This window comes from Eucalyptus grandis, chromosome 6 (assembly GCF_016545825.1).
Source record: "Eucalyptus grandis isolate ANBG69807.140 chromosome 6, ASM1654582v1, whole genome shotgun sequence".
NCBI lineage: Eukaryota > Viridiplantae > Streptophyta > Magnoliopsida > Myrtales > Myrtaceae > Eucalyptus > Eucalyptus grandis.
Window position 1 is genome coordinate 52,026,461 of NC_052617.1, and position 62,867 is coordinate 52,089,327.

Consider the following 62,867-nt stretch of genomic DNA (forward strand, 5'->3'; position numbering starts at 1 on the left):
CAAATCATGCCCAAATAATTCCTTGCTTATGTCTCCTTGCCATTTGGGTCATTAGCAATTCTTACTTGCTTGACCTGTGAAGCTTGGGAATGTACTAATTACTTCAGTGAATGGTGCTCATCCTTTCCCTCGACCACGAGTCTTGTTTGTCTGTTTATCTCTCTCTTTCTCTCTGAGTCTAATCTGTCAATAATAGATTTGGGCAGGGGCACTTCTGTACCTCTGCTGATTAGTTATCTTGGTCTTTACGATAGAAACAAAATGATGGAAAAATAAAAAAAATACAAGTAGATAAAAAATGTATGTGCCTCAGTATTTATGTACTCAAGCATTTCTTTTGTTTCCTTTTTGTCTCTCTCTATATATATATATATATTTTTTTTTTTAAAGAACGAATTCAAAGTGTGGCTGTTCATGTTTGGTAAATTGTTAGAAAACCTACACATTTCTTACGATGGTTTTGCAGAACATGAAAGACAATCCTCCATGCAATACCTTGTTTATTGGGAATCTTGGGGAGAATGTTAACGAGGAAGAACTCAGGGGTCTTTTCTCTGTGTAAGAAATTTTACCTTTTCATGCTTCCCCTTGCCTATTTAGGACATGGCTGCTGGAGGAACTTCATTTTTCACCTATTTGGAATCTGATTACACAGGCAACCTGGTTTTAAGCAGATGAAGATCCTTAGGCAGGAAAGACATACGGTTTGCTTTATTGAGTTTGAAGTAAGAATACTGCTACCATGCTAGTTTTACTTCATTTGATGCTAAGAACATTGTTTAGGATGTCTAATGCCACAAATTCATTCATTTGTTTGGACAGGATGTCAATAGCGCCACAAATGTACATCATAGTTTGCAGGGTGCTGTTATCTCCAGCTCTGGTTCTGTTGGCATGCGAATTCAATATCCTTTTGCCATCTCTTTCGCTATTGTGAATGGGTTGTTTATTCTTGTCATCCTCTCTCTTTTTTGAACCTTCATTGCACTAATAGAACTTTGTTAGCTCAATTTATTCTGAGGATCTCTAGAAAGACACTGATGCGGGATAACTATCTGGTAGGAACTGCCTTTATGTTATTCTCCAAAAGTTGCAGCATATGGATTTACAATTATATTAAGACTTTAAGTCAACACTCTAGGGTGGAGGAGTTGTGTTTGTGTGACTGTTTACTGTCATTGTTAATTCGACTGTTTTAAGCAATTGGCAGATTTATCCAACAGTATACCTTAATTGACATCTTGATTTCTTGTCTAGCTTCGAATTTAGCAGTTACCAAAATCATGACTTTGGAACTTCCATTTTATATGCTCTTTTTACTTACAATGCATGTTGGCCATATATTGTCAGTTGTTTTTCATTTATTTATTATATCATCGTGGCTTTTTATGACTTGCCTTGTCATTTCTTTGACGTACGATTACATACTCAAAGAACCCATTTGGGAAAAGAAAGGATGGCGGTCAGCTTGTTGCAGCTTCAGGTGCTAATGGAGCTCCACAGACGATGACTTATCAGTAGCTTGAAGGGGATGTACTCTGTTTCTCATGCTCAACAAAATCGAACTACCTCATCATAGGATGCATCTTGCAGCTGTTCCATGCATCCATTCACCATCAAGTCATGAACATTGGCATCTCTCTCTACATGTGGATGAGACCACCTAGATAGTTGTATCACTAACATGTCATCTGGCCATGTTATAGTTACTGAAGTCATGCATTTGTTAAGCAGGACAAACTTTTGCTTGGATTAGTTTATAGAGGCTGACATATTTATCTGTATGTTTGTCTAGTGCATCAGTCTGCACAATATTTGGTTAATTTGCTTTAGCACCTCAGTTGCCATTCAGTTCATTGACATAAGCAATCACAAAGTCCATCAGTAGATGACATGTCATGCAGATGTAGTGGGCTATTGAACGCCTAAACATATCATGGACACAAGGAGATAACAATATTCGGACATTGGAAAAACATATCATTGCTTTAGCACCTCAGTTGCCATTCAGTTCATTGACATAAGCAATCACAAAGTCCATCAGTAGATGACATGTCATGCAGATGTAGTGGGCTATTGAAGGCCTAAACATATCATGGACACAAGGAGATAACGATATTCGGACATTGGAAAAACATATCATTGCTTTAGCAACTCAGTTGCCATTCAATTCATTGACATAAGCAATCACAAAGTCCATCAGTAGATGACATGTCATGCAGATGTAGTGGGCGATTGAAGGCCTTAACATATCATGGACACAAGGAGATAACGATATTTGGACATTGCAAAAACACCCTCCATCATCTTCAACTGTCTCATAACATTACTCTTGCCATCATAACAACATCGGTCATAGACATATAGCGAATTCAATATCCTTGTGTCCCAAGTGAGGAAGTCATTACACTGTTTTAGCAGAATTATTCAGAGAATCGAGATTACAAGTTGCTGTGACTTTGGTACAGGCTTGGTAATTAACAAATGAGAAAGCGCCGTACTTCTGAGGAGGTCCAAGCGCTGCAGCTGCTTTTTCTAACAGGTGATTTTGCTTTTAGGCAGGAGTGCTCTTAGATTAACATCCCTTCCTAAGTTGACAGATCCACAGGGCAGATCTTATCTTGAATTTAGAACTGTACAGAAAGTTTTTTCGAGGCATATCTTCAGCAGATTCATTTTTGGTCAATCGTAGTCGTAAGAGCTTTCTGATGTATGAACTTGAAATTTAAAAGTCAGTTCCTGACATGATGCGCTCGCCTGATCCTCCTCCAATTTGTCTAATGTCTCTGTTGCGAATTCTATAATATGGGATGTGGCTGATACTACATATGGGAGCATTCCCACTAAGCATTAGAATAGTTCCTATGGTTTCTTAGTTAAGGAGATCGTTGCTGTAATGGGATGGTAAGCAATAATCATGTCTGAAACTGCTTAGGTTTCGACATTGAGGCCAGATATGGGATGAGATAACGTGGCTTTGGAACTGCATGGTCACGTTTGCTACAAAACCTGTAATTTGATCATCAAAATCGGTGTTGCATGTGCATCGTGCCAAAGAAGCTGGATTAGATACTATGCGCGCTTCTCTCACATAAGCCGAGAGGAGAAGCATACATGGCGCGAAACACCTAAAGAGGGAGCTGGATGGCTTCTTTTTCGGTGAAATCGGACTATCTGCAACTCTCCTGTGCAAGCCTTGGCAACGTCGGGCATTACCCCTGCCGAGCATGCCCCTCTCTCTCTCTTTCTCTGTCTTCCCTTTGTCAGTAAAGTCTATTGGTATTATGAAGTTGGCATTTGAACTTTTTGTGGAACCAGAGATTAGATAAACAAGTTCTTCTCGTGTGCACGACCGACTTGAAGCTAATTCAAGTATTCGAGTATATGATCTAGTTTATTAAGTATAACCTCGACCTGTTACGGAAATCGGTGTACTTTATATGAAATTTGCGATTAGATACACCAGTTGCATCTAGTGTGCAATTTACTTTACTGAATTGTTGAGCTAGAAACGTCCTGACTTTCATGTGGCCTGGACCAATTGGTGCAAGATTATCGAGGGTGCCAGACAAAGGAGTTTCAAAATCATCAAAGGGCAAAGGCTCGGTCACAGCGGCAACCACGATTAAGTCAAAACCCCGAAGCCACCGCACAACCTAGTCATGTCGATACGAGAAATTGTCCTTGAAAGCATGTTGCTGATGCTAGCAAGAAAAAAAATGGGAACGGGACCAGCTACGAGGAAAAGCTCATAGAATCATAGAATCAAGTGAAGGCCAAACCTGCCGGACCATCAGAGATGGTAACCGTAGACTTGCATTTATATATATATATATATTTGGCATTTGTACACCGGAGTAGACGGTTTCTGGGTTTTCCTATGTTGTCGATGATAAGTTTTGTTTTGGCTCCTTACACTATGTCAAGGTATTCGAGCTTTCGTAGGTGTATGTTTTTTGGCTGAACAAAGAGGAATTTAATCGATATAATGGCTTTATTAGATGTTGACTGATTAAGTTCTTAGGGTGCAAATTGGTGCGCTATTGGGTCATTGTCCATTGACGGAGCTTCATTTATTGACTGTTTTATTCATATTCCTTCAAATTTGATGCTTTATGTTGAACTAATCTAAACAAGAGCTGGACATCATATATCCAAAAACAAGATACGGAAGTTTCATCGATCCAATCTAAAAAGGAACTGCCTACATTCACAGCAAAGCATCACTAATTCACTTACACTTTCAAAAAATATGTAAATCCTACTCTTGAAATTATCTCAACCAAACAGAGAACTACGGAAGACTTGAGAATTTTCCACCAATTCTGACATAACACACAGCAATACAACAACACAACACATGCATAGGACAATGTCGATTAATATATTGGATTTTTTTTTCTTAACCTGTGCAAGCTCTCCTCGTTTAAACGTCTATGCTTGTCCTTTAGGTCTTGATTTCAGCTCACGATGAACTTGTCTTTTTCAACTGGTTCGGATTTGCATAGTGCTTGATTCCTTCAAAGGATGTCGAGTATTATGTCCCTTGCTCGATTTAATATCTTCAAATCAATCTACATGAAAGCAACAATTTGAGTCATCGAATCATCGAACTGAGCACACAAACAATGGAATCTTCTTACTTGATTTTCTTTGTCACACAAACAATGGAATCTTCTTACTTGATTTTCTTTGTCAAATGAAAGTGAGTCGGAGATGCTGATTTTTTTCTTCCTAAATTACCCTCATTAATTTTTCAAACCACAATAACATATTTGCTTTGAGTCGGGCGGGGGCGGCACTTCATTAGGTGAGGTTGCCCGAGGTTGGGCGACTCGGCGAGGGTCGCGCGACCCGCCGAGGGCCGCCGGAGGTTGCTGTTGCATCACTTGACCCTTCAATTGTTGGATTCGCTTTATCCCATCAAAGCCCTTGTGAAAGTTTTTTTTTTACTCCATTTGCAAAATTTTTTTACCAAACGCAACTGCATTTTCCCCAAGTCAAGTTGACTTCATTAGTAGTTGCATCACTTGATTCAATTGTTGGTGCTCTCATTTCAATCGCCACTTTTTAATTTGGTGTTAACACTACTCAACCTAAAATTAGGGATCATGATTCAATTTAGAGCTTAGAATTGACACCGTTTTCATGGTTCCAAAGGGGGGGAAGAATGACATCGTTTTAACCCATGTTGGATAGTTGAGTTAAAAAAACGGTCATATGTAGGAAATAAAAAATGTAGATAAAGCTATGTCATCATTTTCCATCTAGCTAATAGAGGAACTTAATTATATCGAAATTACAGGTTTTAGGATATGATTGGATTGTGTAAAATTTTATGACTTAACTATATTTCATGATTAGTTTTAGGGTTTTTAGTGCATTTATCTTAATTCTAAAAAAGAAAATGGGAACTAGAAATAAACTGGAAATGAACAGATTTTAATGTTCGTGCGTTCTCGCTCTAGGATAAATCTTTCCCTCCCGCCCTCTCTCTCTCTCTCTCTCTCTACTAGGGTTTAACAGATGCAAAAACCCCCGAACACCTCTCTCTCTCTCTCTCCCCTTCGTGAAATCCAGGGTTGTCCCCTCCTGCTTGAGCATATGATATGAATTCGGCGAGCAATGTTATGGCGATTTCCATGGACATCGCATCGCTGCGCTCGAATCCGCGCCCTTCCCAGGCTTCATTCCTCGTCTCTCGCCGGTCTCCCTCTTCCGTCGCCGGCTCCGGCTCCGGCTCCGGCTCGACCCTCCATCCGCAGAGCTCACACCACTTCTTCCCGAGAAAACCGCCGGCGAATTCGCCGATTTCCCGGTATAAACAAGCCTCTCCTGACGCCCGACGTCGTGCGCTCCACTCTGTCGAGCTGCCCCTCCGATCTGATCGCTCTGAGATTCTTCCTGTGGTGTGCCGAGCAGCCTGATTATTTTCACGACCGGGGTTCGTTCGATCGCATGGCGAGTGTGGTCGCGCGCCTCGGAGATCGCTACGGGACGGTGAGCCGCGTCGTCGGGGAGCTGGAGAGTATTGGGTGCGCAATAAAGCCGCAGACTTTCCTTCTCCTGTTGAGGATTTACTGGCATGGAGGATTGTATGAGTCGGTCCTCGAGACTTTCGAGGAGATGGGGAGGTTCGGTTTCGCTCCCAACACGTTTGCGCGCAACATATTGATGGATGTGCTGTTCAAGATTGGACGGGTTGATGTTGCTCTTGAGGTCTTGAAGCAGACTCAGGTTCCCAACTTTTTGTCTTTTAATATTGCATTGTGTAATTTGTGTAAAGTAGACGACCTCGGTAAAATAAGGGATGTCGTCAGAAGTATGTTGAAGAATGGTTTTTATCCTAATGTTGCGACGCTTGAGATGGTTTTAAATGCTTTTGTAAAGAAGTGTAGGTTAGTGGAGGCAACTCAAGTGTTGACACTCATGATAACTGGGGGTGCTGCTGTATCTGTAAATGCGTGGAGCATGTTAATAAATGGGTTTTGTCGGCTGCAGCGATTTGATATGGCAGTATATTTGTTGGAGAAGATGGGTGAAAGTGGCTGTACCCCTAATGTTGTTACTTACACGACTCTAATAAAGGGATTCATGGAATCCGAGATGGTTAATTGTGCATTGAAGATATTAAGTGTCATGGAGTCAAAAGGGAGCGCTCCTGACTTGGTTCTTTGTAATGTGCTCATAGATTGTTTCTGTAAGAATGGGCGGTTTGATGATGCACTTTGTATTTTTATTAGTCTGTCTGAACGAAATCTGGTACCTGATTCTTACACCATCTGCTCATTGTTGACGACCCTTTGCCGTTTGAGGAAATTCTCTCTTATGCGCAAGATAGTGATTGGACTTGACATTGAGGCAGACCTGGTGCTTTATAACTCTCTTTTGAGTTACTATTGCAAGGCTGGTAAACCATCCTTGGCTGTAGATTTGTATGACCATATGATTGATAGTGGTTTCACACCAGACAAGTACAGTTTTGTTGGATTGTTGACTGGACTTTGTGGAGCAAAAAGAATTGGTGAAGCAATAAATGTGTATAATGGTATTATAAGGAGAGGTTCTGATCTTGATGCTCATGTACATACAACCATCATCAATGGTCTAATTAAAGCTGGTAAATGCCATCAAGCAATTAGATTTTTCAGGAAAGCCATGGAGGAGAAATATGAGGTGGACGTTGTGTCCTACACAGTGGCCATCCGTGGACTTTTTAGGGGTGGTAGAGGTCATGAAGTTACTGCCTTGTATGATGAGATGAAGGGGGTTGGCATATCTCCTAATACGCAAGTGTATAATATGATGGTCTCTGGTTTTTGCAAAGATAAAGATGCCAAAATGGTTACCCAGATACTGCGCGAAATGGTCGATGGGAGGATAGTATTAAGCTGTAATAATTATAATAGGATATGTAAGTTTCTTTCCAGATCAAGCAGTTCACATTTGGCTTTTGGTCTGTTAATTGAGATGCAAGATTTGGGATTGTTTCCTGCCGAGGAAATTGTGTTATGTGGCCACAGACTTGCACAGGATGCATGTTTAGGAGGAGATGGACATTCTCCGGTTCCCTCAAGCCTTTCAGAAAGTAATTTGTCTTTGGATGCATCTTGCTCTGAGGACATGTCAGACATGGCTGTTTCTGTGGGTTGAGGAATGATTAGTGGACCAAGTACTGAGCTAAAGCAACGGCAACCTGTGATTATTGGTATCGAGGAAAATCTGCTTGTCAATGGTATATATCTTGGGGGACGATATTGAGGTACCTTTTTTCTTTGTTGTTTTTCACTAGTCCAGGATCATATCAGTCTCTCCTATTTTCTATGTGTTTTGGAGATGAACTTAGAAAACTAGGTTAATGATACTGGCATTTCTGTAGCTGATAAAAACATCTACAATGCCATGGTGCTATCTCAAAATGGAGATTTGACAAGGTTGTGTACATTAGAGTGCTTGAAATGGTGTCTTGATATAGAAAATTTCCTAGCATAAATTAGGGAGAATGGGTTAGGAGTAATCTGCATCCACGAAGGTTAGTTATAAAATTTATGAAGATATATATATATATATATATAAATTTTTTTTTTAATGGGGTAGTTTGATTAAGAGTTGGTGTAAATTTTGGATTGGCATGTTGTTGTGCAACTTGTTGACCAAAGCATGACAAGCTAATTATCATTTTTTACTCAACACTTGTTTGTCATGGATCCTCTTCCGCTGCAGTTGTGACTTCCTCCCTGGCTCCAGGTACTTGAGTTTCTGTTGAAATGGTTGGCGCCAGTCACGAGACAATGATATTTGCAATCTACGCCCAATTTTACTTCCTTCAAGATCCTTTTAGCAGCAATTGATACTCGTAGGAAGATACTTCAGAAAGAATTGACTCATTTTGTGCCAGCCTGATGTTGTGGAGAGATCTGAAGTCTTTCTCTTCATTTGAAATTGCTTCTGCTGGACTGAAATCTGCTGCCAGTGTTATGATACAGATGATCCTAATATTAATGGAACTTACAATTTGGTCCCATGCAGAGCAACCTCAATGCTGCCCCTGTTCTGATATTGGAGGTCTCCATTGCCTGTCTTCATTGGTATCTTTTCCTTATTTGTTTTCTTGGCCCATGAGAGATGGAGGGGTAATACTTGAAAGTGGTGCGAGGGTCTTGTTCATGACTTATTAAGAAAAGGTCTTTAGGTTTTCTGCCACTGTTTTGATTTACTTCACTGAATGTTGAATTGATTTCTCTTGATATTTCAGGAGGAGGGAGTTGATTGCTCCATGCCGTCACAAAAGAACCCCAAGATTTCATTGGTGTTATGTCTCGATAATTGAGATCTTGTAAGGTAATTTCTTTTTCTTTTGCAGAAATCTTCCTTTGTAACATGGTGACCTTGTGCTGTGGTTTGGCACATGAAAGCTAGAACCGGATCATGGACCTTCATAGAGTATCTGCTGTGGTTTTGCATTCATTAGCTTAGCTACTAGGTTGGCATCCTTAAAGTAATTAATCCAAATTTCTTGCTTCTTTTCGCTCACAACTCTTCCTACACGCCAGGAGGGTCTTCCTTTTACACTCACTGTACAGGAAGCAGGGCGTGCTTCTCTGTTATACACAGATGTGCCGCCCCGATTGCTGGTGATTGCCGTTGACCTCCCATTCCTTGCTGCTATCGATCTCATCAGCTAGTCCTGTAATTTGTTTAACGATGAAAGTGGAGTCTTTGAAGCTAGTAATGCCACCACCTTTAGTTGAGTGTGCCGCTCTCGATGGCGTGGCATCCACTTTGTCTCGAGGCATTGTGAATTTTGGATTGTATTCTGTAGCCAAAAAGAGAAAAAGAAAAGAAAACAGAGTATTGAAGTTTACATTTGTACTCTGTAAACATATTAGATGATTAGTAGAGGGAGTCCTTTATTTTCTGTGGGATTTGTTTGTCAAAACTTGCATTGGCAACAAAGCAGGCAAATAATTTTTTTTTTTTTGGTCAGTCAGGCAAATAATTTTATCATGGGAAAGTTGGTATATGCTGCTCACTTGGATATTTTACAAATTACGAGAAAAAGCGGGAAATTACTACAGCTACATGGCAAATTCCTATCGTAACGAACAGGTTATTTACGAACAAGAAAAATATAGTACGTACGAAAAATGTTATTTACGCATGAAAAAAGGAGTAATGCAAATCAGGAAGGTAATGTTTAAGCGAACTTATGTAGGGAACTAAATGATGCATATAAGAATATAAGGTTATGCAAATACAAAATTTAATTATCAAATGCCATTTTTGGGAATTCACAAGAGAAGTTACGATAAATGAAGTGGGAATTTATGGGAAAACGAGGAAAATAATAGAGATACCTCTCTTCCGAGATTCAGAGATTAAGGCCCTGTCCAAACAAGGTCAAATTATGATTTTTTCGTCTCAGAATTAGTTTGGGTCGAGAATCGCGTATGGTAAAATTTTTGTTCTCGAAAATAAATTTGTTCTCAGGAACAGATTGGGAGTGGAATCAAGAATAAAAAAAAAAAAAAAAAGTTGATTCTTATTCCGAAAACAAATATGAGAATAAAAACCAAATCTTATTCTTCTTCTTCCCTTTGACTATCTCACGACCGCCATCTACCCCGCTTGCGCCGCCCTTCTTGTCGCCGCCGATCGCCGTCCGCTGGTTCTGCGAGCTCGTCGGAGGCAAGCTCGCCCACTCGTCGGTGGCCAGGCGAGCCTCGCCCAGCCCCGGCAATGCTCCGGTGAGCCTCATTAGCGACCAGCCACAAGAAGAAGAAGAAGAAGAATAGGAGAAAAATGAAAAAAAAAAAAGAAAAAAAAAAAAAAAAAGTAAAAAAAATAATTTAAAAATTAAAAGAAATTGATTTGAAACAAATTAATGAGTACGGTACCAAACGCAATTCTATTACAAAATAAGAAATTTTGGATAGTTACTAAACGCGTTTTTTTACTCAGAATCAGCTCCTAGGAACAGAATAAAAAATAATCATTTCTGGTTAGAATTTGTTCCCGGAAACAGAATTGTTACCAAACACGCCCTAAGTTTTTGGTTCATGAGTTACCTTTCCATTTCTAATAATATTGCTGTTTAATTACGTACTATTTTGTAAGTTTTTCTTAGAGATAGTAATTTTCATTCGGTTGTAACTTCCATGAATTTTATGGTCGTCATTTCCTAAGTTAATAGTAAGTTATGGAACTTTCTCTTATTGTTAGTAAACTATAGGTTGTTACTGTAACTTTCTTTGAGGTTTCTAATTATCCTCATTAATACTATCTTGCAAGGAAAAGTGCCAAAAAGTCATAAACCTTTTTGGTGCCGATTTAGTCCTAAACCTTTTTTTACGTTTATCCTAAACCTTTTACGTTATGCTGATTTAGTTTTTCTAGTCAATTTTGACTGAATTTTGCTGTTGGATGCCGGTTAGCTAACGTGGTCTGATTGGTGCTAACATAGATAACTTTTAATAATATTTTAATATTTTAGATTTTTTTTTATTTTTATTTTTATTTTTATTTTTATTTTTTTTTTTTCTCATCTTCTTCATCCAGCCGGTCACCGGACCTTGGCGATAAGGCTAGAGGTGATGGTTGGCGAGGTCGAGGTTGACTTCACCGGCCACCTTGATAGTGGCCATAGTGAGGCGGCCTCAAGTTGGCCTTGTGCCGAGCTGGTGGGGCTCATCCTCGCTGGCCATGGGCGAGGCTTGACCCTCGCTAGATCCGGCGAGGGCGAGCCATGCCGCCCAGGCCTCGAGGGTGGCCTTGCGCGGGCGGGCGAGGCTCACCCTCGTGGTCATTAGCGAGGTGGCCGGCGAGGTCGACCTCGACCTTGGTAGTCGTCACCTCTAGCTAGTTGCCGAGGTCCAACCGGCTGGAGGAAGAAGAGAAGAAGAAAAAAAGAAAAAGGAAAAGGAAAATAAAATGAAAAGAATAAAAAAATTCAAAAAATTCAAAAAATTTAAAATATTATTAAAAGTTGTCCACGTCAGCGCCGATTAGGCCACGTCAGTCGGCTGGCATCTAATCAGCAAAATCTGGCCAATGTTGGCCAAAAATGACTGAATTGACACAACATAAAAAATGTTTAGGACTAAATCGGTACAAAAACAAAATGTTTAGGACTTTTTTGGCACTTTTCCCCTAATTTGCACATTGAAAATCCTCATGCGACAATTCTATAGAGAATCGTAATTTTGCTTTCACTCTTGTAAGTTTTGTGGGGCCTACGGTTCGTAAATATATCAAAGAAAGCATTAAATGTTCCTAAATTCAATTGTAAATTTCCTTCTCATATTGTAATTAAACCACCTATTGGTTCATAATTTTTCCTTTGCATTTAAAATTATCATCGCTAATAATAAATTATTTATTACTTATAATTTTGTGACCTTTTTTTTTTTCCAAGTTAATTCGACAATCCACATGAGCTATAGGATCTATCCCGTAATTTCAATTATGAGAGAATACAATTTTCTAAGGGTGAGCAACATGGATGGGCCAAATTAGGAATTGTTTGGAATGGATTGGCTTGTTTTGGATGGTCTTGTTAGGATCAGACTGTATTGGGAACTGACCCCCTTAGAATTTTCCACCAAAACAACATTGGCAAATCTATTGTCATTTTGTGGGAAGGTGTGAAAATACAGTATGAACATACAAGCACGCGTGCTGACTAATATAGTAGGGTCATCATAAATAATTAATTTCTATTGCGTCCGTTGGATTTATGTTGTCTTGGGGTGAAGTTGCTTTAAAGTTTTTAGCCATTTGATTAGTGCAAAACTAGCCCTTTTTCAGTTCTTTGTCAAACCGAACTGGGGATAGATAATGGATCCTTCCCAACAACCCTATCCTCTTTGTTATGCCCGGAAAAGAAAATATAATCCGTATTGACTTTCCGAACCTCATTTTTCACATTTTGACATGACCCCAGACTGAAATGTATTAAAAAAAAAAAAAAAGATCACGTCGGGCTTTAGTGTGCGGCAACAGCTAATTTGATCTCCGGTTTGTCGAAACGACCAAATTGCAGCCGACGGAAAAACACGTACAACTCGATTGCGTATTTTTAAATACGTAGTGCTCGATACGCGTCGCTTGAATTGATTAAGAAATTTCTTTTTCTTTTTATGGTCGGACTTAAATTGATTTAAGATGGGCGGTGCAATTTTGTCTCTTTTTCGCTCGGACATCATCCTCGGCGTCAGCACACACCAATTCCGATGTTGGATAGATTCCATAAGGAATGGTAGGGCCACTGCAACACTTGCTGCCTTAAAGCGCGCGTGGCCGCGGTCGGAATCTAACTCTACCGGGAACTTACAGCTGCCTTTTTATTGATAGATTTTTTTGGGTCAGATTTTTTTGATAGATTCCAATTGCCGCTGTTAAGTCTTTTTGGGGAATTTTTTTCTCCTCTGAAAATGTCAGATTTTGTGTGTGAACTTTCTTAAAATGTGTAATTCCTAAATTTATGATTTTTTTTTAAATATCATCTTCATTTGTTAAGGAAAAGATGACACTAACAATTAAACTGAAATTCAAGAACTATCGCTATCATTTTCCTATTAATTAACTAATACTTTAGAAACATTTATTGATACAATTCATAAAAATTGATGATGTGCATGTTTAAAGTAATTACACCCATTTTCACATTTACCATCTGAGGGGGGACTTGTAAAAACCCCTAAAAAATTAATCATGTACGAAGTACGAATGGGAGTCTGGCAAAAAATAATAAAAGAAGGTGTGAATAGAATAAATACCATAAAAATCAATATATAAAAGAAAATAGAAAAAGTCGGCGGTTTCCTTCCAAATTGCACACGGTCGCCCATACTCTCTCTTGAAACTCGTGGCCACGTGGCGCAGCCAGATAGGGCAGTGTCCATGCGAGGGTGTCCACGCGAGTGGAGCTGGCACTCCTCCTCTGGTCCCTTTCTTGGTCAGTGTGAACCATCGGAACCCTTTGATGATGGTCAAACGGGTCCAAAAGCAGACATTTTGAGGAAGGTACCGAAATCCGACAACGGAACTTTTGTTGTTCCACAGAACCGCCATCGAAGGTAGAGAGGGAGAGAGAGAGAGAGAGAGAGCTTATTGTTTTTTCAAATGGCAGGCAGAACAGCAGGGCTTACCTAATTATCACTTTTGGGTTTTGATTTTCGAGCACTGTGGTTTGACGACGCTAGGCAGGATCTTCAAATCTCATCTCTATGCATAAAATGAAGACACAAATAAATTTCTTGATCGGCTTGTTTTTGCAAAGATCAAAGTCGAATTAAAAAGTGCGCGAAAAAGAAGAAGTCTTTATTGAACATACTCAATATGATATTTTGCTATTGTGAAATCTCATTACATATGCTGAAAACTAAATATCAATTTATGAATTTGTCGAGTAAAACTATCTTCATGGATGTTGTTTAAGAAGAGTATTGGGTAGCTTCGTCTTTAGTAAAATTGAAATAAAAAAGAAAAAGAAAGTAAGAAAACATCTTATATCAAAAGCAGGACGCATGAGGAATACTGTCATAAGGGATGTAGAAGTCAACCAGAAGTGAAATCAGGACAAGAATAGGCAACAAAATTCAATTTTAAAGTACTACGGATGCAGAAACTGATAGACAAAGGACCTGCAGCGACGTCTCTGCCTCTGCCTACTCGCCACCAGCTTTAAAAATCCAAACTTTGCAGTTATTGCTCCTGTATCATTGCCTCCCCCTAAAAACTCTCTCTCCCCCCTCCCTCAAATCCCAGCATTCCTAGAAAGTCTGTGAGTAGGAGGAGGAGGAAGACAGGGTACCAAGTGAGAAATCAGGAGGTGGGTCTTCTCAGAAGCCTGCAAGTAGCATCTGGGTAAGTGAGTTCCTCAACAACACTCCCATCTTTTCCCGTGTGATGGAGCTCGTCTTTGCCCGTTTCTTGCTTCTACTTTGCTTCTCTGTGTCCACACTCGCCGTCTCTTCTTCGAGCCCCGCTGGCCTCGTTCCACTGCTCTCACTCATGGCTCGCTGGACTAACGTGCCCTCCGCCATAAGCTCTAGCTGGAACTCCTCTGATCCCAACCCCTGTAAGTGGGTTGGTGTGGAGTGTGACCCTGCTGGCAATGTGGTCTCTCTGAACCTCTCCGGCCATGGGCTTTCAGGGCGGGTAGGACCCGAAGTCGGGTACTTGACCCACTTGCGGGTCCTTGATCTTAGCCGCAACAATTTCACCGGTGAAATTCCTCAGCAGTTGGGAAATTGTACCCAGCTTGAGTACTTGGACATGTCCCAAAATGGGTTCACTGGGGAAATCAAGGACGACTTGAGCAGGCTTCGGAATTTGACCTACTTGAGCTTGTTCTCGAACTCGCTGGCCGGCGAGATACCCGAGTCGTTGCTCCGAATTCCTAGTCTAGAGCATGTGTACTTGTACTTGAACAATTTGAATGGTTCCATTCCTAAGACTGTCGGCAATATGAGAGAGGTCGCGTACCTGTATTTGTATGATAATCATTTGTCAGGTGCCATTCCTGATTCCATTGGCAATTGTAGTAAATTACGAGAACTCATTTTGACTGGGAATGAGCTCGTAGGAGTTTTGCCGCCAACCCTTGGTGCTCTTGAGAACCTTGTTTATTTAGATGTTAGTCACAATAACTTTGAAGGGAAGATCCCTTTGGGTTCAGGCCGTTGCGAGAATTTGGACACTGTGGTCTTGTCATTCAACAATTTCAATGGGGGTCTCCCACCGGAATTGGGCAATTGTAGCAATCTAACTACTTTAGCCGCTGTTAGTGCCAACTTGACCGGAAACATACCGTCTACAATAGGCCAGCTTGAGAAACTCTCTTTTCTCTATCTCTCTCAGAATCAATTGTCTGGAAAATTGCCTCCCGAACTTGGCAAGTGCAAGTCCTTGAAAAGCTTGCAAGTGTACTCCAACCAACTTGAAGGGGAAATCCCTCGGGAAATCGGCGACATCAGTAAGCTCAAAGATCTTCAGTTGTTTCAGAATCGTTTGAGTGGTGAGATTCCACTTAGCATCTGGAAGATTCCATCCCTTGAGAAGCTTTTGGTCTATAACAATTCTCTCTCGGGAGAGCTACCTCTGGAGATAACTGAGCTCAAGAACTTGACGAACATCTCTTTGTTCAACAACCATTTCTCTGGAGTCATTCCTCAAAGTTTGGGTATAAATAGTAGTTTACTGGAGTTGGATTTCATTAATAACAAGTTCACTGGCCTGATACCGCCCCATCTGTGCTGGGGAAATAAATTGGAAGTGATGAATCTCGGTGTGAATCAACTTCAAGGTAGCATACCTTCTGATGTTGGAAGCTGTTCAAGTCTGAGGAGGTTGATCCTTAAAGAAAACAACTTTACCGGGGTCTTGACAGAATTTTCAAGGATGCCCGACCTTTTGCTGATGGATATCAGCAAAAACAGCATCAGTGGGAGCATCCCCTCTAGCTTGGCTAACTGTAGCAATATCACCACTATCAACTTGTCCATGAACAAACTCACAGGATTTCTACCCTTGGAGCTGGGGTACCTTTCAAACCTTGTCATGCTAAATCTCTCTCACAACAATCTGCAAGGTTCCTTGCCATCTGAGCTGTCACGTTGTAAAAGATTGGAAACTTTTGACGTTGGGTTCAATCAATTGAATGGTTCACTTCCGTCAAGTTTGAGGAATTGGACAAGTTTGTCAACACTCATTTTGACAAGGAACCGTTTCGATGGTGGCATTCCACTTTTCTTGACAGACCTTGGGAAGCTATTAGAGCTACAAATGGGTGGGAATTTGTTCGGAGGTGAAATTCCCTCTTCGATTGGATCACTGAAGAGTCTAACATATGCTTTGGATCTAAGCGAGAACAGATTAATGGGGAAGCTTCCTTCAGAAATTGGGAACTTGATCCTGCTTCAGAGGCTGGATATATCAAACAACAATCTTTCTGGAAGTCTAGCAGTCCTTGAAGAACTTGATTCGTTAATTGAGCTAAATGTCTCATACAATAACTTCACAGGTCCGACACCAAACCTGATCCATCTGAACTTAACTCTTTCTTCTTTTTTGGGAAACTCAGGTCTGTGTGTCAGATGCCAACCATCTGGTTCGGTAACTTGCTCTGGGAGTGATGGTCTCAGTCCTTGCAACAGTCCAAGAGACCCAAAAAGCCTAACAAGAGCTGCAACAATTTTGATAGCTCTGGCTTCTTCTCTAATTTCTGTTGCTGTGATCATCGGATTAGTTTTCCTGGTGGCTTCGTGCAGAAGGAAACACCCGGCAAATGAGATACCTGTTCAAGATGGCTCGTCTTCTCTACTAAATAAAGTGATGGAAGCTACAGAAAACCTCGACCAGAGGTATATTATTGGCAGAGGAGCCCATGGGGTCGTTTTCAAAGCTTCTCTAAGTCCAGACAAAGTTTACGCACTGAAGAAGCTTGCATTTGGAGCATACAAAGGAGGGAAATCAAGCATAGTTAGAGAAATCCAAACAATGAGAACGTTGAGGCACCGGAACTTGGTCAAATTGGAAGATTTTTGGCTGCGAAAGGATTATGGCCTCCTTTTATATCGCTACATGGAGAATGGAAGCCTGTGTGATGTTTTACACGAGAAATCTCCACGACTGTCCCTAGAATGGAAAGTCCGGTACAAGATCGCAGTTGGAACTGCTCATGGGTTGGCGTATCTCCACTTTGATTGCAATCCTGCTGTGATTCATCGGGACATCAAACCAGAAAACATACTCCTTGATTCAGATATGGAGCCCCGTATATCGGATTTTGGTATCGCCAAGCTTCTCGATCATTCTGCTTCTGCTGCGCCTTCCATGGCCATTGCAGGAACGGTTGGGTATATGGCACCCGGTATGTTCTGTTTCTTTCTTCTTCCGGTCTTTTATTTGTGTTGTTCTTTATATGGTGCACTAATTTTCGATGTCCCTATTTTTTTGTGTTAGAAAACGCGTTCATGACGAAAATGAGCAGGGAATCTGATGTGTACAGTTATGGGGTGGTTCTGCTCGAGCTGCTAACGAGGCAAAAAGCAGTGGATCCCTCATTTACTGACTCAGACATCGTAGGTTGGGCAAGATCGGTTTGGAGTAGCACACGGGATATCAATCGGATCGTCGATCCAAGCCTCGCAGAAGAATTTCTGGAGACCAATATCATGGAACAAGTTGCTGATGTGGTTTTGGTTGCTTTGAGGTGTACCGAAAAGGAGCCAAGCAGGAGACCTAACATGATAGATGTTGTCAACCAACTGCTCAAAGCGAATGTACCCCAGAGAAACAAACGTAGCTTGGTTTAATGTGGTAGATTTTGGTTCTCGGATGCATGTAACATTGCGTTTTGATAGAAGCCAGTAAGATGATGCGACAAGACGATGGACGTTGACGCATTGCCGAGGAAATAAAATTTAGAAAAGTAGATTCTCATCAACCCTTCCCTTTTTTTCCACATCGTTTTATCTCTCAGAAAATTCAAGGTGACATTTCAATATTATGATCGAGAAATGGAACCTATTGATAATTGATACCTTTATTCTGAGGATGGGTGGATATTAAATTCAAAAAATCCATTTTACATTGTAATGTCATTAGCATCAAGAAGAATGAAATTACTTGGCATCTCAAACGGGTGTAAGTCAGCCCGCTGCTTCTCTTTTGAATTATTTATCTACCTTTGCCTTCGAAATCAAAATATTATGTCAGTTCAGAAATATTGAAGAAGTATGCATACGTTGGCGTTTTTGTAGGTCCAAGGTATACGATAAATGTATTCAAGATTTGCAAGAGTTACTCCCGCATAACTGGCTTTCATAGTAAACAAAAATTCATACCCGCAAAACGTTGAGTCTTTGAGTACCTTGGAACTGTCATAATTAGTAGATGGATTCCAGGTTTTTGCTTGATTATCGATCTGAATGCACGAATCAAAGCTTCCTGTTAACAAGAAGAGTCGGTCCTTTTGACAACCTACACACGAGGCTCCAAGGATTGCTTAATCCACTGAAAAGCTCCAGTATACAAAGAATAATAAAATTGTGATAAGAACGCGAATTAAAACATTTACAATGTCAAGGTTCTCACTCACCCAGATGAAAGAATCCCTAACCATAGCATCATTCGTCATGCTCTACAACTAAAGAGAACACTACTGCAACGGAATCAAAAGAAAAATGGCGAGGCAAAAATTTGCTGACTATCGATGCAAGAATTAGATCCCGCAAACCTAATTTTCCCTTTCCTTTGTAATATATAGATCTGAGACAAGTGCTTTCAGGAACTCCCATGAGACCTAAGCGATGAGATTGACTGGGCGGAAATAGAAGCCGTCGGGCTGTTAACTTCTCTGTCTCCATTGATGGCTCTGGGTTTTCCACTCAGTCTATCAATTGCATCCTGACAAACCTCATTGAACCACTCATCCTCAGGTAGCACACTGCAAACACAACATTTCAGTCTCAGGAATCAAGGCTTGCATTGCTCAAATCTATGGCATTTGCATTAGAAGATTTGGTATCGACTGAAAAGTACCAATCTTGTAACAAAAAGCAATCAACGTCCTCTGCCAGCATAATAAATTTATCAATTTTCGAAAATTTGAACTTATAAAGGAGATGGTTCAATAAACACGGAGATCCTCCCCTCTTCAAAGTCAATAGCTCGCATAGAACTATATGCACAAGCAACGGAAAACTAACCCAAAGAGAGAATACTCAATGTTGTACCTGTATGGATCCATTCCTGTAGCAGAAAATGCTGCAATGGCTTTTGATATGATCTCATTGACAAAATACTCCATGGAAATTCCGTGAAAAATATCGTCCTTGGGAGGCAAAGCACATGACAAATTTCATATCCAAATAAAACTGCATTTGTGGAAATTAGAAGGAAAAAGTCAAACCAATTATTTTGCCCATTAAAGGAGAATTACTTTCTAGAAAGTCACACTCAAATACCTGCTGCGGACCAACAGGACCTAAAGGTCTTGGCCCTTCTTCAGTGTCGTCCCAAAAGCTCTGGTCTTCAGAGAGCCATAGGATGACGGTTTCTGTTAGTCTCATCAATAACAATGTGGCAAACCGTTCCCTGCCCACGAACATATCTGCAGCCATACTGGCCATCCTCGTCAATTTTGCAAACAGCTCCTGTATTTGCAGGAAGCACATGTCATAAGAAACAAAGCACATGAATAATTTGAGAAAACCCTGAAAAAAAAAAATTAAGCAAAAAATCTGGTCTTTGACCGAGTGTTTAAAGACCGGAAATCCCATTTCATCAGATAAGAAACCAGCCCCAAAAAAATAAAAAATCATAAATAAAGTGGTGAAATTTGGTCTTCGAGTGTTTAGGAATCAGGAGCTGCTCAAGCCAGGATGAACAAATCAGTAGAAAGTAATGACTTTTTTAATGAGGTATTCCCGCTCTCGCCGTTCACCTATTTCATCAGACAACCAAAAAAAAAAAAAAAATGTCCACAGATTTCAAATATGATTCCATATTGAAGGTTACATTTAAACAACTATCCTTCTACCTTAAACTCAGAGCCCGGATTTTGAATATGAATCTCAAGAAAAACAAGGGGCGGAGATGTCAATGAGTAGAAGCTAGAATACTTCTCATCAGGCAAATACCAACAGCAAATTTTTTTTAATGATACTGACACATGTAGCTGTAATTCAAAATACAGCGTGATGCACCTGTAGACCGCAGCACCAAGAATACTTCTCATCAAGCCTTGCACGGGATAAATGCCCATAAAACAGAATGTTCTTTGTCTCACAGTGAATTTCATTAAAAACAAACGTAGCTCTTAGTAAACATGCACACTTGCATGCATTGATAAGCCATCCAGGTAGCATCATCTGGTCACTCCTAATGAAGTGGTGAATAAAGAGACACAAATTACAGAAGTTGTGATTCAAAAACCAGCTCAGTTTGCTCGACTCAGTTGAAATTCCAATCCATAAGCTAGGTTGGGACGAGATGACCAACTTGCAATTGGTGTAGTTAGTAGTACCGACCCTTTTGAATTCTCCAGTATACCTAACTTATCGCTTGATGTATATGTAAACAAATAAGAAATGAAGTTGCCCCGTTTATAGAAGTCTGCATGCGCCCCAGGATTACTTTAGTCCCTTACGCTTCCACATACTTAAGCAAAAGAGAAACGAAAAAGATAACTATGTTAGTAGTTCTACATTAGCTGTAACGTACTGGGGGCATCACAATGTTGGGAACTAAATGGTGCAATAGGCAGGGCAAAAGTCTGAGAGTGAGTGTAGAGTAAGAATAAAGTAGGACTGACAAAAAAAAAAAAAAAAAAATGGCGCAATAAGAATGTAAGGTTATGCAAATACCAAATTTAATTACCAATTACCATTCTTGAGAATTCACAAGTAAAGTTGTGAGAAAAAAAGAAAAAGAAGAAGTAGATTTGGTGTGTGTATCAGCTGCATCATTAATTAAATGAAAAAAATAGTGAGAGTAGAACGTTCATCAGCCAAAGAAGGGCTGCCTCTTGAAGGAATGAGTCGAGTAAAGGTCCACTCTATCTCCAAACATGACTTTGGAAGAGGGAAAGATGCAAGATTCGAGACGATCAAATCTAGATATTTGACAAAACTTGAGAAAGGAATGCCTGGATCTAAGGCAATTAGAGACTTTTGGCATGAATTATGTTGAATTATCTTATCCCAAGATATCTAGGGAGAACTAAGTGGCCATGAACCGGTCCACATAGAAAAAAAATATTATGGGTTTATTCTTTTATTCCTTGCTTTGCACACCATAGTCTAAATGAGGAAATGGGATAAGATAGCTACCTAGTTTGTTTTGATCAATTGTGTAACTATACACTTACCTTAGCCTAAATTCAATCCCACGGACTCAACCATTAATGTCATTTGCTGTCCTAAGCTGTTCACAAGTTTGATCTTTGGTATCACCCCCAAAAAAAGAAAGCCAAAATCAAGATGTCTTTGGGGGTATGTATGATTATCAAGGAGAGATGTTTCCATCTAATTATGAGAAATTTCAATTGGTCTTGGATTTTGATTCCTGCTCAATACCATCACTAGTAGTTGGATCACAAATGATTAATTCATCATGAATCATCTTTTATAACTCAACGAGCATGGTGTTAGAGACCAACGCTACTATCATAGTCTTTCTGAAACGATTACAACTTCATCATAATGAATACCCACATTAATCAAGTAGATACTAAGCCAAGGATAATTTTGTAATCATCACAATATCATAGGGAGTTTTCCCAACAACTTCTTTAATGTCACATTGAGTTTGAGGGGATGTTACAGATATTTTAGATAATTCATTAAATTTTCCATATCTTACTTTAATTGCATATTCTATTGTTATATTATCTTAAATCATCATCTAATAAAATCTTTAGATAGGCTCACATGCTTTCCATTATTCCATATAGTAATATATAGAGGAATACACAAAACTTATACAATTCTTTCTTCCGCATTATTTCTTCACATGGTCTATTTTTTTATTTTATTTTTTGGGTCGAATTTGAGGGTTAGACTTGGTTAGGCAAGCAAGAACTAACTTCCTGTAGATTGTGAAAGAGCAAGGAAACTTCTTTCCGACTTCATAGCATACGTTTCGTGTGAAGTTGAAATACCCAAATGGCTTAAGGGACTTGTAAGAAGGACGAAGACAAGGCAAGCCAAATGGATGAGAAAGCCAAAGCGAAAGGCCATTGGATTTCATTAGCTACAAGATCATTGAGGGGATGTCAATTGAAACCGTGCACCATTTTTTTTTTTTTGGGGCGTACGAACTATGCTCCATGAAAGGGATTTCCTCCATATTGATAATCTGGCTCCTATTAATGAACAGGGCGGGCGTCTATAATTTGTTTGGAATTTAATATTGCATCTACAATTTAAGTTGTGTATTGAACTTTGTGTATACTAGGTTAGAGGAGTCATGAGAGGCACTTTACCTAGGACAGTTCCAGTGAGATTGGAGTGCACGAGCAGTGTAATTGGTTCGGTATTACAAGGATCTCTCTCTCAATAAGTTGAAGGCTTGTTAATCAAAAAGAGAAAAGGCTGGAAAATTGGTCCATGATCTTACCCTTCCAATGGGTTAGAAATTTTTAGACATCACCAATGAAGACCATGACTTCCATGAACCATATATTGACCCAAAAGTCAACACATATAAAACCCCAAAAGACCTTGACTCCTTGATGGATGTCTACAAGTTCCTTACATACAAGCACATTTGTTACATTTTTTTTTTCCTTTTCATTTGGCCGATATAGCTTGGTTAAATTCTCATTGAATCATAAAGCCAATCACTCAAATTACATTAGCATGAAATTAGTGCCATAACAAACCAATCACTTGAATTACGTTGGCGATTTTTCTTACTTGAAAATCTATTGTGGCATTAATGTAATATTAAATCTTCCAACATTTGGTTTAGAAACTTTGGTGTTTGATACCCATGCACCGGTCCTTGAAGGCGAGGCCTAGGTCCATAGAGGTTGGGGTGGGACCTAGTGGCTATGCCTAGGTACACGCCTCCTACGCTCCAGTCACTAGTGCTTGGATGCAAGACATCGATGCTTGTGCCGTGCTTTCCGGTGGTCATGCCTTAGTACCCAGCTCACACATCAAAGTCATTGGACCTTGGGCTTAAGGGCAGAAGTACACTATTAGTGCCATAAGTTGTGTACGGCGCTCACTTTGGTGCCAAAAGTTTCCGTTGGATCACTTAAGTGCCAAATCGGAGAAAAAACGATCACTTTGGTGCCACCGGCGAGAGATCCCGGCCAGATTAATTATGTAGCTTTTATATTTAAAAAAAAAGTCATGGTGGCTTTAAAACGACGTCGTTTTCCATCCTCTTCAAGAAACGACGTCGTTTTTCTGTTATACGTGGACATCCTCATAGAAACGATGCCGTATAGCTCATGGGGATTGAATTAGGGTTTTCGGGATTGAATTTAGGGTTTCCGCCACTCGCCGCTCGGCCATTGTCGTTCACCCGCCATCGCTCGACCACCATTGCTTCACCACCATTGTAGTTGCTTGACCAGGTGAGCGATGAGAGATTAAGATTGTTGCTCAAGTAAGAAGTGGCAGGAAGAATAGGAAGCGAGGGCGGAGGAAGAGGAGGAAAAGAGGGGTCAAAGGTCTCGTTGGTGTGCTGGTGGTGGTGGTGGTGGTGCTTGTGCTGTTGCTGGTGCTGCTTTTGGTGCCGTTGCTGATGCCGTTGTTGGTGTAAGTCTTCGAGGAAGAAGAAGATGACCTTCCTTCTCTCTCTCTCTCTCTCTCTCTCAATTTGGGGATTTAGGGTTTCTAAGTTGGGGGAAGACGCAAAATAGCGTCGTTTTGTTGTTTGGATGGTTGACTGTACTCTCTGATGAGCCATGTCGGCTTCAAAAATTAATAAAAAAGTGCAACGTCGGATTTTCGGCCAATTTCATCGGCATTGGCACTAAAATGATCGTTTTTCAAATTTGTTGGCACTTAAGTAATCTGATGGAAACTTTTGGCATCAAAGTGAACGCCATACACAATTTATGACACTGATAGTGTACTTTTCTCGGGCTTAGGTTTGGGCCCATATATGCATGTGTACAATTTCCATCTACACATGCATACCGGTTTAATTTTTTTTTTATAATAAAAATGCTTTGTTTGGATTCTAATTGATCATAAAACTAAAAATCAGATATTTGCATGAGCAGTATGTTCTGATTGCTTGAAAATGAGTGGCATAATTTTTTGAAAACCAATCAATCAAGCTAATCAGCCATATCCTTGCTTGAAAATCCATTGTAGCATTAATTTAATATTAAATTACCCAACTTAGCTCCTTGGAAATTAATGCGGTGTAAGATTTTTCGGTGAAAAAATCACCGATGTAATTTAAACGATCTGCTTTTGAAAGTCGAATCTTATTGAGATACAAAACCGCGAAATTCAAGCGATGTCATGCCTTTTGATAAATGCTAAACTAGCCTTTTTCTGGTTCTTACTCAAACCAAAGTAGGGACATTCTAATTGATCCTTCTTGACAACCCGTCCTCTTTGTCATGCCCCAAAAAGAAAATTTAACCTGTATTGACTTTTTAAACCTCAATTTTCACTTTTTGACGTGACCCCAAATTAAAGTGTATTAAAAAAAAAATCACTTTAGCATAGCGCAACATCAATTCAATTGTCTTTACCCAAAAAAATAAATAATCAAATTCAATTGTCGGTTTGTTGAAATGGCCAAATTGCACCCGATGGAAAACACGGATTTTAGCGTGTCGCAACACCAAAATCAATAGTTTTGATCTTGGTGGGATCGGATTGTACAGGGAACCGATCACTTTTAGAATTACTCACCCAAAACAACATCAATATATTTATTGTCATTTTGTGGGAAGGAGTGAAAACACAATATGAACGTACAGGTACGTGTGTTGATTAATATTATAGGGTTATCGTAAACAATTAATTTCTCTAGCGTACGTTGGATTTATGTTGTCTGGGGTGAAGTTGCTTTAAAGTTTATAGCTATTTTTTTTTGTTAGTCCTATTTTAATTCTCATTCTTAGATTTTTGCCTTGTCTCATGGCAGGGTGTGAAGTCGAAACCCACTCCTAAAACTAAATCGTTTTTACCTCAAACTCTTCTGAGAAGATAGGGATTAGTGCAAACCAGACCTTCTTTAGGTCTTAGTCAAACGAACCTAGGAACAATTATTCCATTCTTTCTAACAATCCCAACCTCATTGTTATGCCCAAAAAAGAAATTTAATTTGTATTGACTTTTTAAATCTCAATTTTCACTTTTTGACATGATCCCAAATTAAAATGTATTTAAAATGATTAAGAAATTTCTTGTTCTTTTTCTTGGTCGGACGTAAAGTTGATTTAGGGTGGGCAGTGCAATTTTGGCTTTTTTTCGCTCGGACATCATCCTGGGCGTCAGCCCACACTAATTCCAACGTTCGGTAGATTCCTTGAGGAATGCTAGGGCCACTGCATTTTCCACTCGCGCAGGTACACTCTCTGCTTTAAAGCGCTGCGTGGCCAGTGTCGGAATCTAAGGCTGCGCATGGTAAACTTCCCCAGCCCAAGAATTTCTATTCTTCTTTTCCCTAGAACAAAAAAGAATAAAAACCTGTTTGATAATCGGCAAGAGTTAGTTTTTGTTCCTAACAAAAAGTTAGCCCGGAATGGTTTTGAAATAGAAATGAGAAGTAAAAAAAAGTTACTTCTTGTTCCTCAGAACAAGTTGAAGAAATAAGTGAATTTTTTTTTCTTTTATTCTTCTCTTGTTGATTGCCATTGACCGCCCTTGACCGCCGCCCGCCATCGCCCGTCGCCGCCGCCACCGATCGCCGCTGGACGCCGCCGGACGTCGCGCCACCGGTCGCCGCCGGACGCCGCCGCCGCCACACGCCGCTACCGGCCGACCGCCGCCGGCCGCTTGTCGCCGCCCGATCGCCGTCGCACGGCCCATTGGCCGCTGTCGATCGCCGCCGCGAATGGCGATCGGCGCGTAGTCGGCCGGTGGCGCGGCGTCCGGCGGTGGCGGCGGTCTACCGGCAAAAAAAAAAAACAAATAAATATAAAAAAGAAACTATTTTTTTACCAAATGCATTTCTATTCTTTTTCTATTTCTAGAGTAAAAATTTTGTGTAGTTACCAAACGGGTTTTTTTACATAGAAATTGTTCCCCGAGAATAGAAATAGAAAAGAACTATTTTTGAAAAGAAATTGTTCCCCAGCCAAAAATGTTGCCATGCGCAGCCCTAATTCTACAGGGAACTTACCTGCCTGTTCCGTTTGTTGACTTTTTATTGATAGATTTTATTTTTGGTCAGATTTTATTGATAAATCCCAATTGCCGTTGTTAAGTCTTTTTGGGGAATTTCTTTCTACCTGAAAATGTCAGATTGTGTATGTGAAATTTCTTAAAATGCGTAATTCCTAAATTTATGATTTTTTTTTTTTAAAATATTATCTTCATTTGATTAAGGAAAAGATGACACTAACAATTAAATCAAAATTCAAGAACTATTGTTATCATTTTCCTATTAGTTAACTTAACTAGTACTTTAGAAATATTTATTAATATGATCCAAAAAATTTAATCATGTGTGTCTTTAAAGTAAGTTACACCTATTTTCACATTTACCATTGAGGGGGGACTTATAAAAACCCCTAAGAAATTAATCGTGTACGAAGCACGAATGGGAGTTTGGCAAAAATAAAAATAAAAGAATGTGTGAATAGAATAAATACCATAAAATCAATATACAAAAGAAAATAGAAAAAGTCGGCGGTTTCCTTCCTAACTTCACAGTGCACACGGTCGCCCATACTCTCTTGAAACTTGCGGCCACGTGGCGCATCCAGATAGGGCAGTGTCCAAGCGGGGATGTCCACGCGAGTGGAGCTAGCACTCCTCCTCTGGTCTTTTTCTTGGTCAGTGTGAACCTTCGGAACCCTTTGATAACGGTCAAACGTGTCCAAAAGCAGAAATTTTGAGGAAGGTACTGAAATCCGACAAGGGAACGTTTGTTGTTCCACATAACCGCCAGAGAGATAGAGAGTATTTTTTTAGGATTAATAACTTGAAAAATCTTAAATTAGTACACGTGTAATGTAACAAGTTAATTTTAAATTATTTTTTTGATTATGAAAAATCTTAAATTAGTACAACTATAATAAATTTACCCAATCAATCATAAAAAAACTTAAACTGATATATTTGTGACAAATTTACCAAAAATTAATTTATTCAACTGCCAAAAATCCTAACCACTGGGATTCGCCCCGGTGGCCACTCTTCCAACATGAAAATGGGAGGTGAGGGGTTTAAATTCTTACCTTCTCGGGGGGATGGGGTAGGGACGCGTAAGTTTCGGGAGTGGGTTTTCGACTCCCACGCCTCGCAGCACGGACGAGCAAAAGTCTCAAAGTGAGTGTAGAATAGAAATAACAAAAAAAAAACTGCCAAAAATCCTAAACTTATACATTTGTAACAAATATACCCCTCGTTAAATTAAATTAATATCACAAACAAAGAGTAAAACACGTGTAATTTAATTTAGTAATTTGATAGTAAAATTTAACGAAAACTAACATAGGGTAAATTTGTCACTAGTAAACTAGTTTGGGATAAATTTGTCAGATATGTATCGATTGGGGGGTTTTTTATGGTTAAAAAATTAGTTTGGGGTTTGTCATAGATGTACTGATTTTTGATTTTTCAGAGTATTAACCCTTTTTTTTTACTCAATGACAAAACAATAGGCCTCTACCAATTATCACTTTTGGGTTTTGATTTTGTTTGACGATGCTAAGCTGGATCTTCAAATCTCATCTTTATGCATAAAACGAAGACGCAAAGAAATTTCTTGATTCGCTTGTTTCCATAGAGATCAAAGTCGAACTAAAAAGTGTGCGAAGAAATGAGAAGTCTTTATTAAACATATTCAATATGAAATTTCATTGTTGTGAAATTTCATTACATATGCTAAAAACTAAACATCAATTTTATGGTTTCATCAAGTAAAACTATCTTTGTGGGGTGTTGTTTAAGAAGAGTATTAGAGAGTTTCGTCTTTAATAAAATTGAAATAAAAAGAAAAAAATAAGAAAACGTCTTATATCAAAAGTAGGATGCGTGAGGAATGATGTCACAAGGGATGTAGAAGTCACAAGTGGTGTAAACAGCGGAAGAATGGTCACCAAAATTCAATTTTTAAGTACTACGGATGCAGAAACTGATGGACATGGGACCTGCAGCAACTTCTCTGCCTACTCGCCACCAGCTTTAAGAATAGAAACTTTGCAGTTATTGTTCCTGTATCATTGCCTCCCCACCCAAAAACTCTCTCTCCCGCCACTCTCTCAAATCCCAGCATTCCTAGAAACTCTCTGTGAGTAGGAGGAGGACAGGGTACCAAGCGAGAATTCAGGAGGTGGGTCTTCTCAGAAGCCTGCAACTAGCATCTGGGTAACTGAGTTCCTCAACAACACTCCCATCTTTTCCCGTGTGATGGAGCTCGTCTTCGCCCGTTTCTTGCTTCTACTTTGCTTCTCTGTGTCCACACTCGCCGTCTCTTCTTCGAGCCCCGCTGGCCTCGTTCCACTGCTCTCACTCATGGCTCGCTGGACTAACGTGCCCTCCGCCATAAGCTCTAGCTGGAACTCCTCTGATCCCACTCCCTGTAAGTGGGTTGGTGTGGAGTGTGACTCTGCTGGCAATGTGGTCTCTCTGAACCTCTCCAGCTATGGTCTTTCGGGTCGGGTAGGACCTGAAGTGGGGCGCTTGACCCACTTGCGGGTCCTTGATCTTAGCAGCAACAATTTCACTGGTGAAATTCCTCAGCAGTTGGGGAATTGTACCCAGCTTGAGTACTTGGATATGTCCCATAATGGGTTCACCGGGGAAATCAAGGACGACTTGAGCAGGCTTCGGAATTTGAGCTACTTGAGCTTGTTCTCGAACTCGCTGGCAGGCGAGATACCCAAGTCATTGTTCCGAATTCCTAGTCTAGAGCATGTGTACTTGCACTCGAACAATTTAAGTGGTTCCATTCCTAAGACTGTTGGTGATATGAGAGAGGTCGCGTACCTGGATTTGCATTATAATAATTTGTCAGGTGCCATTCCCGATTCCATTGGCAATTGCAGTAAATTACGAGAACTCATTTTGACTAGGAATGAGCTCGTAGGAGTTTTGCCACCAACCCTTGGTGCTCTTGAGAACCTTGTTTATTTAGATGTTAGTGAGAATAACTTTGAAGGGAAGATCCCTTTGGGTTCAGCCCGTTGCGAGAATTTGGAGACTCTGGTCTTGTCATACAACAATTTCAATGGGCGTCTCCCACCGGAATTGGGCAATTGTAGCAATCTAACTACTTTAGCCGCCGTAAGAGCCAACTTGACCGGAAATATACCGTCTACAATGGGCCAGCTTGAGAGACTCTCTTTTCTCTATCTCTCTGAGAATCAATTGTCTGGAGAATTGCCTCCCGAACTTGGCAAGTGCAAGTCCTTGAAAAGCTTGCAAGTGTACTCCAACCAACTTGAAGGGGAAATCCCTCGGGAAATCGGCGACATCAGTAAGCTCAAAGATCTTCAGTTGTTTCAGAATCGTTTGAGTGGTGAGATTCCACTTGGAATCTGGAAGATTCCATCCCTTGAGAACCTTTTGGTCTATAACAATTATCTCTCGGGAGAGCTACCTCTGGAGATAACTGAGCTCAAGAACTTGAAGAACATCACTTTGTTCAACAACCATTTCTCTGGAGTCATTCCTCAAAGTTTGGGTATGAATAGTAGTTTACTGGAGTTGGATTTCATTAATAACAAGTTCACTGGCCCGATACCGCCCCATCTGTGCTGGGGAAATAAATTGGAAGTGATGAATCTCGGTGTGAATCAACTTCAAGGTAGCATACCTTCTGATGTTGGAAGCTGTTCAAGTCTGAGGAGGTTGATCCTTAAAGAAAACAACTTTACCGGGGTCTTGACAGATTTTTCAAGGATGCCCGACCTTTTGCTGATGGATATCAGCAAAAACAGCATCAGTGGGAGCATCCCCTCTAGCTTGGCTAACTGTAGCAATATCACCGCTATCAACTTGTCCATGAACAAACTCACAGGATTTCTACCCTTGGAGCTGGGGCACCTTTCAAACCTTGTGATGCTAAATCTCTCTCACAACAATCTGCAAGGTTCCTTGCCATCTGAGCTGTCACGTTGTAAAAGATTGGAAACTTTTGACGTCGGGTTCAATCAATTGAATGGTTCACTTCCGTCAAGTTTGAGGAATTGGACAAGTTTGTCAACACTCATTTTGACAAGGAACCGTTTCGATGGAGGCATTCCACTTTTCTTGACAGACCTTGGGAAGTTATTAGAGCTACCAATGGGTGGGAATTTGTTAGGAGGTGAAATTCCCTCTTCAATTGGATCACTGAAGAGTCTAACATATGCTTTGGATCTTAGCGAGAACAGATTCACGGGGAAGCTTCCTTCAGAAATTGGGAACTTGATCCTGCTTCAGAGGCTGGATATATCAAACAACAATCTTTCTGGAAGTTTAGCGGTGCTCGAAGAACTTGATTCATTAATTGAGCTAAATGTCTCATACAATCACTTCACAGGTCCGATACCGAACCTGATCCATCTGAACTTAACTCTTTCTTCTTTTTTGGGAAACTCAGGTCTGTGTGTCAGATGCCAACCATCTGGTTCGGTAACTTGCTCTGGGAGTGATGGTCTCAGTCCTTGCAACAGTCCAAGAGACCGAAAAAGCCTAACAAGAGCTGCAACAATTTTGATAGCTCTGGCTTCTTCTCTAATTTCTGTTGCTGTGATCGTCGGATTAGTTTTCCTGGTGGATTCGTGCAGAAGGAACGTGTTCATAATTAATACCTTTATTCGTAGGATGGGTGGATATTAAATTAAAAAAATCCATTTTACATTGTAATGTCATTAGCATCAAGAAGAATGAAATTACTTGGCATCTCAAACGGGTGTAAGTCAGCCCGCTGCTTCTCTTTTGAATTATTTATCTACAGGCCTTAGAAATCAAAATTTTATGTCAGTTCAGAAATATTGAAGAAGTATGCATACGTTAGCGTTTTTGTAGGTCCGAGGTATACGATAAATGTATTCAAGATTTGCAAGAGTTACTCCCACATAACTGGCTTTCATAGTCAACAAAAATTCATATCCGCGAAACGTTGAAAGAATCTTTGAGTACCTTGGAACTGTTATAATTAGTTGATGGATTCCAGGTTTTTGCTTGATTATCGATCTGAATGCACGAATCAAAGCTTCCTGTTAACAAGAAGAGTCGGTCCTTTTGACAACCTACACACGAGGCTCCGAGGATTGCTTAATCCACTGCTAAGCTCCAGTATTCAAAGAATAATAAAATTGTGATAAGAACGCGAATTAAAACATTTACAATGTCAAGGTTCTCACTCACCCAGATGAAAGAATCCCTAACCATAGAAAAATTGCGAGGCAAAAATTTGCTGACTATTGATGCAAGAATTAGATCAAGCAAACCTAATTTTCCCTTTCCTTTGTAATATACAGATCTGAGACAAGTGCTTTCAGGAACTCTCATGAGACCTAACCGATGAGATTGACTGGGGCGGAAATAGAAGCCGTCGGGCTGTTAAGTTCTTTGTCTCCATTGATGGCTCTGGGTTTTCCACTCAGTCTATCAATTGCATCCTGACAAACCTCATTGAACCACTCATCCTCAGGTAGCACACTGCAAACACAACATTTCAGTCTCAGGAATCAAGGCTTGCATTGCTCAAATCTATGGCATTTGCATTAGAAGATTTGGTATCGACTGGAAAGTACCAATCTTGTAAGAAAAAGCTATCAACGTCCTCTGCCAGCATAATAAATTTATCAATTTTCGAAAATTTGAACTTATAAAGGAGATGGTTCAATAAACACCGAGATCCTCCCCTCTTCAAAGTCAATAGCTCGCATAGAACTATATGCACAAGCAACGGAAAACTAACCTAAAGAGAGAATAATCAATGTTGTACCTGTATGGATCCATTCCTGTAGCAGAAAATGCTGCAATGGCTTTTGATATGATCTCATTGTCAACTCTATGTAAATTCCGTGACAAATATCGTCCTTGGGAGGCAAAGCACATGACATATTTCATATCCAAATAAAACTGCATTTGTGGAAATTAGAATGAAAAAGTCAAACCAATTATTTTGCCCATTAAAGGAGAATTACTTGCTAGAAAGTCACACTCAAATACCTGCTGCAGACCAACAGGACCTAAAGGTCTTGGCCCTTCTTCAATGTCGTCCCAAAAGCTCTGGTCTTCAGGGAGCCATAGGATGACGGTTTCTGTTAGTCTCATCAATAACAATGTGGCAAACCGTTCCCTGCCCACGAACATATCTGCAGCCATACTGGCCATCCTCGTCAATTTTGCAAACAGCTCCTGTATTGCAGCAATCACATGTCATAAGAAACAAAGCACATGAATAATTAGAGAAAACCCTGAAAAAAAAAAAAAATAAGCAAAAAATCTGATCTTTGACCGAGTGTTTAAAGATCGGAAATACCATTTCATCAGATAAGAAACCAGCCCCAAAAAAATAAAAAAATCATAAATAAAGTGGTGAAATTTGGTCTTCGAGTGTTTAGGAATCAGGAGCTGCTCAAGCCAGGATGAACAGATCAGAAGAAAGTAATGACTTTTTTGATGAGGTATTCCCGCTCTTGCCGTTGACCATTTTCATCGGACAACCAAAAAAAAAGTCCACAGATTTCAAATATGATTCCATATTGAAGGTTACATTTAAACAACTATCCTTCTACCGGAAACTCAGAGCCCGGATTTTGAATATGAATCTCAAGAAAAACAAGGGGTGGAGATGTCAATGAGTAGAAGCTAGAATACTTCTCATCAGGCAAATGCCAACAGCAAATTTTTTTTAATGATACTGACACATGTAGCTGTAATTCAAAATACAGCGTGATGCACCTGTAGACCGCAGCACCAAGAATACTTCTCATCAAGCCCTGCACGGGATAAATGCCCGTAAAACAGAATGTTCTTTGTCTCACAGTGAATTTCATTAAAAACAAACGTAGCTCTTAGTAAACATGCACACTTGCATGCATTGATAAGCCATCCAGGTAGCATCGTCTGGTCACTCCTAATGAAGTGGTGAATAAAGAGACACAAATTACAGAAGGTGTGATTCAAAAACCAGCTCAGTTTGCTCGACTCAGTTGAAATTCCAATCCATAAGGGGGTTTAATTATTTTAAAATTACGGGAAAAATAGAAGGATAATGTCATTTTTAGACACAAGTCATAAGAGAATTTTCCAAATTTGACTTGAAATATATCAAAGAAGGTATTTGTCATTCAAACAATACTTGGAAAAGTAGAGAAGGGAACTAGTCAATTTCATCTGCATTTCCATCCATATTTATGTACATATCTGCAGTAAGATGGTTGTTGACTTTTTTTAATTTCAAATCAATAGAAATGTCGGCCCCACCTACCTTCATTAGGGTCCGTTACGGAGTTCTAGTCAACTTCACTTGGCAAGAGGACGAGTTCATAGACCCTGGTTTCCCGGATACGGTTTTTACCCGGATCATGTCTCGTTTGATTGTGGATAGTGGATATAGGGCCTCCAACGGGCCTGTCACTCTTGGGTTTGCTAGAATATGTGCTTGTATCAACGAGCGCACGGTGGGTCCTCTTCCGCTGTTCGCCAACAGACCAAGAGACAGAGGCAGCCCCATTACGTAGAAAAGAGGTAGGAGGGCAACTAGATTTTTGAGACTTGAAGATTTTTGGTGGAGCCAGGGGGTTGGGATTAGGTGACCATGTGTATAGCTAGGTTGGGACGAGATGATCAACTTACAATTGATGTAGTTAGTAGTACCGACCCTTTTGATGAATTCCCCAGTATACCTAATTTATCTTTTGATGTTATAAACAAATAAGAAATGAAGTTGCCCCGTTTATAGAAGTCCGCATGCACCCTAGGGTTACTTTAGTCCCTTACGCTTCCACATACTTAAGCAAAAGAGAAACGGAAAAGATAACTATGTTAGTAGTTCTACATTAACTGTGACGTATTGGGGGCATCACAATGTTGGGAACTAAATGGCGCATATAAGAATGTAAGGTTGTGCAAATACAAAATTTAATTATCAATTACCATTCTTGGGAATTCACAAGTGAAGTTGCGAGAAAAAAAGAAAAAAAAGAAGTAGATTCGGTGTGTGTATCAGCTGCATCATTAATTAAATGAAAAAATTAGTGAGAGTAGAACGTTCATCGGCCAACGAAGGGCTGCCTCTTGAAGGAGTGAGTCGAGCAAAGGTCCACTCAATCTTCAAACTCACCTTTGGAAGAGGGAAAGATGCGAGATTCGAGGCGATCAAATCTAGATATTTGACAAAACTTGAGAAAGGAATGCCTGGATCTAAGGCAATTAGAGACTTTTGGCATGAATTATGTTGAATTATCTTATCCCAAGATATCTAGGGAGAATTAAGTGGCCATGAACCAGAACACATAGAAAAAGATATTATGGGTTTATTCTTTTATTCCTTGCTTTGCACACCATAGTCTAAATGAGGAAATGTGATAAGATAGCTACCTAGTTTGTTTTGATCAATTGTGGAACTATACACTTGCCTTAGCCTAAATTCAATCCCACGGACTCAACCATTAATGTCATTTGCTGTCCTAAGCTGTTCACAAGTTTGATCTTTGATATCACCCCCAAAAAAAGAAAGTCAAAATCAAGATGTCTTTGGGGATATGTTTGATTATCAAGGAGAGATATTTCCATCTAATTGTGAGAAATTTCAATCGGTCTTGGATTTTGATTCCTGCTCGATACCATCACTAGTAGTCGGATCACAAACGATTAATTCATCACGAATCATCTTTTTATAACTCAACGAGCATGGTGTTAGAGACCAACAATACTATCATAGTCTTTCTGAAACGATTACAACTTCATCATAATGAATACCCACATTAATCAAGTAGATACTAAGCCAAGCATATTTTGTAATCATCACAATATCACAGGGAGTTTCCCCAACAACTTCTTTAACGTCACATTGAGTTTGTGGGGATGTTACAGATATTTTAGATAATTCATTAAATTTTCCATATCTTACTTTAATTGCATATTCTATCGTTATACTACCTTAAATCATCATCTAATAAAATCTTTAGATAGGCTTGCATACTTTTCATTATTCCACATAGTAATATATAGAGGAATACACAAAATGTATACAATTCTTTCTTCCACATTATTTCTTCACATGGTCTACTTTTTTTTTTTTGGTCGAATTTGAGGGTTAAACTTGGTTAGGCAAGCAAGAACTAACTTCTAATAGACTATACTGTGAAAGAGCAAGGAAACTTCTTTCCGACTACATAGCATATGTTTTGTGTGAAATTGAAAGACCCAAATGGCTTAAGGGAATTGTGAGAAGGACGGAGAAAAGGCAAGCCAAATGGATGAGGAAGCCAAAGCGGACGGCCATTGGATTTCATGAGCTACAAGATTGTTGAGGGGATGTCAATTGAAACTATGCACCATTTTTTGGGGGGGGGTGTGTGAGAACTATGCACCATGAAAGGGGTTTCCTCCATATTGATAATCCGGCTCCTATTAATGAACATGGGCATCTTTAATTTGTTTGAAATTTAATATTGCATCTACAATTTAAGTCGTGTATTGAACTTTGTGTATACTAGGTTAGAGGAGTCATGAGAGGCACTTTACACAGGACAGTTCTAGTAAGATTGGAGTGCACGATCAGTGTAATTGGTTCGGTATTATAAGGATCTCTCTCAATAAGTTGAAGGCTTGTTAATTAAAAAGAGAAAAGGCTGGAAAATTGGTCAATGATCTTACCCTTCCAATGGGTTAGAAATTTTTAGACATCACCAATAAAGACCATGACTTCCATGAACCATTAAACACGTATTGACCCAAAAGTCAACACATATAATACCCCAAAAGACCTTGACTCCTTGATGGATGTCTACCGGTTTCTTACATACAAGCACTTTTGTTACATTCTTTTTTTTTTCTTTTCATTTGGCTGATATAGCTTTATTAAATTTCATTGAATCATAAAACCAATCACTCAAATTACATCGGCATGAAATTAGTGCCATAACTTTTAAAAACCAATCACTCGAATTACATCGGCATTTTTCTTACTTGAAAATCTATTGTGGCATTAATGTAATATTAAATCTTCCAACATTTGGTTTAGAATATGGTCATCGTAAACAATTAACTTCTCTTGCGTACGTTGGATTTATGTTGTCTAGGGGTGATGAAGTTGCTTTAAAGTTTATAGCCATTTGATTAATGCAAAACCAGCCCTTCTTCAATTCTTAGTCAAACGAACTTGGGAACAATTATTCCATCCTTTCTAACAACCCCAACCTCGTCGTTATGCCCAAAAAAGAAATTTAATCTGTATTGACTTTTTAAACCTCAATTTTCACTTTTTGACTTGACCCCAAATTAAAATGTATTTTAAATGATTGAGAAATTTCTTGTTCTTTTTCTCGGTCGGACGTAAAGTTGATTTAGGATGGGCAGTGCAATTTCGGCCTTTTTTCGCTCGGACATCATCCTGGGCGTCAGCCTACACTAATTCCAACGTTCGGTAGATTCCTTGAGGAATGCTAGGGCCACTGCATTTTCCACTCGCGCAGGTACACTCTCTGCTTTAAAGCGCCGCGTGGCCACTGTCGGAATCTAATTCTACAGGGAACTTACCTGCCTGTTCCGTTTGTTGACTTTTTATTGATAGATTTTATTTTTGGTCAGATTTTATTGATAAATCCCAATTGCCGTTGTTAAGTCTTTTTGGGGAATTTCTTTCTACCCTGAAAATGTCAGATTGTGTATGTTGACTTTCTTAAAATGTGTAATTCCTAAATTTATGATTTTTTTTGAAAAATATTATCTTCATTTGATTAAGGAAAAGATGACACTAACAATTAAATCAAAATTTAAGAACTATCACTATCATTTTCCTATTAGTTAACTTAACTAGTACTTTAGAAATATTTATTAATATGATCCAAAAAAATTAATCATGTGTGTCTTTAAAGTAAGTTACACCCATTTTCACATTTACCATTGAGGGGGGACTTATAAAAACCCCTAAAAAATTAATCGTGTACGAAGCACGAATGGGAGTTTGGCAAAAATAAAAATAAAAGAATGTGTGAATAGAATAAATACCATAAAATCAATATACAAAAGAAAATAGAAAAAGTCGGCGGTTTCCTTCCTAACTGCACACGGTCGCCCATACTCTCTTGAAACTCGCGGCCACGTGGCGCATCCAGATAGGGCAGTGTCCAAGCGGGGATGTCCACGCGAGTGGAGCTAGCACTCCTCCTCTGGTCTTTTTCTTGGTCAGTGTGAACCTTCGGAACCCTTTGATAACGGTCAAACGTGTCCAAAAGCAGAAATTTTGAGGAAGGTACTGAAATCCGACAAGGGAACGTTTGTTGTGCCACGTAGGACACATAAACTTCCTAGCCCAAATTTTTTATTTTTAGAATAAACCTGTTTTTTTTAGTTTTTGTTTTTGATAAAAGTTAAGCCCGATAATGGTTTTGGAATAGAAATGAGAAGTAAAAAAATTGCTTCTTGTTCGCGGGAACAAGTTTAAGAAATAAGTGAATTTTTTTTTCTTTTATTCTTCTCTTGTTGACCGCCGCCCACCGTCGCCGCCGCCGCCGCTGCTGCCGTCGGTCGATCGCCATCGCCAACGCCACCGCTGGCAGTCGCCCCCGTCGCCGCCGGTCGTCGCCCGCCGACGCCGCTGCCGCCTTCGCCGTCGCCGACCAACCGAACCGCCACCGCCGCCGCCGCCGGCGCGAAGGATAAAGGGCCGACCGCCGCCCGGGCCGTGGGAGGTGGTGGCCGATGGGCCGTGCGACGGCGATCGGCGCGCGTGGCGTCTGCGGCGATCGGCGGTGTGCGGGCAAAAAATAAAAAACAAATAAATATAAATTTTTAGAGTAAAGATTTTCTGTAGTTACCAAACGGGTTTTTTATAGAAATTATTCCCCATAATAAAAATAGAAAAGAACTATTTCTGAAAAAAAATTGTTCCCTAGCCAATAAATGTTACCATGCGCAGCCATAACCACCAGAGAGATAGAGATTTTTTTAGGATTAATAACTTGAAAAATCTTAAATTAGTACACGTGTAATGTAACAAGTTAATTTTAATTATTTTTTGATTATGAAAAATCTTAAACTAGTACATCTATAATAAATTTACCCAATCAATCATAAAAAACTTAAATTGTTATATTTGTGACAAATTTACCAAAAACTAATTTATTCAACTGCAAAAAAATCATAAACTTGAGGGGTTCAAATCCCCACCTTCATTTGGGGAAAAAGTGGGTTTCGATACGCCTTGCAAAAGGTAGGACAAAAGTCTCAGAATGAGTGTATTAGGAATTAATATCACAAAAAAAAGAGTAAAAATCATAAACTTATACATTTGTAACAAATATACCCCTCGTTAAATTAAATTAATATCACAAACAAAGAGTAAAACACGTGTTATTCAATTTAGTAATTTGATAGTAAAATTTAACGGAAACTAACATATTGTAAATTTGTCACAAGTAAACCGGTTTGGGGTAAATTTGTCAAATATCTATCGATTGTGGGGTTTTTGATGGTTAAAAAATTAGTTTGGGATTTGTCATAGATGTACCGGTTTTAGATTTTTCTCAATGGTGGAACAATAGTATTAACTCTTTTTTTTTTGACTTTCAATGACAAACAATAGGCCTCTACCTAATTATCACTTTTGGGTTTTGATTTTGCTTGACGATGCTAAGCTCGATCTTCAAATCTCATCTCTATGCATAAAACAAAGACACGAAGAAATTTCTTGATTCGCTTGTTTCCGTAGAGGTCAAAGTCGAACTAAAAAGTGTGCGAAGAAATGAGAAGTCTTTATTAAACATATTCAATATGAAATTTCATTGTTGTGAAATTTCATTACATATGCTGAAAACTAAACATCAATTTTATGGTTTCGTCAAGTAAAACTATCTTCATGGGTTGTTTAAGAAGAGTATTGGAGTTTCGACTTTAATAAAATTGAAATAAAAAGAAAAAAAGAAAAGTAGGATGCGTGAGGAATGATGTCATAAGGGATGTTGGATGTCACCTAAGTTTTAGTATAAACAGCGGAAGAATGGTCACCAAAATTATATTATATTATATTATATTATATTATATTATATTAAACCTAAGTAAAATGTCTTTATATTATATTATATTGAGATGTTCTATCAATAACACTAATAGTAATTTCAATTTAAAACTTTTGTTGAGTATTAATTAAGTGTCTTTTATTTTTTTTTTCCAGGTGTTTAGAAGTTCAAGTGAATTAACAAGATGTGAAGTTATATATTTATGGTTTATATTAAGTATTTTGAACTTTTTATAGTTTAATTGTATTTTGCTAATGAATTTCAACTGTACTTTGCTTTTCAATTTGTGTCAAATGGTAGAAGTTTTTGAAGAGTAGAGTAGTACTGCAGTTGCTACGGTGATTTGCTAGTCATGATTTGCTAGTCAAGTGGTGTGAAGCTCATTTTTTGGTTAAATGGACTCTACATGATCAAATGCAGGAAAACGTTTTTGCATATGGTGTTATGAATATTAAAGATAGATGATTACAAGAACTTTCCATCTTGTCCAATATCTCGATGAGCAGTTAACTGTCATCTTAAATTTGCTAAATATGTATTGGTATTTATAGTTTAGTTGCACAATACCGCATTGTCGATGGATGTGTAATTTGAATTTGTAGGTTTGCTTTTTTAGGGAGTATAGAAAATAAGACGAAAAAAATTATCAATCGGTCCTAGGTTGATCCTAGAACCAGATCGAACCCATTGGGTTGGTCCGGTCCCTTGGTCCTGGGCTTAATAGGGTCGGTCCTCGGTCCTAAAATTGAGGACCGACACCGTACGCGGGTTGGTCACAGGGTTAGGGGTGGCCGGGCCAACCGGACCATGCTCACCCCTATTCATGGGTGTTGTTTAAGAAGAGTATTGAAGAGTTTCGTCCTTAATAAAATCGAAATAAAAAAGAAAAAAGAAAAAGAAAATAAGAAAACGTCTTATATCAAAAGTAGGATGCGTGAGGAATGATGTCATAAGGGATGTAGAAGTCACAAGTGGTGTAAACAGCGGAAGAATGGTCACCAAAATTCAATTTTTAAGTACTACGGATGCAGAAACTGATAGACATGGAACCTGCAGCAACTTCTCTGCCTACTGGCCACCAGCTTTACGAATAGAAACTTTGCAGTTATTGTTCCTGTATCATTGCCTCCCCACCCAAAAACTCTCTCTCCCGCCACTCTCTCAAATCCAAGCATTCCTAGAAACTCTCTGTGAGTAGGAGGAGGACAGGGTACCAAGCGAGAATTCAGGAGGTGGGTCTTCTCAGAAGCCTGCAACTAGCATCTGGGTAACTGAGTTCCTCAACAACACTCCCATCTTTTCCCGTGTGATGGAGCTCGTCTTCGCCCGTTTCTTGCTTCTACTTTGCTTCTCTGTGTCCACGCTCACCGTCTCTTCTTCGAGCCCCGCTGGCCTCGTTCCACTGCTCTCACTCATGGCTCGCTGGACTAACGTGCCCTCCGCCATAAGCTCTAGCTGGAACTCCTCTGATCCCACCCCCTGTAAGTGGGTTGGTGTGAAGTGTGACCCTGCTGGCAATGTGGTCTCTCTGAACCTCTCCAGCTATGGTCTTTTGGGTCGGGTAGGAACCGAAGTCGGGCGCTTGACCCACTTGCGGGTCCTTGATCTTAGCAGCAACAATTTCACCGGTGAAATTCCTCAGCAGTTGGGGAATTGTACCCAGCTTGAGTACTTGGATATGTCCCATAATGGGTTCACCGGGGAAATCAAGGACGACTTGAGCAGGCTTCGGAATTTGAGTTACTTGAGCTTGTTCTCGAACTCGCTGGCAAGCGAGATACCCGAGTCATTGTTCCGAATTCCTAGTCTAGAGTATGTGAACTTGTACTCGAACAATTTAAGTGGTTCCATTCCTAAGACTGTTGGTGATATGAGAGAGGTCACGTACCTGTATTTGTATGATAATCATTTGTCAGGTGCCATTCCGGATTCCATCGGCAATTGTAGTAAATTACGCGAACTCATTTTGACTAGGAATGAGCTCGTAGGAGTTTTGCCACCAACCCTCGGTGCTCTTGAGAACCTTGTTTATTTAGATGTTAGTGAAAATAGCTTTGAAGGGAAGATCCCTTTGGGTTCAGGCCGTTGCAAGAATTTGGACACTCTGATCTTGTCATTCAACAATTTCAATGGGGGTCTCCCACCGGAATTGGGCAATTGTGGCAATCTAACTACTTTAGCCGCCGCAACTGCCAACTTGACCGGAAACATACCATCTACAATAGGCCAGCTCGAGAGACTCTCTTTACTCTATCTCTCTGAGAATCAATTGTCTGGAGAATTGCCTCCCGAACTTGGCAAGTGCAAGTCCTTGAAAAGCTTGCAGGTGTACTCCAACCAACTTGAAGGGGAAATCCCTCGGGAAATCGGCGACATCAGTGAGCTCAAAGATCTTCAGTTGTTTCAGAATCATTTGAGTGGTGAGATTCCACTTGGAATCTGGAAGATTCCATCCCTTGAGAAGCTTTTGGTCTATAACAATTATCTCTCGGGAGAGCTACCTCTGGAGATAACTGAGCTCAAGAACTTGAAGAACATCACTTTGTTCAACAACCATTTCTCTGGAGTCATTCCTCAAAGTTTGGGTATGTATAGTAGTTTACTGGAGTTGGATTTCACTAATAACAAGTTCACTGGCCCGATGCCGCCCCATCTGTGCAGGGGAAAGAAATTGGAAGTGATGATTCTCGGTGTGAATCAACTTCAAGGTAGCATACCTTCTGACGTAGGAAGCTGTTCAAGTCTGAGGAGGTTGATCCTTAAAGAAAACAACTTTACCGGGGTCTTGACAGAATTTTCAAGGATGCCTGACCTTTTGCTGATGGATATCAGCAAAAACAGCATCAGTGGGAGCATCCCCTCTAGCTTGGCTAACTGTAGCAATATCACCGCTATCAACTTGTCCAGGAACAAACTCACAGGATTTCTACCCTTGGAGCTTGGGCACCTTTCAAACCTTGTGATGCTAAATCTCTCTCACAACAATCTGCAAGGTTCCTTGCCATCTGAGCTGTCACGTTGTAAAAGATTGTATATTTTTGATGTCGGGTTCAATCAATTGAATGGTTCACTTCCGTCAAGTTTGAGGAATTGGACAAGTTTGTCAACACTCATTTTGACAAGGAACCGTTTTGATGGAGGCATTCCACCTTTCTTGACAGACCTTGGGAAGTTACAAGAACTACAAATGGGTGGGAATTTGTTAGGAGGTGAAATTCCCTCTTCGATTGGATCACTGAAGAGTCTAACATATGCTTTGGATCTAAGTGAGAACAGATTAACGGGGAAGCTTCCTTCAGAAATTGGGAACTTGATCCTGCTTCAGAGACTGGATATATCAAACAACAATTTTTCTGGAAGTTTAGTGGTGCTTGAAGAACTTGATTCTTTAATTGAGCTAAATGTCTCATACAATCACTTCACAGGTCCGACACCAAACCTGATCCATCTGAACTTAACTCTTTCTTCTTTTTTGGGAAACTCAGGTCTGTGTGTCAGATGCCAACCATCTGGTTCAGTAACTTGCTCTGGGAGTGATGGTCTCAGTCCTTGTGACAGTCCAAGAGACCGAAAAAGACTAACAAGAGCTGCAACAATTTTGATAGCTCTGGCTTCTTCTCTAATTTCTGTTGTTGTGATCGTTGGATTAGTTTTCTTGGTGGCTTCGTGCAGAAGGAAACACCAGGAAAATGAGATCCCTGTTCAAGATGGCTCGTCTCCTCTACTAAATAAAGCGATGGCAGCTACAGAAAACCTCGACCAGAGGTATATTATTGGCAGAGGAGCCCATGGGGTCGTTTTCAAAGCTTCTTTAAGTCCAGACAAAGTTTACGCACTGAAGAAGCTTGCATTTGGAGCATACAAAGGAGGGAAATCAAGCATAGAAAGAGAAATCCAAACAATGAAAATGTTGAGGCACCGGAACTTGGTCAAACTGGAAGATTTTTGGCTGCGAAAGGATTATGGCCTCCTTTTATATCGCTACATGGAGAATGGAAGCCTGTGTGATGTTTTACATGAGAAATCTCCACGACTGTCCCTAGAATGGAAAGTCCGGTACAAGATCGCAGTTGGAACTGCTCACGGGTTGGCGTATCTCCACTTTGATTGCAATCCTGCTGTGATTCATCGGGACATCAAACCAGAAAACATACTCCTTGATTCTGATATGGAGCCCCGTATATCGGATTTTGGTATCGCCAAGCTTCTTGATCATTCTGCTTCTGCCGCACCTTCCATGGCCGTTGCAGGAACGGTTGGGTATATGGCACCCGGTATGTTCTGTTTCGTTCTTCTTCCGGTCTTTTATTTGTGTTGTTCTTAATATGGCGCACTAATTTTCGATGTCTCTATTTCTTTGTGTTAGAAAACGCGTTCATGACGAAAATGAGCAGGGAATCTGATGTGTACAGTTACGGGGTGGTTCTGCTCGAGCTGCTAACGAGGCAAAAAGCAGTGGATCCCTCATTTATTGACTCAGACATCGTAGGTCGGGCGAGGTCGGTTTGGAATAGCACACGGGATATCAAACGGATTGTAGATCCAAGCCTCGCAGAAGAATTTCTGGACACCAATATCATGGAACAAGTTGCTGATGTGGTTTTGGTTGCTTTGAGGTGTACCGAAAAGGAGCCAAGCAGGAGACCTAACATGATAGATGTTGTCAACCAACTGCTCAAAGCGAATGTACCCCCAGAGAAACTAACGTAGCTCGGTTTAATGTGGTAGATTTTGGTTCTCAGATTCATGTAACATTGCGTTTTGATAGAAGCCACTAAGATGATGCAACGGAACGATGGGCTTTGACGCATCGCCAAGGAAATAAAATTTAGAAAAGTAGGTTCTCATCGACCCTCCCCTTTTTTCCACGTCATTTTATCTCTCAGAAAATTCAAGGCGACATTTCAATATTATAATCGAGAAATGGAACCTGTTGATAATTGATACCTTTATTCTAATGATGGGTCAATATTAATTTTTCAAAATCCATTTTACAATGTAATGTCATTAGCATCAAGAAGCATGAAATTACTCGGCATCTCAAATGGGTGTAAGTCAGCCCGCTGCTTCTCCTTTGAATTATTTATCGACCTTTGCCTTCAAAATCAAAATATTAAGTCAGTTTAGAAATATTGAAGAAGTATGCATACGTTAGTGTTTTTGTAGGTCCAAGGTATACGATAAATGTATTCAAGATTTGCAAGAGTTACTCCCGCATAACTGGCTTTCATAGTAAACAAAATTTCATACCCGCAAAACGTCGAGTCTTTTGAGTACCTTGAAACGGTTATAATTAGTAGATGGATTCCAAGTTTTTGCTTGATTATCGATCAGAATGCACGAATCAAAGCTTCCTGTTAACAAGAAGAGTCGGTCCTTTTGACAACCTACACACGAGGCTCCAAGGATTGCTTAATCCACTGATAAGCTCCAGTATACAAAGAATAATAAAATTGTGATAAGAACGCAAAATAAAACATTTACAATGTCAAGGTTCTCACTCACCCAGATGAAAGAATCCCTAACCATAGTATCATTCGTCATGCGCTACAACTAAAGAGAACACTACTGCAGCGAAATCAAAAGAAAAATGGCGAGGCAAAAATTTGCTGACTATTGATACAAGAATTAGATCGCGCAAACCTAATTTTCCCTTTCCTTTGTAATATACAGATCTGAGACAAGTGCTTTCAGGAACTCCCATGAGACCTAACCGATGAGATTGACTGGGCGGAAATAGAAGCCGTCGGGCTGTTAACTTCTTTGTCTCCATTGATGGCTCTGGGTTTTCCACTCAGTCTATCAATTGCATCCTGACAAACCTCATTGAACCACTCATCCTCAGGTAGCACACTGCAAACAGAACATTTCAGTCTCAGGAATCAAGGCTTGCATTGCTCAAATCTATGGCATTTGCATTAGAAGATTTGGTATCGACTGAAAAGTACCAATATTGTAACAAAAAGCTATCAACGTCCTTTGCCAGCATAATAAATTTATCAATTTTCGAAAATTTGAACTGATAAAGGAGATGGTTCAATAAACATAAAGATCCTCCCCTCTTCAAGTCAATAACTTGCATAGAACTATATGCACAAGCAACGGAAAACTAACCCAAAGAGAGAATACTCAATGTTGTACCTGTATGGATCCATTCCCGTAGCAGAAAATGCTGCAATGGCTTTTGATATGATCTCATTGACAACTCTATGTAAATTCCGTGACAAATATCGTCCTTGGGAGGCAAAGCACATGACATATTTCATATCCAAATAAAACTGCATTTGTGGAAATTAGAAGGAAAAGTCAAACCAATTATTTTGCCCATTAATGGAGAATTACTTGCTAGAAAGTCACACTCAAATACCTGCTGCAGACCAACAGGACCTAAAGGTCTTGGCCCTTCTTCAATGTCGTCCCAAAAGCTCTGGTCTTCAGAGAGCCATAGGATGACTGTTTCTGTTAGTCTCATCAATAACAATGTGGCAAACCGTTCCCTGCCCACAAACATATCTGCAGCCATACTGGCCATCCTCGTCAATTTTGCAAACAGCTCCTGTATTGCAGTAATCACATGTTATAAGAAACAAAGCACACGAATAATTAGAGAAAACCCTGAAAAAAAAAATTAAGCAAAAAATCTGGTCTTTGACCGAGTGTTTAAAGACCGGAAATCCCATTTCATCAGATAAGAAACCAGCCCCAAAAAAATAAAAAAAAATCATAAATAAAGTGGTGAAATTTGGTCTTCGAATGTTTAGGAATCAGGAGCTGCTCAAGCCAGGATGAACAAATCAGTAGAAAGTAATGATTTTTTTAATGAGGTATTCCCGCTCTTGCCGTTGACCTTTTTCATCAGACAACCAAAAAAAAAAAAAAAAAGTCGACAGATTTCAAATATGATTCCATATTGAAGGTTACATTTAAACAACTATCCTTCTACCTTAAACTCAGAGCCCAGATTTTGAAAATGAATCTCAAGAAAAACAAGGGGCGGAGATGTCAACAAGTAGAAGCTGGAATACTTCTCATATGGCAAATACCAACAGCAAAATTTTTTTGATGATACTGACACATGTAGCTGTAATTCAAAATACAGCACGATGCACCTGTAGACTGCAGCACCTAGAATAATTCTCATCAAGCCTCACACGGGGTAAATGCCAATAAAACAGAATGTTCTTTGTCTCACAGTGAATTTCATTAAAAACAAATGTAGCTCTTAGTAAACATGCACACTTGCATGCATTGATAAGCCATCCAGGTTGCATCATCTGGTCACTCCTAATGAAGTGGTGAATAAAGAGACAAATTACAGAAGGTGTGATTCAAAAACCAGCTCAGTTTGCTCGACTCAGTTGAAATTCCAATCCATAAGGGGGTTTAATTATTTAAAAATTACGGGAAAAATAAAAGGGTAATGTCATTTTTCGACACAAGTCGAGAATTTTCCAAATTTGACTTGAAAAATATCAAAGAAGGTATCTGTCATTCAAACAATACCTGGAAAAGTAGAGAAGGGAACCAGTCAATTTCATCTGCATTTCCATCCATATTTATGTACATGTCTGCAGTAAGATGGCTGTCACCTTCCTCAGTGAAAATAAGATCCAGAGCATGTTGCCGACAGAAAGTGTCTTTTAGTCTATCAACTGAGCTCACAAGCCGCCTCCTCCATTCTCTTTGTTCAGGATGACGATTTTGTCTATCTGTAGGTCTTCTCTGGAAATCATCCTTATAATGAGACTGACTCAGTGGAGAAAGCTTCATAGCTGCACGGGGGAGCAGCTCATCTGCCAATAATGATGCATTTGCCAGCAAAGCAATCTGCTGAGCTTCAGTTTCAGCCAACCGAACAATCTTATTCCCAGAATCTTCAAAATTTGCTTCATCCTCCATTGAACCAGGTAAGGCTTTTATAAGCATGTTCACATAGGAGTTAAATACCTGAAACAGACCTTCCAGTGTTTGACCTCCCAATTGCATACTTAATAATGGCCCTACATCCTCAAAGAAATCCTGTTTGAGATAGAGGAATCAACCATCAGTAATTGAAAGAAGTGTGACAGATATCTAAAGAAAAAATGACCACCTGATAGAGATAACAAAGATCAACAATGATAAGGGAAAAATCTCTTGCGGGATGAGAAATGCAAGAAGATGTGAGTGGCAGAGATCTCTAGCACACAGTGCTATGTTGCTCAGTAAGAAGAAGAAGGAATCAGAATATCTGTTCATGCCGACATATCCACAGAATGTGCTTTTAACTATCAAAGCTGTGTGCCAGACTTATAGGATGCGTTTGGTAACTTTTCTATTCTGGAAAATAATTTCTTTTCAGAAATGATCCTTTTCTATTTCTATTCCCTAGAACAATTTCTAAGTAAAAGAACACGTTTGGTAACTATACAAAATTTCTATTCTCGGAATAGAAAAAGAATAGGAATGCATTTGGCATGAATTTTTGTTTCTTTTAATTTTTTCATAATTTTTGTAGATTTCTCTTTTTTTCCTCTTTTTTTCTTCTTGCTTGCTGCCGGCGGCCGGCGACCGGGAGAGGTGGCGGTGGCCGGTTGGGGGGCGGCGAATGGCAAGGGGCGGTGAAAATAAGAAGAAAAGAAGAAAAGGAAAAAGAACAAAACTTATTTTTAGAAATTATTCCCGAGACCAAAAGCTACTTTTTTCTACCTCTTGCTTCTATTCCAAAACTATTCCCTGACTACTTTTCTATGCCGGGTATAGAAAAATTAGTTAATGTTACCAAACAGATTTCTATTCATTTTTTGTTCCGGGGAACAAAAGAATAGAAAAACAAAAAAATTGGAACATTTCCAAACAGAATCATAGTGACCAACCTCCTATCCCCTACCCAACCCAGAGATAATAAGAAAGAAAACAGAGAGAGGAATGGCAGCTTAGAGGAGATAAAATTGACAAAGAGGCATTAGCCAGATGGATGTGATGGGATGAAATTGGCACTTCCAATTGACCAATAATAGTTCTAAAGTCAATGAAAAACTACCTGCATTCGCCACCCACCAGCACAACAAAAATTGTGTGATAAGGTCACACTTGTCACAACTATTCAGGATCGCAGGAAAGCAATACACTGAAGTGACTATCTCTATTCAATTGATTGTTGACAACAGCATTCTAACTTGCAAGGAAACCAATGTCACATCAAGCTAAAAGAAAGTTATTATGACCTATTCAATAAAACATTTTCAAGATAAAGAGTTCAAGGGGAAAAACCATTCACCTGGACCATTAAATTGAACCGATGTGCACTACTGGTGAGTCTATGCTGAAATGCAGTAGTGTTCCCAACAGAAGCACTCAATAGCTTGCCAGATTGGCGTGTGGCAGTAGGAGGGTAAGTGAGAACCCAATCATCAGCAGCGGCCAGAGCAGCAGTGCTCTCCTCAATCCTTTTCAAATTAGCCTCTAATGCCTGCTCCACACTAGGCCTGAACAGCTTTAGGAGGGTGGGGCAAAGGGCAAGGCCACGAGCTTCCAGCAATGAACAATGTCCTAAAGCAATTTGAACACATTCTGCAGCAGCTCGTAGACCTCCAGCAGCTGCTGATGAAGACAGTGCATGTCTTTTAACAAGAAGAGCAAAAGCTTCTACTTGCTTTGTTGCCCACATCACAAGCTCTGAAGTATAAGCTGGCTCCTTGCCAAAAATAGCTAAAGAATCACTGGCAGCTAGTGCAATAGCAGAGAATACCAGCTGGGAAAGGGCTGCTGTATATGCCCCTCCATAAGATGTGCTTGATGGACGAAGGGTTTGCATGTTATACCGATACCGTTGAAAATGTGCATTAAGAAGCAAAGTGTGAGCCCGAGGTCCATCCCCAAGTTTCTTGAGAGCAGATATTGCAGAGCGAAGTTCACTACCACGGGTTGAAGGTTGGCAAGCAGATTCAGCAAGCTGATCCGCTAATTTGTTTCTACGATCAGTTATAGCTGTCTGTAGTGAAGCAAGTAAAATTGTGCTCAGAGCTTTTGTTTCTTTTGATTCAGCAACTACACGTTCTCCCTCATCAAGGGCTGCTAGAGCTTCATCGATTCTCCTCTCAGCTAATAAAACATCAAGAAGATCAGGAAATTCCACTGACCACCTCTCCAAATCTGAAGGTTCTCTGTCTTCAAAATCTGAGAGAACATTTTCAGTTGAGTCTTCAGGCACATTGGTAGATGAGGACTCAATATGAACTCCATCAGCTAATCCATGAATTAAGGTAGCTTGAGTCGACAGCAGGTTCCTAATGGACAGAAGCTCCCCCTCTAAATCTGATATCTCTTTGGATGTTCTGCAAGAAAAACAATAAACAAAGATCAAATTAACGAATCCCCAAGGTAGTCAACTGTTTATCATCAGATTTCATTTCCTGATGGACCTTCTGGTACCATGATAGACTTAGAAAACAACAGGCTAACATGCACTGTTGGTCACCCCTACTCCAGTGAATGATGAACTTGTGAACTCACTTGATGAATGCTGCATAATTAGCATAAACACTTCTCCGCATTTCCTCAGCAGAAGCTTTCTTGAGGTCCAAGAGGTAGGAACATAACTGTCTTATTTCCTGCAAGAAAGCAACGAAAACTTGTTTCAAGTGTCTCAATGCTCAGAAAGGTTCCCCTACTTCTCAGAATAAGTGGAAAGATGAGATGACCTTCCCAAAAGCAAAGAAAAAACATGTGTTGAGGGGCAATAGATAGAATGAGAAGCAGTAGAAGTATCTGGAGCACAAACAAGTTATGACATCATTTCTGAAGAGCCTTTCAACACACCACGTAATGAAATGAGCATCTAGCGCATGGCATAGTCAACAGCACTTACATAGTTCATAACAAATTGAACTATGGGATCATGGTTAAAGAGAAAAAAGAACTTTAAAAAAACTGTAGCTTGAAAGAGGCATGAATTAGAAAGAACTAATTAAGAATAAAAAGGTTTTCACAAAGCACACAAGAGGCTCTAAACAACATTAACAGAACAGATAGCACATAATTCAATGGTTATTCAAGTTATGGACAAGTGCTAAATTTACACATATAGGAAAGCCATGTGTCTACTTAGAGCCAAAAGAGTTCTCAAGATTTCCAAGGTATTTCAATCGAGGAAAGACTTTGATAACAGAATGAATAACAAGATTAATACTAATCTGATAATTGTGGGACGATAAAAAAGACCTTTGTATCTTTATTGCAACCAATTTATCAAAAGTAGGATGGGTGTCAACAAGAATAGTGGCTCAGGAGTTGCAGGCTTTTCAGGCTGCCCAAAAAAAACGTTGTAAGGCTTGAATAGAATGGCAACAAACCAGAAAGAGGAAATTCTCCAGAGTTGCATTGGTTTGGGCAAATAAGAGAAGAGCCTTTGACAAAAATGATGGATTGTTGTTTTAATCTTTAATTTCTTTTAAAGGATAGGTGGATCCAGAGTTTGCAATTTTGTCTTTCAAAGTCTTTTCATAAATGATTAAATGATGTTTACCTTTTAGAACACTCTTCTTGATGATAGTATAAACCCACTCAGTAACCTAGCCATGACTCTTTTACTTGATCAAAGGAAGAAAAGAAGAAGCTCTTAACCAACCCAGGTTTTACTTGAAAGAAAGCACAAAGTGACTCATGATGCAGTGCAATACTGATACATGATTACGCTATTCAAAATTTATTTATGCATGCGAATATAGGACTTCCATTCTGGGAATCGATCATTTTCAAATTAAGAGGTTCAGTCTAGAAGACTATCGTTCAACGGTACCATGGATATAGCCACTGCTTCCTACAACCCAAAAATAGGGCCCTTTCACATGAAGCAGGATAGTTACATGGATCTCTCGTGCATTGCAGAATATAGTACCGCGTAAATCACACTGTCCCACCATTCAAGGAGATGATACCAGTTGCATTCAAAATATGCATCCAATTAGAGACTTTTTTTACCAAACAGGCAATGAAAGAGAGCTCCAAACATGATTTAGCAAAAGGAACGAGTGTGCCAACTTTCGAGCAAATGCAAACCACCAATCAGCGCCCCAGATGTACCACTCTCAATTGTCCTCTAAGGGTTTTGGTTGCTCATTACAGGCTAAATGGCACTATTGGTGTGAAATCTCAAAAGGATTATATCGGGTTAGAACCCCATTTTAAGTGCGTGAGAAATGGAGGTCACAAAACTAAGAAAAGCAAGAACTTTCAGCTCCTCTTCACGATTTCGAGGATTGAAGAAGCCAAAAAAGAACTTGGTCCTCAAACTTCAATTTCCTAAGTGAGCAGAGCCCACGAACGACGAAATAGAACCCACGAACATCCATCTACAGTAACGCGCCTCGAAAGTCTCGTAGATTCCCACAAACAGGCGCACCGAATCGATACACAATCAAGCGGACGCAACCCGAAAGGACCGATCGAAGCACCCGCAGCCAACGCCCAAAATCAAACGCAAACACAACACAAGAGGGCCACGAGAAGGAGGGGAACCTTCTCGTTGAGGGTGCACTTGGACTGGACGTAAGCATCGGCGTCGAACTTATCGGACTTGAAGACGGTGAGCCCTTCCTCCAGCTTCGCGCCGTTCTCCTTCACCGGCGTCCCCCGCGATCGCGCCGCCTTCGCCGTGGCCATCCTCGATGGAATCGCAGCGCGAGCGCTCAGATCAGATCAACTGAAGACGACGACGACAGCAACAACAGGGGTCCGTGACTCGAAGAGCAAGAACCCGGGCAGATCTGAAGCAAAGTAATGATTTGAGCAGCTGGTGGCTAGAGAGAGAGAGAGAGAGTTGGTGGGGGGAAGAAGAGAGAGGGTCGAAGAAGGAAGCGTGCCTGTTCGAGCAGTGAAAGCTAAGAATCGGAGCTGGCCCGAAGCCTCGCGGGAGGGAGAGAGAGAGAGGGGTCAGTCTCCTACGTTTCTTCCGCAGTAAAATCCCACCTCCGATCGTGTTTTTTTCCCTTCTCCGGGTTGTGTCTTCTTCGCTTCGTTTGACTTTCAACTTAAGTACGGCTGCTGGTAATAAGTTGTTGTCTTCCCTGTATTTTTCTGTAAGATAAGCACGGGCGTTAATTGTAGTTTGTTAATTTCGACGGAATTTCTCCCCTTTTCTTTTAATTTCGCAGTTCACTGGGTCTCCGACGCGACCGAAAGACTAGCGATTTTAATCATCAGAAGACGATAACGATATCGTTGACCTTGCGTGGGCGTGCAGCGGAAGGTGAAAGGACGATATTCGATTGGAGACGAACTTTGCTGTTCGGACAACGCGAATATGGCAGAGAAAGCGACGGACTTTTTTAGACTAATTAAAGATACGCAGGTGGTCCTCGCTGGATGATCTGAATCGACAACGTGAAACGGACAGGAGCTAAGTGACAGAGTCCAGCTTAAGAGTGCACATAGATAGATGGGAGCCGGTAGAGAACTTAAGCACTGCTTTGGTCAGACCTTGTTTTCATTTGCGTCAAACTCTGGTCTGTACTTTGTCCAACCTATATTTGCAGTGGTTGGAACCGCATCCGGCGGTGTCGACCTAAAGGCGAATGATAATTTATGCAAACGATGGGGATGGGGGCCGACAGGTGATTAACGTATTGGCATATAAACAAAAACATTAATCATATTGTTGCCAGCAAGTGGAAAGCATGAGCGTCAATTAACGCCACGCGGCACACATGTAGCATAACTCAAAAGTAGCTCGACATGAGTCTCATTGCATAAGTTGAGCAGTACATTCTGCATATGGCAAGAGTACCATTATTTCGACTCAAACATCAATGGGTAGACAGGAAAATCCAGAATCAGTCTCATAAGGTGCAGTCATCACAGATCAACAACAAAATGCCCGACTCAGACTGAAAGAACATCAGCTTCAGCAGACATTCAAATCCCCTTTTCGGTTTATTGATCCTATGTCATTGCTGTCAATCTTCCGCCAGATCTGAACGAATTACTGCAAAAACAGAAGACATATGTCATCGGGTCAGTTACCAAGAACAGCTCAAACTTGATACAAATTCTGTTTTATCTTAGCTCAGACATGGACACATGTCCAGTATTAAATAAGTAAAAGTGCAACAGCTATCCTATTAAGCATTTCATCCATTATACATCTAAACAAACACAGAAAGCAGCACCAGAAGTATAGGTAATAAAGTTCTGTAGAATCTGAGCTGTCCAAGAATAAGCCAAGGGGACCTCCATCATTATCAAAGCATAATTAGGAAAGGTCAACCCAAGTACCAAATACTACAAACATCATTTTCAAATAAGAGATGACAAATCAGCTCATACAGGGCAGCAGCAATCCCAGATACCATTTGCAAACGATACAAATTATGGAACATGCTGACCAAGCCAGGTGAGAATATGCAAAGAATCAATAGACATGCTTAATTACACTAAAAAGGTTTAGTCAGCACCACTATATGGCACTACTGCGCTAGCATTTCCTATCCAAACATGTCTTTGACATAGCCAGGCAATCAAAAAGTTGTCTCCAAAAAATATAATTCAACTGGCAAAAGGCATGCACTTGAAACTCAAACAATCAGTGAGAACAATTGGTACAGTTTCTCAACTCTAAAGACCACAAAATATATTTATACATCTGACTTATGATGAACAGAAGGCAGTTCATAATATCAGTGTTTGTAGAATTAAACTAAATTAAGATGTCAACAGATGAAGTTATGTACCATACTATGGTTGAAGTTTTCATGCATAGGAATTGGCATGACAAACAGAATTCACATGCACAGAAAATTAAAGTCGTGACCATGGTACCCAATTCTTCAAGCAACATTAAGGTAGATCCAAAAGGCTGATAAAGGCCGACAATTTATGGGAACAAATTTCCCAAACTTTACCATGGACATAGATGTTATTACTTCTACCCATCCCAAACCATTGGACACAACATAAAAAGTACCCAGTCATGAACCAGGTCATAACACAAAGCATGCAAGACACCCAAATCACATGCATGCATTAAACCTGAGAACGAAAATGTTTCATCAAATGACAAAGCCCTATTTACTGATGAACACATATGCAAATTACCTTTCAATATTTGTTTAAACTAAAAAAAGTGAGTTGCACTGTTGTCATTCATCTGATATACAAAGTTTATGCATAGCATCATTGGGACAACAGAAGATTAGCAGTGCTAGTGATTTGTCCATTGAGCACAAGCCTTTTTCATTTTTTATTGGTCTGTGGGTTGTAGGTGGGGGGTGCCCAATAATTATCCTCTAATTTTCAGAAAGTTAAGCATAAAGCAGGTGAAAATAATGAGTAACATGAACAAGCAAATATGAGTGGAGAGTGGATGTTATTTACATTTCCCACACAACAATATTCAAAAACAGAATGACGCCATGAATTGATGATGAATGATCACAGCAATGCAAGGGGCAAGCAGCAGAAAGAAAATAATCTATTAAAAAATATAGAGTTATCAGAAAATATCAGGGGTCCCATTTCCCTAGTTAGGCAGTTTTTGCTTACAATGCTCAAAATCTAAATGCAGTACCAATCCTACCCCGAGGACCACCTAACAGACGCAGAAGCGACTCCTGGGGAAAGTAAATACGAAGGGGGGAACTCACATTTCTAGATACTGATGGCAGAACACAAAACTAGGTACAATTAGATATCCCATACATAAGCAAATCGCAAGCTCTACTGACCTATCACCATTATCTAGTCAATGAAAGATAAAATATTCTAATCCTTTTAGAAATGGATACTGACACTACCAAGAATAAACAGGCAACTATTGCCCTCTAGGAAAATTAAACATAAGGAAATTTCCCAGGACAAAACTTAAGGATGAATCACATATAGAGTGAGAGCATATTGCACACGCATAGGGTCCTAGTAATGCTGATTGAAGGGGATCAAAAGCTTATTACTCTAGAAAATGAAGCAGATTGATCCAGCTCTTTGTGACAGTTTTTTGAGCTTCAATTGATGTGAAGGTCTAGGGAATGCGTCGTTTTCTCATCCAAGGATCGTTTTTTATATAGGTAAAGGAAAATGCACTACACAGCACTGCAAAAGGCTCTCAAAGAAACAAAATTTAACTCACTTACAAGGCGAAGCATCAAGGATTTCAATTGATTCAAGTACACTCACAAGCCTGTCTCCATACCATACAAAAAATGCGAGATTTCGAACCGGTTTACCCAATTAAAAAGCAAAGCACCCACAATGGACAGACAAGATCTACACAATCGTTACCCCCCAACGAGCCATCCCCAGCAGTCTATCATTTCAGCAGTTCAAATTTTAAGAGCACAACTGAATGCGACCTCAAATCAACCGAAACCCTATTCGCAAAAATCGGAATCGTCAACAAACGGCGAACAGCTACAGCAATCCGGAGAACAACTGTAGCGGCGCAACCGACGAGAAAAGAGAGAGATCGAGCGTTGAAGTACCGGGCTTCTCGGCCTTGCCGTCCTTCCAGGTGGAGATGGCGAAGTGGACCTTCTCGCGGTTGAGGGCCTCGGCCTTGTGGGGCTCCTTGAGGCAGTTCCGCACCAGATTGGCGCAGATGTTGGAGTACGTTATGTACGTCATCCCGGCTGCCCTCCAGAACGGCATCGGCGCGCTCATCTTGACCCCCTCTTCTCTCTCTCTCTACTTTCTCTCTCTAGCCTTGGAGTCTCTGTGCAGGCCAGGAGAAGTGGACAGACGAAGAAGAAGAAGCGGAAACGATCGCCTCTCTCTCTCTCACTGACCTAAGGCCAATGGCAAAGGCCGTCTGGTGAGTGGGGAGTCAGGTGGGCCGAAGAAATGGGCCCGGGCTTCCCATACCCGGCCCAAGTCCCACATGATATCCATGGGCCAACAAGTATCGATTTTTCTTAGGGTGAAGTGCATTTCTGGTCTGTGGCCCAAACACTAAGTTTTCGATAATCTAAATATCTCTATCTATAGGGATAATTACATAACTAGTCTTTGAATTTTGGTTTAATGTAAAATATAGTTACTGGACTTTTAATTTATTTAATATGATTCCTGAACTTTAACTCAATGTGTTATGTGATTTTCGAATTTTTATTCAATATAGTCCTTGAATTTTTAATATATGTTCGATATAGTTCCTAAGTTATACAGAAATGTTGAATGTTGTTTTTCCATTGATTCTAGTTTGGGGACGGCATTAAATACTTTTGTATGGTCCAAGGATCACATGAAACATGCACGAAAGGTCCGATGACTATATTAAACAAATTAAAAGTTAATAAATGACATTACATATTAGGCAAAAGTTTAGAACTATCGCCGAGCGTGTTAGTTCAATGATAAACATGTTGTGCTAGCAAGTTTAAGTTATGTTTTGAGCGAACTTCTGGCTAGTTTGTGCTTGCCCGAGCATTTGCTGGTTGCTAATTCACATAGAAAGACCCCCTCCCCCCAACACCCAAGCATGGCTCAATTCAGACGAAGCCTGTCGAAGTCAAAAGAGGATATACAGAACGGAACGTGACATCGATCCAGGAACTAGGTGAGAAAGAGCGGCGGGCGGCGGTGGGAAGGTGGGGGGGGGCGAGAAAGATCAATCTCTCTCTACTAAAGTAACAAAAGAAATGCCAGCGAAAGACATGTAGGAATTCGCTGGCGTCTTCATCTGCAACCGGCGGGGCAAAGACAAATGGAGTCCAAGTGCGCATGCGGAATCTGTGAATTAGTTTAATCATAATAATGAGCACCAACCCTCATGATTATCATTTCTTTTTCATTTCCAGTATTATTAACCGGTCATTCTTTAGTATAAATACGCTATGAGTGTTATAAGTTTTTAATGATATTCACTTGGGTACGGAAGAATTATTTTTTAGAATTTAATTGTACTTTTTAAAAGTTTTAAGAGTAGATTGCATTTTCGTTACAAGTTTTAAGACATGATTTTAGAACTTAATTATACTTCTACGATAAATTTTAGGACTTCCAATATATTGTATTGTTTTTTTTTCCTTTCTTTTCCACCTTCCCAGCTGAGTGTAATCATCGTAGCTTGGAACAACCTGCTCAAGCTGAATCGTCGAGCTAGGCGCAAACACACTGAAGATTCATAATATTACGACATATGGTTTGAAGGCATGGGATCACCTAATCCTATGCTTCTTAAGCTTTTCTTGTGAAGAATAATTATAGGCTTTTTGGCAGCGAGGGAGAACGCATAACCTCATGTTATTGCGCACTGCCAGTGATCCTAAGTTAAGAAAAGAAGATAATGCATCGAGTTGTTCGCAGGAGGAGGAAGGAATTATGAGGGGAGCCCCGTTTTGTCGAGCCCTATGCAGTCGTTCTAATGTGATTCCTCGATTGCCATAATGCACTGTAGCTGAATTCATTTTCTTGTAATATATATAGAGAGAGCATTGCAAACGCATATAATTCGAAATTTTCCAATAAATATGTAAGGTTTGTTTGCTTACGATTCTATAATTTCCATTCTCTCCTGATAATCGGATCCTTGAGGACTGTGGAGCCTCCGATTTGGAGGAATTTCTCCTTGACTAATCGAGCAATCTAGTTGAATGTTGTTTAACTTACTTTAGAGTTTTGAGGATGCAATTGAATTCGAAGTTAATCAACAAAACTTTATCGTCAAAAAGAGATAACGACTTCTTTTCTGCTTTTTTATTTTTGTGTTGCCTAGGGTCGAGGGAAAATTAGCAATAAAGCACATCAATATTGTGCTTTAAAGAGTTGGATGTCAAGATCATGGCTATACATTTGTTTTTTTTTTTTAAGTAGAGTTCATTAGCATAAGTATTGGCGACTTGAAAATTACACTGCTTTCAAATTTGACTTTCCGAACAAAACTAAATCCTCTAATCTCCAAGAATATTTTCTTTTTGTCCAATTTGTTAGTATATCTTACGTCTAACAAGGAAACTAGTTATTTTTAGGAAACAACGAAATTCTATTAAGGTCCCCAACATCTAATAACATCCCTAACGGTATTTGTCAACATGGAATTCCTTATCTCCATGACTATACTCGAGTAACTAGAATTTTATGGGAGTCTCAGCTCGTCTTTGTTATTCTATATAGATACATGTATCACTAGGATGAACGCTGGCGACATACTTAGCACATATAAGTTGAATAGGAAGTGATGTTTTCAATGGCGGACAAGTGAGTAACACGTAAGAACCTACTCTCAGGAGGGGAGTAATAGTTGGAAATGATTGCTAAAACCTCATAGGTTGAGGAGCAAAGTGAGAAATCTGGCTAATCGTCAAATGATGAGTGAAGGATCTATCTAGAATTTGATGGTCCCATTCATTGGCTTTTTATCCCTTTCTTCCGTTGACCCTTCAAGCCTTTCCACATGTACCTACCTTGTCACGTAGATCAATCTCCCAACTAAAGAAGTAGAGATATATGCTGGCGTCTTAATCTAAACTAGCAAAAGCAAAGATGCGCACAAGAAAAGGAGTCCAAATGGCCGTGCAAAATCTGTAAAATGGTTCAATCATGAGAATGTGCATTTCCTATGTTGGGTCAATTTTCTTTGAAGTTATAAAATGTACGAGAAGATGATGCATTGCTTCTATTAGTCACATTTCGCACATGACATGAAGATAATAGACCTATGTGTTCACTAATGGAATCATAATGCAACCATAACATGACCGTCAAGATAAGAATAGTTATTCATCGAGCCAGTCTGGGCAATAAACTGAACTCGATGTAACATCCTTACTGTCATTTAATAACATCCCTAACAATATTCGTCAGCATGAAATTCCTTGTCTCCATGACTATACCCGAGCAACTAAAATTTTATGAAAGTCTTAGCTCGTCTTTGCTATATTGTATAGATATGTATACCATTAAGATGAACGCTGGTGTCATGCTTAACACATGTAAGTTGGATAGGAAATGATGTTTCTAGTGATGGACGGATGAGTAACATGTAAGAACATGCTCTCAGGAGGGGAATAACAGCTGGAAAGGGTTGCTAATACCCCGTAAGTTGAGAAGCAAAATGAGGAATGTGGCCAATCGTCAGATGATGAGTGGAGGATCTATCTCCCTACTGAAGAAGCAGAGATATACGCTGGCGTCTTAATTTGAAACTAGCAAAAACAAAGATGCATGTAAGAAAGGGAGTTCAAATGGCCGTGCAAAATCTGTAAAATGGTTTAATCATGAGAATATGCATTTCCTTTGTTGGGTCCATTTTCTTTTGAAGTTATAAAATGTAGAAGAAGATGATGCATTGCTTCCATTGATCACATTTCCCACGTGACATGAAGACAATAGACCTACGTGTTCACTAATGGGATCATAGTGCAACTCCAACGTGTGTTCAGACCATAACATGACAATCAAGATAAGAATAGTTATTCATCAAGTCGGTCTAGGTGATAAACTGAACTCGGTGTGGAAATATTTGAGACTTATTAGTCAATTTAAGTTCAACTCGGTAAATTACTCGATCAAGAATGGTTTGAACTCGCCTTCTTGAAGTACATTCAAAATCAATTGCCCCATTTTTTTAAAATTATTTACAAATCATAGTGGCAATTATCTTATTAGAGATCTGTTATGTTTACAAAGGCCAATCACATTGAGCCGCTCTGATACTTGAATCATCCGAGAAGATATTCCAAATAGTAGCTAGATTAAAAGGAGCAACTCTCGGATATCTTGGATTATTAAGACCCTAATCAAGGTAAGTATTCAAATAGATGAAATTTCTTTGATTCTATTATTAAAAGAGAAATAATTACATGACAATTAGCCCAAAAATTGTCAAGCTAACAAAGCTCGTAATGTGAGAATATGAGGTGATGGAAAGCTAGGTGGAGGAAGACAAGTATAAGAATATGAATATTGCCTTCTCATATTGAAGACATATATGTACAAGCTTATTTATAATACATAAGGTCTAACAAGTTCATGCAACAAATTACAGAAAAGAGAAGAAGATGATTCCCTAATATACAATATCAGTCAATTCCTAATCACATCTAATAACTGGCAATGATATGTCCAACGTAAAACTTTACTAATAGTGGAGGTCCAAGGATAGAGTTTTCCACCAAACAAAAGGTACCGACCACCTCCTAATCATTCAAGCGTGCTAATTGCATCGTCAGCTAATCATGACTGAACTTAAAGATGCTTCCCAATAAAATATTCCTTGTATATACTGCCATTTGGACCTCATTCATAAGGCCTGCAAATGAAAGCACTCATAACTTCTTGTCACAACTTCATCAGTCCTATATAGACAAAATAAATCGGGGAAGATATCCGTAGTTTTCATTTAATTGATAGCATATTTATAAAAGAGAAAAATGACATAAATAGTTGATGAATTTTGATTCAATGTGTAATATCGTCCATGAACATTCAATTTATTTAATGCGGTTCATGAACCATGACCCAATATTCAATGTAATCATTGAACTTTTAAACAATTTCATTATCGGGAGGGATCGATGAAGGTGGGCGATGGCAAGTGGGGGTTGCTCGGCCTTGGCCAGGGGCTGACGACCCTTGCTAACAGCAAGCGAGGGCTTGTTGGCCCTTGCCAAGATCTAGGCAAGGGTTGTAGTGAGGCCTTAGTCGGGGCACAATGACCCCTATTGGCTCTCTCCCACCCTTGTTGGCCCCTCTTGGTGATGGTGGGACAATGATGGCAAGGGCTTGCAGCCTTGTCTGCATGATTTTTTTCTTTTTTCTTTGGGATATGTATAATAAAAGTCCTAAAACTTGTCAGAAAAGTGCATTGAGTCATAAACTTATATATGTAGTCAAATTAGTTCAATTAAGTCATAAAGTTAATACCGTCAAACTTACCAATAGAAAATACCGATGTGGCAGTTGAAATGAATTACTTTTTCCCACGTGGCTTTTTTTTTTAAATTATTTTTTATTTTCCACGTGGCTTTTAAAATTGTTATTCCTTTTAAAATTAGATTTAAAAACTAAAAAGGAAACGTTAAAATTATTTAAAAAACAAAATTGTTAAAAAAAAAAAAGGTACTGGTGGGAACTTTTGCTACTGCCCATCGCCGAAGGTGCCTACAACCGTCGCTAGCCCTAGGTGGGGGTGCCTGGCCCTTGTCAACCCTTACAGTGAGGGTTGACGAGGCCTTGCCTAAGGCGAGTGATGGTTGCCGACCTCCCCGTGAGGGCCGACGAGGCTTCGTCCAGATGGCGATGGTCGCCGGCCCCACATGAGGGCCGGTGTGCCCATCTAAGCACCCTCGCCCGACTCCGGTGAGAGTCGCCGGCCGAGCCTAGGGTCGACTAGGCCTCACCGCTGGCCAACCCCCTTGCTGGCCCCCTCCGGCAATGGGCGACGGCGGCGCGTAAACACTTGCCGGTGTCATTTTCTTCTTTTTGTAATAGTTTTGTTTCTTAAATAAATTTTAGCTTTTCTTTTTTAGTTTTTATATATAATTTTTAAATATTTTGAGTAAAAAAATAATTAAGAAAAGTCACTTGGAAAATAAAAAAATTCATTTAAAATGCCAGTTAATGCCACGTCAGCATTCTTCATTAGTAAGTTTGGAGGTATTAACTTTAGGACTCAATTGAATCAATTTGACAATTTTTAGGATCTGATTGTATTTTTTACAAATTTTAGGGCTTAATTACACTTTCCTAACAAGTTTAAAGATTTTTATTACACATATCCCTTTTTCTTTTTTAAAATTTAGCTTAATTCAAATAAAATTAGTATTAAAAATTACATTTTGACCAAAAATGGCATCATTTTAGTTTTATACTATATGATTTAGCCACGTCATTGCCACATAAAAGAGAGACATATTAAGGAAAGCCATGTTAGTATTATTCGGTAGCCAAATTGGACAATGTTAACGGAAAGACTCGCTTGATTCAATTTGACAAGTTTTAGACTTAATTACACTTTTTGTAAATTTTAAGATTCAATTATACTTTTATAACAAAATTTGAAATTTTTAGTGAATACATCCGATGTTATCTTCCAACAATTTTTTTTTTAAATCAAAATATATGAAAGTACCCTTTTTTAAAAAAATACGAGTGAAGCAAGTGAGGTGACTGGTCCTCCTCTAGAAAGGTATCTTTATTTAAGAATATCCTAATCCTTACCACAGATCCACGAATCAACCTTGCTTTATATCAAACTCAATCCATCAATCCGAGATTGAGAAGGGGCATGGGCATGCCCAATCAAAACGGAAGCAACGTTCCCAACGTTGATGGAATTGATATGACCCCTATATCTTTTAAGCCTACATGTAGATGCATTCATCAGAGCATGTAACATATGTTTTCTCCATCAACTTCTTCTTTTTTAAAGCTTTTTGACTCTGAAGTTGGCATGTGAACTTCTGCACAATTCACCAATTATACCACAAGGTTCATAGACCACCATCAGAGCTATCTTCATGCATAATGATTGATGTAGGCGTATTATCATGCCCCTTAGGCTGCACAGATTTAGCCAATCAAAGCAATCCTTTCCCTTCGAAGGATTCCCGCCAAT

General features: G+C 39.7%; 8 protein-coding genes and 1 long non-coding RNA gene across 19 annotated transcripts in view; 5 read left to right on the forward strand and 4 right to left on the reverse strand.

Moving 5' to 3' along the window:
* Nucleotides 1–4,000, forward strand: part of LOC104450668 (U2 small nuclear ribonucleoprotein B'') — a 6,781-nt gene extending 2,781 nt beyond the window's left edge. The window contains exons 6-10 of one of the 2 annotated variants that reach the window (XR_005552179.1): nucleotides 467–558; nucleotides 656–725; nucleotides 823–905; nucleotides 1,425–2,542; nucleotides 3,552–4,000. Coding sequence is in view for 1 of the 2 variants with exons in the window: in XM_039315543.1 (XP_039171477.1) it covers nucleotides 467–558; nucleotides 656–725; nucleotides 823–905; nucleotides 1,425–1,521 (342 nt within the window). In the remaining variant the exon portion in view is untranslated. Of the gene's footprint in view, nucleotides 1–466; nucleotides 559–655; nucleotides 726–822; nucleotides 906–1,424; nucleotides 2,746–3,551 lie in introns of those variants that run through there. The other variant, XM_039315543.1, reaches the window with a different exon arrangement.
* Nucleotides 4,001–5,477: 1,477 nt separating this feature from the next.
* LOC104450669 (putative pentatricopeptide repeat-containing protein At1g16830) lies at nucleotides 5,478–9,472 on the forward strand. Of its 9 annotated transcripts, none has more exons than XM_039315999.1 (4): nucleotides 5,478–7,762; nucleotides 8,487–8,588; nucleotides 8,756–8,841; nucleotides 9,054–9,472. In XM_039315999.1, exon 1 carries the CDS (start codon nucleotides 5,626–5,628, stop codon nucleotides 7,651–7,653), a length of 2,028 nt encoding a protein of 675 aa, XP_039171933.1. In that variant the 5' UTR covers nucleotides 5,478–5,625; the 3' UTR covers nucleotides 7,654–7,762; nucleotides 8,487–8,588; nucleotides 8,756–8,841; nucleotides 9,054–9,472. The 9 variants fall into 9 exon arrangements, with proteins under 9 accessions (XP_039171933.1, XP_039171934.1, XP_039171930.1 ...); XM_039316000.1 differs by having other exon boundaries at nucleotides 8,487–8,565; XM_039315996.1 differs by having other exon boundaries at nucleotides 5,478–8,684.
* Nucleotides 9,473–14,240: 4,768 nt separating this feature from the next.
* On the forward strand, nucleotides 14,241–17,950 carry LOC104450670 (receptor-like protein kinase). The gene is made up of 2 exons (XM_010065336.3): nucleotides 14,241–17,374; nucleotides 17,467–17,950. The coding sequence occupies exons 1-2, from the start codon at nucleotides 14,410–14,412 to the stop codon at nucleotides 17,817–17,819; spliced, it is 3,318 nt and encodes a 1,105-aa protein (XP_010063638.2). The 5' UTR covers nucleotides 14,241–14,409; the 3' UTR covers nucleotides 17,820–17,950.
* Nucleotides 17,951–18,552: 602 nt separating this feature from the next.
* Nucleotides 18,553–19,305, reverse strand: LOC104450671. Its single transcript, XR_726722.3, has 2 exons — nucleotides 19,242–19,305; nucleotides 18,553–18,952 (listed from the first exon to the last, which is right to left on the reverse strand). It is a non-coding gene; the product is annotated as an uncharacterized LOC104450671 (long non-coding RNA).
* A 9,219-nt stretch (nucleotides 19,306–28,524) lies between these two features.
* On the forward strand, nucleotides 28,525–30,980 carry LOC104452263 (leucine-rich repeat receptor-like protein kinase PEPR1). Its single transcript, XM_039314676.1, has one exon. The coding sequence runs from the start codon at nucleotides 28,566–28,568 to the stop codon at nucleotides 30,978–30,980; it is 2,415 nt and encodes an 804-aa protein (XP_039170610.1). The 5' UTR covers nucleotides 28,525–28,565.
* Nucleotides 30,981–31,552: 572 nt separating this feature from the next.
* Nucleotides 31,553–33,539, reverse strand: LOC120294726 (exocyst complex component EXO84B-like). The gene is made up of 4 exons (XM_039315170.1): nucleotides 33,457–33,539; nucleotides 32,322–32,510; nucleotides 32,095–32,231; nucleotides 31,553–31,805 (listed from the first exon to the last, which is right to left on the reverse strand). Exons 2-4 carry the CDS (start codon nucleotides 32,484–32,486, stop codon nucleotides 31,661–31,663), a joined length of 447 nt encoding a protein of 148 aa, XP_039171104.1. The 5' UTR covers nucleotides 32,487–32,510; nucleotides 33,457–33,539; the 3' UTR covers nucleotides 31,553–31,660.
* Nucleotides 33,540–40,649: 7,110 nt separating this feature from the next.
* LOC104450674 (receptor-like protein kinase) lies at nucleotides 40,650–44,134 on the forward strand. The gene is made up of 2 exons (XM_010065339.3): nucleotides 40,650–43,614; nucleotides 43,707–44,134. The coding sequence occupies exons 1-2, from the start codon at nucleotides 40,650–40,652 to the stop codon at nucleotides 44,048–44,050; spliced, it is 3,309 nt and encodes a 1,102-aa protein (XP_010063641.2). The 3' UTR covers nucleotides 44,051–44,134.
* Nucleotides 44,135–44,736: 602 nt separating this feature from the next.
* LOC104450673 (exocyst complex component EXO84B) lies at nucleotides 44,737–52,330 on the reverse strand. Of its 2 annotated transcripts, XM_039314926.1 has the most exons (8): nucleotides 52,183–52,330; nucleotides 51,839–52,086; nucleotides 49,835–49,932; nucleotides 48,600–49,656; nucleotides 46,844–47,359; nucleotides 45,708–45,896; nucleotides 45,482–45,618; nucleotides 44,737–45,193 (listed from the first exon to the last, which is right to left on the reverse strand). In XM_039314926.1, exons 2-8 carry the CDS (start codon nucleotides 51,980–51,982, stop codon nucleotides 45,031–45,033), a joined length of 2,304 nt encoding a protein of 767 aa, XP_039170860.1. In that variant the 5' UTR covers nucleotides 51,983–52,086; nucleotides 52,183–52,330; the 3' UTR covers nucleotides 44,737–45,030. The 2 variants fall into 2 exon arrangements, with proteins under 2 accessions (XP_039170860.1, XP_010063639.2); XM_010065337.3 differs by having other exon boundaries at nucleotides 51,839–52,310.
* A 641-nt stretch (nucleotides 52,331–52,971) lies between these two features.
* LOC104450675 (ATP synthase subunit epsilon, mitochondrial) lies at nucleotides 52,972–56,200 on the reverse strand. The gene is made up of 3 exons (XM_039314677.1): nucleotides 56,174–56,200; nucleotides 55,795–55,996; nucleotides 52,972–53,303 (listed from the first exon to the last, which is right to left on the reverse strand). The coding sequence occupies exons 1-3, from the start codon at nucleotides 56,198–56,200 to the stop codon at nucleotides 53,275–53,277; spliced, it is 258 nt and encodes an 85-aa protein (XP_039170611.1). The 3' UTR covers nucleotides 52,972–53,274.
* Between the last annotated feature and the right edge of the window lie 6,667 nt (nucleotides 56,201–62,867).

Excerpts from the sequence above, each read along its gene's own strand:
- LOC104450673 (XM_039314926.1), bottom strand. The coding sequence starts at position 51,982 with ATGGCCACGGCGAAGGCGGCGCGATCGCGGGGGACGCCGGTGAAGGAG. Across the intron at positions 45,619-45,707 it reads GTCCTGTTGGTCTGCAGCAG|TTTTATTTGGATATGAAATA; the intron begins GTATTTGAGTGT and ends CCACAAATGCAG. Across the intron at positions 45,194-45,481 it reads ACGGGAATGGATCCATACAG|TGTGCTACCTGAGGATGAGT; the intron begins GTACAACATTGA and ends TTCTGTTTGCAG.
- LOC104450669 (XM_039315994.1), top strand. The coding sequence starts at position 5,626 with ATGTTATGGCGATTTCCATGGACATCGCATCGCTGCGCTCGAATCCGC.
- LOC104452263 (XM_039314676.1), top strand. The coding sequence starts at position 28,566 with ATGGAGCTCGTCTTCGCCCGTTTCTTGCTTCTACTTTGCTTCTCTGTG.
- LOC104450675 (XM_039314677.1), bottom strand. The coding sequence starts at position 56,200 with ATGGATATCATGTGGGACTTGGGCCGG. Across the intron at positions 55,997-56,173 it reads TCATGTGGGACTTGGGCCGG|AGAGAGAGAGAAGAGGGGGT; the intron begins GTATGGGAAGCC and ends GAGAGAAAGTAG. Across the intron at positions 53,304-55,794 it reads CGGCAAGGCCGAGAAGCCCG|TAATTCGTTCAGATCTGGCG; the intron begins GTACTTCAACGC and ends CTGTTTTTGCAG.
- LOC104450670 (XM_010065336.3), top strand. The coding sequence starts at position 14,410 with ATGGAGCTCGTCTTTGCCCGTTTCTTGCTTCTACTTTGCTTCTCTGTG. Across the intron at positions 17,375-17,466 it reads GGTTGGGTATATGGCACCCG|AAAACGCGTTCATGACGAAA; the intron begins GTATGTTCTGTT and ends TTTTTGTGTTAG.
- LOC104450674 (XM_010065339.3), top strand. The coding sequence starts at position 40,650 with ATGGAGCTCGTCTTCGCCCGTTTCTTGCTTCTACTTTGCTTCTCTGTG. Across the intron at positions 43,615-43,706 it reads GGTTGGGTATATGGCACCCG|AAAACGCGTTCATGACGAAA; the intron begins GTATGTTCTGTT and ends TCTTTGTGTTAG.
- LOC120294726 (XM_039315170.1), bottom strand. The coding sequence starts at position 32,486 with ATGGCCAGTATGGCTGCAGATATGTTCGTGGGCAGGGAACGGTTTGCC. Across the intron at positions 32,232-32,321 it reads GTCCTGTTGGTCTGCAGCAG|TTTTATTTGGATATGAAATA; the intron begins GTATTTGAGTGT and ends CCACAAATGCAG. Across the intron at positions 31,806-32,094 it reads ACAGGAATGGATCCATACAG|TGTGCTACCTGAGGATGAGT; the intron begins GTACAACATTGA and ends TTGTGTTTGCAG.